Below are 67,452 nucleotides of genomic sequence, written 5' to 3'. Positions count from 1 at the left end.
TAGAGAGGGGAGTGGGTGGCTAGCACCACGTTCGGCCTTTGTCTCCCCAGACCTTCACTCACGCACTCACTCACTCACTCACCCACTCACGAAGTCAACCACTCCCCTCACCCACTCACACGCTCACCCACACACTCACCCACTCACCCACGTAGTCACCCAAGAACTCACTCACTCAAACACTCACTCAGTCACCCAAACACTCATTCACCCACTTACTCATCCACCCACTCTCTCACCTACTCACCCGCTCACACATCTACACACTCAAACAAAGACAAAAATCTCCCGGGTAGCCTCTGACATACTGTAGGGGCAAGGTGCACAACAGAATGGGGAGGTGGCCAGCACCACACCCGCCCGGCCGCCTTTGTCTCTCCCGAGTGCCGATGTTCACTATATTCTTGGTTCTTTCGGTAAAGTTACGTAGGTAGAAAAATAATAAAAGTAAATAAATTAAAACTAAGAAGTTTCGATAACAACGATCACTTGTGTTGTGATCGAAACGTCGTAGTTTTAATATATTGACTTTGATATTTTTTCTACCTACGTGACTTTACCATAAAGAACCAAGAATATTAATTCCTGCAGTCACGAAAGTTTTAAGTCACTACTTACACATCGCTGTTGATACAGTGGACGTCTACGTTTGGAATCTCACGATCTTGTTCGCACGCAGATTTTACATTTCCGTCCAAAGGCCAAATAACTCATTCACCACCGAGCAACTGTGTACATCTTGTTGGGCGGACCTGGCCATCGTAAATGATAGCAGGTCAACCAAGTGGCTGATGTCATCATCATCATCACATGGTCATTATAGCATCAGCCAAATACTCTGAACGCGTGTTTCTACGGAGACCCATAGAGACCCACAGAGACTCACAGAAACCCACAGCAACTCACAGAGACCCACATATACCCACAGAGACCCACATGTACCCATAGCGACTCACAGAGACCCACAGAGACTCATAGAGACCCATAGAGACCCACAGAGACTCACAGAGACCCACATAAACTTACAGAGACCCACATAGATTTTACAGACACCCATAAAGATCCACAGAGATCCGTACTCATAGAGAACCATTATGAAACTAAACTAGTTTTTATTCTTATTTTACCAGGTATGGCACCATTGAGCTGAGCAGCTATTTGTTCAGAAGGGACCTGGCCATGACAGATCACAGGAGCTTAACCAAGTGACTCTATCATCATCATCACTGTGTAGGCATTTATGGTAGCAGTCATCTTTCTACAGACTCACAGAGACCCAAAGAGACCCATATAGAACGACAGAGACTCACCGAGACCCAGAGAAAAAATAGATCCACAGACTAATTCTAGATTTGAACTACACTTATTTGGCCAATCTTATTTGACAGACAACTACTACAGGTTTACCAAGTTTCAGTTGTTGTCACAGGTTGAGTCACAAACCGTACCTCTCCATAACAAAGGCTCACTCTCTTAAGCCTCACCTTACCATATGAATAAAAAATGTGCTGTACTTGCCCAGTCCCCCCCCTCTCTCCAACCATTATATAAACGGAGTGGTAGCTCCTGCAATCTCTCATTTACTTGATACAGCTGCCGTGGCTGTGACGGTTCCACCTGAAGACGGAAGCTTGTGTTGCCTCCGAAACGTCGTGATTTTTATTTTATTTTACTTTTATTAATTTTAATGTTTTACCTACGTGACTTTACCGAAAAAACCTAAGAGTATAAAGATCCACAGACACCCAGTGCTGGATTATCCTAGTAGCAAAAGTAGCTACATGCGTAGCTATGGGCCCCGCACTTGCAAGGGCCCCACGCAAAATGCTTTCAAGCTACCAATTCCGGTTCAGTGATTCTGCATTTGCTATATTACTATCGTACTATACTGGACTTCAACTTATATGAACGAATTTGTGTAAGGTTAGCGATTTGTTGTATTATCTGGCCGTATAGAAAATGAAAAAATACAATTACTTTACGATGCAAGTAAAAAATTCACGTGTTTTACAATTTATGTTTTTTTATTATTATTTAGGGCCCCTTGAAACATATGCTACAGGCCCCGCACTAGCTTAATCCGGCACTGCAGACACCCATAGAGACGCACAGAGACCCATACTCATAGAGGCCGACATAGACCCAGAGAGACCCCTACTAAAACTAAATTTCATGTGACCAGGTGTAAGGCCTCACTGAGCTGTGTAACTATTTTTGAGTAAGCGGACCTGGCGGTCACAACATGATACCAGACCAACCAAGTGGCTGATATCATCATTGTCATCATCATGTGGAAATTCGTAGTCGCAGCCAGATACTCTTAACGCACCTGTCTACAGACTCGCAGAGATGCGTAGAAACCTACAACAACCCAACTAGATCCACTGACACGCATAGAGAACCCACAGAGCCCCATAGACCCGCAGACACCGATTTCGACCCACAAAGACCCAAATAGATCCACTGACACCCAGATAGACCCACAAAGACCCAAATATATCCACTGACACCCAGAGAGACCCACAGAGGCCCACAGAGATTCCCAGACACCCATAGAAATCCAGACATACCCCAATAGATCCACATACACCCATCGAAAACCCACAGAGACCCAGAGACCCACAGACACCGATTGCGACCCACAACGACCCAAATAGATCCACTGACACTCATAGACACCAACAGAGTGACATACCCATAGCGAACTACATAGACCCACTGACACATGTAGAGACCCATAGAGACCCATACTCATAGAGAACCCTAAACGCACGAGGTTGATTATAAATGTGGAGGGGGAAATCCGAGGACCTGGAGAAAATTAATGTGAACCGAGGAGACAGACAGTCACGCAGACTCCAATTGTACTGCAGACGTAAGGGTCGGGATTGAATCCACGTACTCCAGTATATCAGGCAAGGTAGCTACTATCTCCTTTCCAGCGTAGGAGTCAGGGTCCAGGATCGAACCCACGACCTCCTGTACACTAAACGAGGTAACTAACATCTAGAAACCGTGGTGCCATGGTCCGGATCGAACTCACGACCTCCTGTATACCAGGCAAGGTAGCTAACATGTAGCCACAGTGGACATCAGGTTCCGGGATCGAATCCACGACCTCCTGTATACCAGGCGAGGTGACTAACATCTCATAGCCTTCGTGGCATTCAATGTTTGCGCAGAATGGGTTCACATATTTACGTGAAGTTCTCTTTCCAATAATAACAATAATGATACCCTTTGGGTCTTTCGGTAAAGTCACGTAGATAAAAAATAATAGATCACGACGTTTCGATCGAAACACAGGTGAGAGCTCACCTGAAGACTTTTGAATTCCTGCAGTCACGAAAGCTTTAAATCAAGATTTAACAATAATAATAATCAATCCACCATCGCGTTTTTTTGTTTTAAGCACGTAGGCTTTTTCCATCAAATAATTATACACTTAAACCAACAATATATAATGTTTGGGCCTTACATCGAGTAAATACGAAAAGGAGTACAAAGTGATTACAAAACAATTCGGTAATATAGTTTTTTTTATGCGGTTAGAGTGCATAAGTAAAAAATTGTGTTGGTAAACCCGCGACCAGTAAGGTTTAGTGTCACGTAAACAGAACATTCCTTACTCGCACAGCACACACCGGCGTGTTGGAAATCAAACCCACAATATTTATGACGTTTCAGCAGTAATTAAAACCGTTATTGTCAGGCGGACAGCCAGGTCGCGAAAACCTACGTGTGAACAAAACAATTGGAGTTATATTGCGAATACCCACACACTCACCCACTGACTCACTCACCCACCCATCAAATCACTCACCCACTCACTCACTCGCTCACTCACCCACGCACCCATCCAATCACTCACTCACTCACTCACCCACCCAGCCAATCACTCACCCACTCATTCAGCCACTCACTAGCTCGCTCACCCGTCCATTCACTCTCTCACCCACCCACTCACTCACCCACTCACTCACTTACCGACTCGCTCGCTCATGGCTCACTCACCCGCTCATTCCCTCACTCACCTACCCACCCACTCACCCACTCCCATACCTGTCAACCAACTTATCAGAGCCCTACCTTATTACAGACCAACTCAGACCCCATTGGTCACCCCGTGTCCCTTATACATCTCAACGTTCATCCTACAAAGTCCCATCACAAGCGAGAAATACGCATAAATAGACAATACTAGTTTTGTGTCCGTACTGAAACGGCTGTCCGCCCTATGGACCTGGAAACTCCGTACAAGGGGTAAAACGTATTAGTTGACCCGGTATGGAGAGAGATAGAAAGAGACAGGGAGAGAGATAAAGAGTGCTGGAAAGATAGAGAGACAGAGAAAGATTAGGGAGATAGAGAGAGACAGATTTAGAGAGATAGAGAGATACCTTATCGGTGGCTATCTAATACGGAGTAAACCGTATGGGTTACAGGATTGATGCTGCCCAACATACCTCACCCCCCCCCCCTTGAATGTGTCGTCAGAAATCCGGTGGGACGCGTGGATCTCCCAAAGACGTTGCCGTTCTGCGGCCGGTGTCGTGGAGGCAAAAAAAACTTGACTCGTGAACGCTCGCTCGTCGATCCATCTCTCTGTATCTCTCTGTCTCTGGCTCAGCCGAATCGCGCCAGGGGTGACAGACTTGTGCATTACCTGGAGTGCCAGGGAGGATCTGCCCCACCAGTACTTACACTGCCAGCGGCTCAAACCAATGTTCCGCCTTTTGGGGGACATCTTCAGGAAACTGGGGGTACCCTTCTACAACAGCAGATTCGTATACGGGGTGCCTTACCTGGCTAACAAGCGCCATAACCTCGCCAACTTCGCCTGCGCGCAAGCGAAGATGGCGGTGTACAGAACGAGAAAAAAGATACTGGAAAGTGACACTGACGGCTGGTCTCTGCTTCCAGTGTTCAGAGGCCTGCTTAAGGCGCGGCTCCGGCTGGAGCACACATACCACACACATGTTGGTGATGTGCACATCTTCTTCGAACGCTGGGGAGCCGGAAAGGCCCTCTGCACCAGCGTGGACGGCACCCTCATGTTCACCTTCTGAAGCGCTCGCTCGTCACCCTGGTGTGCGCGATGACACCACAACCACGTGACTTTTCTTTTGTATTGTGCGCGGTGCTTTCAGCGCCACAGCGCGTCGATTTGTAGCGTTTGTTTTCTTTTGTTTGCTGGTGACTGTATTTCATATTGAAATCGCCTCCAGTGCTTTTGCTGCTGGCGGCAATAAAAGTTGTTTAAAAGTCAAAAGTCTGTCTCTCACCCAATCACTCACTCCCTCTGTCTCTCGCTCACTCTGTCCGTCTCTCGCTCACCCCATTCACTCGAGCCACGCATGTACGTTGATCGGTTACCTCGAGTCCGATGTCTCTTCCCCTTCGATTCTCTGTGGGGGGGGGTAGGGAGGAGAAAGCAGGGAGACCGGGCGAACACGCACGGACATCAAGAAACCGCCATCAGAGATGTCACTCACTCACTCAGCGGCGCACGCATTCATTTGGTTTGAAAGGGTTGGTGGCAGTGGTGACACTCGGCGGTGAGATGTTAGCTACCTCCTGTATACCGGGCGAGGTAGTTAACATCTCCCAGCCAACCTTTCCCTCCCAGCCACACACCCACACACCCAACCACTCTCTCACCCAACCGCACACCCACCCACTTACACACCCACCTATTTACACACCCACCCACAAATACACCCACACACCCACCCACTCACACACCCACCCACTCATACACCCACACACCCAACCACTCACTCATCCAACCACCCACCCACTCACCCACCTACTTACACACCCACCTACTCACACACCCACTCAATCACTCACCCACTCAATCACTCACCTACTCAATCACTCACCCACTCGCTCACAAACCCACTCACTCACCCAACCACCCACCCACACACCCACTCTCACTCAACCACCCACGTACACACTCAATCACTCACCCACTCACGCACAAACCCACTCACTCACACACCCACCAACGTACACACCCACCCACTTACACACCCACACACCCAATCACTCACTCACCCAACCACCCACCCACACACCCACTCTCACTCAACCACCCACGTACACACTCAATCACTCACCCACTCACGCACAAACCCACTCACTCACACACCCACCAACGTACACACCCACCCACTTACACACCCACACACCCAATCACTCACTCACCCAACCACCCACCCACACACCCACTCTTACTCACCCACCCACTTACACCCAATTACTCACTCACCCAACCACCCACCCACCCACACACCCACTCTCACTCACCCACCCACGTACACACTCACTCAATCACTCACAAACCCACTCACTCACCCACGCACCCACTCACACACCCACCCACGTACATACGCACACACCCAATCACTCACCAAACCACCCACCCACCCACACACCCACTCTCACTCACCCACCCACGTACACACTCACTCAATCACTCACAAACCCACTCACTCACCCACGCACCCACTCACACACCCACCCAAGTACACACCCAATCACTCACCCACCCACCCAACCACCACCCACACACCCACTCTCACTCACCCACCCACTTACACACTCACGCACTCACCCACTCACTCACAAACCCACTCACTCACAAACCCACTCACTCACCCACCCACTTACACACCCACACACCCAATCACTCACTCACTCACCCAACCACCCTCCCACATACCCACTCTCACTCACCCACCCACGTACACACTCACTCAATCACTCACAAACCCACTCACTCACCCACGCACCCACTCACACACCCACCCACGTACATACGCACACACCCAATCACTCACCAAACCACCCACCCACACACCCACTCTCACTCACCCACCCACTTACACACTCACTCACCCACTCACTCACAAACCCACTCACTCGCCCACCCACCCACTCACACACCCACCCACGTACACACCCACACACCCAATCACTCACCCACCCACCCAACCACCACCCACACACCCACTCTCACTCACCCACCCACTTACACACTCACGCACTCACCCACTCACCCACTCACTCACAAACCCACTCACTCACAAACCCACTCACTCACCCACCCACCCACTTACACACCCACACACCCAATCACTCACTCACTCACCCAACCACCCTCCCACACACCCACTCTCACTCACCCACCCACTTACATACTCACTCAATCACTCACCCACTCACAAATCCACTCACTCACCCACCCACACACCCACCCACTTACACACCCACACACCCACCCACCCACCACATCCACCAACTCACCCACACACCCACTCACAAGCCCAATACCAATTGGGGTCATCCATTTAGTACATACGCATAGAGCGGGGGTTAACCCAAATGTGTACGCTTGCGTATGGGGGGTCGACTGACAATGTACCTACGTATAGGAAATGAGGGGGGGGGGGGGGGTTGAAGCCTGGATAATAATTTGTCTACATTGGCCTTCAAATGAGTTAGATAGTCCGGCAATGGACTATGTTTGCTTAAACACGTTAATATTATTAATCCTTGATCGATCGTTTCTGAGTGGATTAAATATCGGCCGTTCTATATGATTCGGGGGGGGGCGGGGTGCGTGAAGCGTGCGTACGCAAGTGGGGGGGGTGTTAAAAGTACGCGTGCGTACAGGGAGGAAGGGAGGGATCAAGTTGACAGATTTTTGCGTACATACTAAATGGATGGCCCCATTCCCACCATTCGCCAATAAGTGAAGCTGACGTCACCACGGCGTCTGTGCAAGGCCGGGTGCTGAACAGGTCTCGGGGCAGAACCAGGTGCCATGGGTTGGCCGACCGAAATGACCAGGAGATGCACCACCAGCTGCTGTACCACCTACCGTGTCAGCTTGCTGCATTTTAACCGCCTGGCCCTCCGTTTGTAGAGGCCGATCTTGACACCACTGGTTCCGGTCGTCGGCAAGTCCACTCAGCTCCATCTCTTCTCCAGCCCACGTGTTGACCCGTTTAGTCCCCCTCTATGTGGCCAAACAGAAGCTAGTTGGGCATGCGGGCTACGTGACCCAGCCAATGCAGCCTTGATTGCCGGAGGAGCTCACCGATGGGACTTTGCCCAGATCTTTCAAGGATGTGTTAGCTCCAACTCAATCCAGCCTGGTTAAACCCAGGATCGATCGTAGGCAGGCCAGCCTAAATGTTTGTAGCCGGCGTAGATGTTAAATTAAAGGGGTATACCTACATAGTCCACCACACACTCACTTACCTACACTCACCCACTCACTCACCCATCCACCCATTCACCCACTCACCCACCTACCAACTCACTCATTCACCCACCCACCCACTCACTCACTCACCCACACCCACCCACCCACTGACTCACTCGCACTCCCACCCACTCACCCACACACTCACTCAGCCACTCACCCATTCACTCACTCACTCACCCACCGACCCACTCACCCACCCACCCATTCACTCACTCACCCGCCCACTCACTCACCAACTCACTCACCCACCCACTCACTCATCCACCCACCCAGTCACTCACCCAATCACCCACCCACCCACACAACCACCCACCCACCCACGCGGCCCACCCACCTTGACGACGAGTCTGCGGTGTTCATCCGAGCGGCTCAACTCCTCTCCGATGGCGAAGGGCGACGCCTCTCCAGACTGGCAGCGAGCCATCAGCTGCTGGAAGTCGGAGCGCGTAGGAGGGCGCTCCAAGAAGACTCGGTGAGCCTCCCACACAACCTCCTGGCACACTGCGGGGTGAGAGAGAGAGAAACATTGGGAGCCAGATAGCCATGGGTGAGAAAGAGTCTGAGGGAAGAAAGAGCCATCGGGAGCCAGAAAGCAAGTGGAGAGAGAGTCAGAGGGGAGAGAGAGACAGGGGAGAGTGTGACAGTGGAGAGAGAGAGAGACGGAGGCGAGTGTGACATAAAGAGAGATGACAAGCTAGAGGGGGGAGCAAGACAGGGGAGAGAGACAGGGATAGAGATTCAGGGAAGAGAGAGACAGGAAGATAGAGACACGGCGAGAGAGACAGGATAAAGAGACTCACATATACACACACAGATACACAAACACACATACACACACATACACACAGCAACAACAACAACCGACATTCACCACTACGTGGCGGTGACGTCACCACGACGCTTGTGCCAGGCTATGTGCACGTTGAGGCCACCTGAAGTGTCGAACGCCCGCCAGCAGGTCACGGGGTTGACTGACTGAGATGACCGAGACGACTGGCTGATGCACCACCTGTGACCCCTACTGTGCCAACTTGCTGTGATTTAGCCACCCGGTGCTCCGCTCGTTGTTGTGAGCGTCGCTCCTCTGGCCTCCATTGTTGATGGAGGGCGACTGCCTCCAACTGCCCAGTAGAGCGTCCTTCACGAGCCTCCTCCACAGAGGCCGATCTTGACACCGCTGGTACCAGTGATCGGCAAGTCCACTCAGCTCCACATCCTCCTGTACCACATCACTCTATCTCTTCTTTAACCTGAGCCGCGCCCGGTTTGCCATCTTGATCAGGCCAAACAAAAGCTGTTTAGGCATGCGGTGGCTGGACATGCGGGACACATGACCCAGCCAACGCAGCCTTGCCTGCCGGAGGAGCTCACCGATGGGACTTTGTCCAGATCTTTCAAGGATTTGTGAGCTCCTCACACAATCCAGCCTGGTTAAACCCAGGATGGATCTTAGACAGGCCAGCCTTAATGTTTATAACTGGTGAAGATGTTCAATTAGGGGGGTCCATGTTTCGCAAGCGTAGAGAAGGAAGGGAATGACCATGGCCGAGAAGACTTGAAGCTTCGTGCGGAGTGACAGACCAGGTAGCTTCCACACAGCGTTACACAACTGATGAAAAGATAATGCCGCTCGACTGATTCGGAGTGAGACCTCTGCTGTCAAACCGGAGCCGGTCATGAGCACACTGCCCAGATATGGGAAACTCTCCACCCTCTAAACAACTGCCCCATATGAAAAATAGGAGTTGATGGTTTCAAAATACCCTGCAGGTGCTTAGTTTTGGTGGGGCTGATGGTAAGGCCCCATCTCTTAGTGGCAAGTTCCAGGTTCAGCAGCAGCACCTCTAACTCATCCTCTGAGTGAGTAGCAATTACCAGATCATCGGCATACATATTGTGGTTAACCAATAGGGAGCCATCCCTTGACCGTACCCGGGAATCGATCAGCCTCCCGTTGTATCTGTACCAGATTGAAATTCCTCTGGCACAGCCATCGAAGGCTTCATGTACTACGTGGTTGAAAAATATGTTAAAATATGTGGGAGCCAGAGGACATCCCTGTCGCACACACACAAACACACATACACACACATAGATAACACATACACACATACATACACATACATATACACATAAACATACGCACATAAACATACACACATACATACACACATACACGTACATACACACACATACAAAGACAAAAATCCCCCATATAGACTTCAAACATACAAACGCACATATACACACACACACATTTACACACATACACATATACACACACGTACAGACATAGATACACGCACACAAAAACATGCGCAAATGCACACCCACAAAAATACACATACATGCACATATGCACACACGCACATGCCCTCCCCACCCTCACCTCTGAGCCTGTAGAAGCTCAGGTAGCTGGCAACCACCTTGTCCACGGACTCTTGTGAGCAGATCCTCACTCCGTCGGGAAAGAGCGCCGAGCGCTTCGAGCGTGAGGCGAGCACGCGGGGAGTGATGGTGGGCCAAGGTGGTCGAGGTCGTCGTCGAAGTGTCGGTGGTCGTAGTGGTCGTGGCGGTGGAGGGAACGGCTCTGGAATCGACTCACCGGACCCCGCGTCGCCCCCCGGCCAGTCCAGCGAAGACACCAGGAGGTCTGGGTCGGAGGCCCGGACCGTCCCTGGAGGAGGAAGAAGACGAAGCTCGGGGTTCGGGGGTCGATGTCTATGAACGGCACAGCCATGGATACGGCCATGTCCTCACTGCATGCCAATTTTCTCCCTGGGTGAGACTAGGACGTAAAGCAGGCTATTGTCTCTGAGTGTAAAGAAGGCTAGTGTCTCTGAGTGTAAAGAAGGCCATTATCTCTGGTGTAAGCTCATTGGTTTCAAAGAGAATGTGTATATTACATTAAAAGAAGCCATTTTTGTTTGCATGTTCACCACAAATGCTATGTGTAGTTAATTCAGTAACTTGATTCCTCGCAAAAGGCATACACATAAACTACACTCTACTACTATACACTATACTCTACTGTATACTACAATATACACTGCAGTGCAAACTACACAGCTGTACACTCCACCACACGTACTGTGTGTCGTTAATGCAGTAACTTGATTCCTCGCAAGAGTTATCTACGTTGGTGTTTGAAAATCTTAACACAACTCCTGATTGATTGCCAGAAATGGAAAAACCTATTCTTATTTTGCATAATTGCTTGCTTCCCTTCGACAGATTCTTCGTCTTTTGCAATTCAATATCTATGCACTACTCCCTCCTTCATTCACAGCTCTCCTCCTTCATCCACAGTGATCTACTTCATCCACAGCTCTCTCCTTCATCCACAGCTCTCTCCTCCTTCGTCTGTGGCTACCTCCTTCATCCACAGCTCTCTCCTCCTTCATCCACAACTCTTTCCTTCATCCACAGCTCTCTCCTCCTTCATCTACAGCTAACTGCTTCATCCACAGCTCTCTCCTTCTATTTTGGCGCCCTCCATCCACAGCTCTCTCCTCCTTCATCCACAGCTCCCTCCTTCATCCACAGCTCTCTCCTACTGCATTAACAGCTACCTCCTTTACCCACAGCTCCCTCTTTCATCCACAGCTTTTCCTTCATCCACAGCCCTCTCCTTCATTCACAGTTCCTTCCTCATTCATCCACAGCTACCTCCTTCATCCACACCTCTCTTCCTCCTCTCGACTCTCCTCCGACGTGCCCATCCTCACTAGTCCCTTCTCCGATTTCCTTCGCCTCCCATCATCCCTGTCACTTCATCTCCAGCCTCCATATCACGGTGTCTAGGATATGTTTACTACCTTGCCTGGTATGCATGAGGTTGTGAGGTTTGATCTTGACCCTGACACCACGGTGGCTAGGAGATGTTAACTACCTCGCCTGGTATGCATGAGGTCGTGAGGTTTGATCTTGACCCTGACACCACAGTGGCTAGGAGATGTTAACTACCTCGCCTAGTAAAACGGAGGTCGTGGGTTCGATCCTGACCCTGACGATGCCGGATGCTGTATATTTGGAGTTTGTGTGTCTCTATCCCATGTTTGTGCACAGAGTGTCCATGGCATCCCAAAATACATTTTATTGAATCAATAGTAAATAAAAAAATGCGTGTTCAGTACAGCTTTGTTATGCCCTTAAGACTTTGGACATTGCAAAAAGAAAAGACTTGACAGAGATGTGAGGGATATTGGCACTCAACAGCCATTGCTTACAGAGAAGAATTACTACTGCTGTTGCATCTAAGACACAACGTAGAAGTTAAGAACAAATGTTGCTCATAGATAGAACAAGGCAATCTGACGCATGCAGGCAGGCATTGATGAGATTGAAACTGTGCACTATTTTGACACATGTCTACTATAAACTAGTTTTATTACACGCTTTTATTTAACTCACTCTGTCTGTTGTTGTTGTTGTTGTCGTCGTCGTTGATGTCGTTGTTGTATCCTCAAATCTTGTAACTCTATTTTTACCCACTTCCCAATGTGGTATCGACTGAAAACTTGGTATATTTATGTCATACTAATGACAATACTATATTCTATCATAAAAAAAATAAACATATATTTTAAAACATTATTTTTTATATGTTATGTTTCGGCTTGGGTCTAATTGTCCACGGTAAACTGACGTTGGCTGTAATTGACCACGGTTCCTTACGTTACGGCAAGCTTCGGGGCCACTTCCTGAAGTCGTGGAGTTCTTCCATTACTTGTACGGTACATTTCATTCAAGCTTGTTTAAAAAAAAGTGTTTTTTAATATTATATATTTTTTTACAAAGCAAGGCCACACTGAGCTCTGTAGCTTTTTTTAGAAGCACGCCAGGCCATCACAAATGGTCGCAGTTCAGCCAGATGGCTGATATTATCATCAAATACTTCGAACGCTTAAAAGATAAATAGACACCCATAGAGAGCACAGAGACCCATAGAGACCCACATAGATACATACAGATCGATAGAGATACATAGAGACCCACAGAGATACATACAGATCGATAGAGATACATAGACACCCATAGTGATACATATGTAGTGACATGGGAGGGGAGGGGCTGCTGGGGGGCTCTGGGACCCTGGGCGGCCCAGGCGCTTGGGCCCCTTAGCGCCGGGCGCTGGGTTCCCAGGCGGCCCAGACGCTTAAGCCCCTTGGCGCCAGGCGCTGGGTTCCCAGGCGGCCCCAGGCGCTTAAGCCCCTTGGCGCCACCAACGGGGGGGGCTGTGTGTGCTCTGTGGGATATCTGGGGGCACACAGGGCCCCACCCCTCGTTGGGGACTAGGCATAAAAGGGGAGCTCCCTGGACGATCAGGGTCAGTTGTAGTTCAAGACCCAAGACCCAAGACCAGCCATGTGAGGACCCTGGGACGCTGTGAGGGCCAGTGGTGGGACTCTGGAACTCCCGGCTCTACGTCCTTGTAAGGGCGAGTTCCAGAGCGTAGCCAGAGTAGTGTATCTAGGCTGTGTACCGAGGCTGTGTACCTAGGCTGTAACAGAGTATCAGGACTGTTGGAGTGTTGGATTGTAATAAAGAAGTTACCTCTACAAGTGTCTCCGGAACCCGTTACACATATATACCCATAGAGACACATAGAGACCCATAGAGACCCATAGAGATACATACACATCTATATAGATACATAGTGACCCACAGAGATACATACAGGTCGATATAGATACATAGACACCCATAGTGATACATAGAAACCCATAGAGACCCATAGAGATCCATACTCATAGAGACCCATAGAGACCCATAGATATCCATAGAGACCTATACTCATAGAGAACCATAGAGATCCATACCCATAGAGACCTATACTCATAGAGACCCATAGAGATCCATAGAGACCTATACTCATAGAGACCCATAGGGACCCATAGAGATCCATACCCATAGAGACCTGTTCTCATTGAGGCCCATACTCGTAGACTTAAATACTAAAACTAAACTATTTATAATGTAGATTTTAAGTTTTCGTGACTGGAGGGATCCATACTCTTTGGTTCTTTCGGTAAAGTCACGTAGGTATAAAATAAAATAAATTAAATCACGACGTTTCGATTGCAACACAAGCAATCATCATCAGCTGGGAAAATATAACTTATTTTATTTTATACCTACGTGACTTTACCGAAAGAACCAAAGAGTATAAACTATTTAGAATTTACGAGGTGTAAGGCCCCAGTGAGCTATGTGGTTCTTTTCAGAAGCAACCTCCTGGCTTTCGCAAACGATCGCTGTGGGTCTCTGTGTGAGTCTATGGGTCTTTTGTGAGTCTATGGGTCTATATATGGAATTGATGGGTCCGTGTGTGAGTCAATGGGTCTCAATGTGAGTCTAAGGGTCTCTGTGTGAGTCTATGGGTCTTTTTGTGAGTCTAAGGGTCTCTATGTGAGTGTATGGGTCTCAATGTGAGTCTAAGGGTCTCATTCACTCACACACTCCCTCACTCACACTCATTCACACACTCACCCACACTCACCCATACTCATTCACACACTCACACTATATCTCTCACTCACACAAGCAATCACACATGCACTCACTCACTCACACACACACTCATATACTCACTCACTCGCACACTCACTCACACACTCACTCACACACACACACTCACATACTCACTCACACACTCACTCACACACTCACAAAGACCAAGATCCCCCGTATGGCCGGTAACAGGCTGTAGGGGCAAGTGCTGTTAGCGGGCACCGATGACGGCCGGCACTATTCACGAGGGGGTGGGTGGCCAGCACAACACCCAGCTGCCTTTGTCTCCCTTGTGGCGATGTTTACACACCGCAACAGGTACTCATTTTAGGCTGAGTCGACCTAGGGGAGGCCCAAGACCGGTTCAGATAATCGTCACCGGTGTTGGCCATGAGCAGGAATCGAACCTGGATGACTGGGTTCAGAGCGCAGCGTGTTAACCGCTACACGACGACTCCCCACTACACTCACACACACAATCACTCACACACTCACTCACACACTCACTCACACACTCACTCACACACTCACACATTCTCACCCAAACTCACACACTCACTCACTCACACACTCACTCACACACTCACTCACACACTCATACACTCTCACCCAGACTCACTCACACACTCGCTCACACACTCACTCTCACACTCATTCACTCACTCACACACTCACACACTCACTCACACACTCACTCACACACTCACATTCTCACACTCATCAACAACACTAACTATCTATCTCTCTCACACTCACCCACACTCACTCACACACTCTCTCTCTTACACCCTCACACTCACACACTCACCCACACTCACCCACACTGACTCACACACTCACACACTCACTCTCTATCTCTCCCACACTCACTCACACACTCAAACTCACCCACACTCACTCACTATTTATCTCTCTCACACTCACCCACACTCACTCACACGCCCACACTCACTCACACACTCACTCACACACTCACACTCACTCACACACTCACTCACACACTCACTCACACACTCACATTCTATCTCTCTCACACACTCACTCACACACTCACTCACAAACTCTATCTCTCATTCTCACACACACAGCCGTGGGATGGCTGGCTGCTTTAGAAGTTATGAATCAGGTTGGATGCCAACTTTCTTCTCCCACCATCGCCCCACCCCATTTGGGGAGAGTTGGGGAGCCCTCCTAATGAAACCCTCCTAATGACGACTTCCCTCGGCACAATGGGGGCTTATTGTGAGCGTTTACTGGGGCAGCCAAACCATCATCATCAACATCATTATCAGCATCATCATCATCAGCCTCAGCGTCAACAATATATCAGCAGCAGTATTCTCATATTATTATTCCATTTCATTTGGTAAAATGAACACAATAACAATACGGCTTTTGGGTGACCCTGTATAATAATACCCCGATGTGTCCAGAGTTTTGGGCCACCCTATATCATTACTTTTTGGTTCTTTCGGTAAAGTCACGTAGAAAGAAAATAAATTAAATAATAGAATACGACGTTTCTATTGCAACACAAGCACATTTGAGAGAGAGAGACACACTGTGTGTCTCTGTGTGTGTCTCTCTCTGCTTGTGTGTCTGTCTGTGTGTCTCCGTGTCTGTGTTTTGTCTCTCTCTGAAATTTAGTTCTACCTGATGACGACTGCTCGTGTTGCAATCGAAACGTCGTATTCTATTATTAAATTTATTATCTTTCTACGTGACATTACCGAAAGAACCAAAGAGTAATTCCTGCAGTCACGAAAGCTTCAAATCATCCCTGTATAACAATAATAGCCCTCTGTGTCTTGAATTGTTATACAGGGTGGTCCACAAGTCAGGACACGTAGGGGCATTATTGTTATAGAGGGCGATGATGATGATTACATTGAGAGACAGAGGTAAAGATATCATCATCATCGCCACATCGATCTCCATCCAGCAGTAGAGAAATTATGGTGAGGATTAGATAGACACAGAGAGAGAGACGTGGTTTAGAGAGGACACGCAAGTTAGAGACATCATCATCATCATCGCCATCATCACCGCCTCGATCTCCATCCAGTAGTAAAGAGACCTTGGTGATTGTGATCGCACTGAGAGGCAGAGAGCTAGAGACATCATCATCACATTCGTCTCCATCAAGCCTTGATAGACGTTGGTGATAACAGAGAGACAGAGATAGATGCATCATCATCATCATCACGATCATTGTGATTTCCTTCCATCAGTGGATATGCAATGCCGGTGGTGGCTGTCTCCAGCAACTCACCCACAGGTCCAACGTGGCTCGAACCCATCACCACCATCACCACCACCATCACCACCATGATCATCACTCTCGCGAGGATGGGAGCCATTGCCATCACCGTCATCATCACCGCCGTCCCAGTGGCAGGGGAACTCGACAGCTGAGTCGGGAGACGTGAACAGTGGGATGTGGGGGGAGCGGTGGGATGAATGGTGGGGGGAGTGGGGGAATGGATTGTCAAGCACGCGCGCACACACACGCACACACACGCACACAGAGACACATACACACAGATACAGACGCACACACACACACAGAGACACGTACACACAGACAGACACACGTACAAAATACAAAGATGCCCCTGTAAAGCTTGAACAAACTGTTGGGGCAAGTGCTGTTAGCGCGTATCACCTATGAAGGCCGGCACAGCACACGAGGGGGGGGGGGGTCAGCACCACGCCCAGCCGCTTTTGTCTCTCCAGTGGCGATGTTTTTACGCACATCACCAAGTACTCATTTGAGGCTGAGTCTACCTAGGGGAGGCCCAGGACTCGTTCAGATAATCGTCACTTATTTTGGCCGTGAGCGGGAATCGAACTCGGGTGGCCGGGTCCGTATCGCAGCGCGCTAGCCACTACACTACTGCTCACCCATACACATACTCACCCACACACACACTCACCCACACTCACCCACACACTCACCCACACACAATCACCCACACACAGTCACACACTCACCCACATACACACACACCAACACACCCACACACACTCACCCACCACACACACTCACCCACACACACTTACACACTCACTCACCCACACACTCACCCACACACAGTCACTCACACCCCCAGCTGTGTGCTCAGGCAGGAGTGGATTATGGACTTCTCCGGCTAATTCCCCCGGCACTCAATCAATGGGGATGTACAGCGGGCGGACGCGGAGGGTGGGTGAGTGAGTGAGTTGATAGGTGGCTGAGTGGGTGGGTGAGTAAGTGGATGGGTGATTAGGTAGGTGGGTGGGTAAGTGGGTGGGTGGATTGGTGAGTGGGTGAGTTAATGGGTTGGTAAGTGAGTGGATGGGTGAGTGTTTGGTTGGGTAGTTGGGTGGATGGTTGGGTGGGTGGATAGTTGGGTGGGTGAATGGTTGGGTGGGTGGGTGAATGGTTGGGTGGGTGGGTGGGTGAGTGGGTGAGCAGGTGAGTGGGATATTGGCTGGATGGGTGGATGTGTGGGTGAGTGAGTGGAAGGGAGGGTGAGTGAGTGGGTGGGTGGATGGTTGGGTGAGTGAGTTAGTGGCTGGGTGTGTGGGTGAGGGAGTCCATTATTAGGTGTGTGGGTGGGTAAATGACTGGGTGAGTGTGTGGGTGAGTGAATGGGTTGGTGAGTGAACGGGTGAGTGAGTGTTTGAGTGCGTGGTTGGGTGGATGGTTGGGTGCTTGGGTTTGTGGGTGGGTGAGTGAGTTAGTAGCTGGGTGTGTAGGTGAGTGAGTGGGTGGGTGAGTGAGTGGGTGAGTGAGTGAGTGGGTGTTTGCGTGCGTGTATCGTGGCTAATGGGTCGCAACGTTCGACGCGCAGAGGGCAATCCGATTAGATTAGGGGGGTGTTTGCCTAATGCGGACGATTTTTAAAAGTCCCTTCAACATCTGTCTCACGGCATGACTCAGAGAAAAAACTGAAGACTCCTTTGGTCCATCTACATACGTCACCTCTCTCTCTCTCTGTGTCTGTATATGTCTCTCAAATAAATAAACATAACGAACGGATGTGTAGAGACGCCATTCAAATAGCCATTACTTTGTTCCCGCTGTTGATGTTTGTCAGATTGTTGAGCTGTTATCGAAGGCGTATGTTTGCGAGTGTGTGTATGCATGTCTTTGTTTGTTTGTATGTGTATACGTGTGTGTGTACGTGTGTGTACGTGTGTGTGTGTATGTTGGGGACCGGTAGTGTAGCGGTTAGCGTGCTGCACTACGAACCTGGCGACCCGGGTTCGATTCCCGCTCACGGCAAACACCAGTGACGATTTTCTGAACCGGTCCTGGGCCTCTCCTAGGTCGACTCAGCTTCAAATGAGTAGCTGGTGCGACGTGTAGTAAACATCGCCACTAGGGAGACAAAGGCGGCCGGGCGTGGTGTTGGCCATCCACCACCCCCCTCGTGTACCGTACCGGCCTTTATAGGTGCTCGCTAACATCACTTGCCCCTACAGCCTGTTCAGGCTACACGGGTGATCTTTGTATGTGTGTATATTTGTGCGTGTATGTATACACGACACACCACGGTGGAAACACAAAAATAGCTCTGGTTTGACAGCAGAGGGCTCACTCCGAATCAGTCAGGCGGCATTATATTTTAATCAGCTGTGCAATGCCGTGTGGAAGCTACCTGGTCTATCCACCCGAATGAAGCTTCGGGTGTTTTTGGCCACAGTTATGTCCTCCCATCTCTACGCTTGTGAAGCGTAGACCCGCCGAATGGAACATCTACGTCAGTTAGAAACATTGTGTGTAAGTGTGTGTGTGAGTATATGAGAGTGTGTGTGAGTATATAAAAGTGTGTATATGTGTGTATGTATGTGTGTGAGTTTATGAGAGTGTGAATGTGTGTGAGTATATGAGAGTGTGTGTATGCGTGTGTGTATGTATCTGTGTGAGTATATGTATATGTGTATGGATACGTGTGTATGAGAGTGCGTGTATGTGTGTATGCGTGAATGTGCGTGAGTATACGAGTGTGTGTGTATGCCTATGTATGTGGGAATGAGAGTGTGTGTGTGTTTGTGAGTGTGTGTGTGTTTGTGTGTGTGTGTAATGTAGCTCTCAGATACACCGTCTTGTTCTCTCTGTATGTTTATTATGAATGCAGTCCGTTGACTGCTTAACGCATTACCGCGAGTGACTATGTACACTTGGGTAATTAGATGACTCTATTCTGAGACAATGTATCTCTAGCCTCAAGACTACTCGAAGACGATGGAGACGACCCCGTTCCAAGACGACAATGGCGACAGCGGCGATTCCCCACAGCGACAGCCCCCAGGTCCGGTCCACGTCGGCTCTTATCCCTCACACGACCCGGCCACGCCCCTGTTCCCGAACTCTCGCTCACCGCACCTGGCCCTGTCAATCTCCACCCTTTAAGGGCCGTCCATAAATGACGTCACGCACCTAGGTGGGGGGGGGGGGTCAGACATTTGCGACGATGTGTGACGAGGGACGGGGGTGGTTGAGAAATGTGACATCACATCAAAATGCGCAACTTTAAATAAATATAGACAACACATTCTACTTAATTAAATATACTTTTTAATAAATGTTTTCTCCTACAACATCAGAGTGCAGCGCCACATTAAATATGCCGTGTGACGAAGGGGGGGGGGGTCAAAAATCGTCCAAAATCGTGTGACGTCATTTATGGACGGCTCCTTATTACACTTTACCGCCATTGGGTCCCGTGCTTCCCTTCACGTGACCCTGTCAATCCTTGTCCCAACAATCATCATTAGCACGTCCATTAGTAACCATGGTCCCGGGGAACCATACTGTCTCCCTATCTCCCCGTACTGTCCTTACATATGTATATGCGTGTGTGTGTCTGTGAGTATATGAGAGTGTGTGTATGCCTGTGTGTGTATCAGGGGCGGTTTCTTCATTAGGGCGATTGGGCGACGCACCACCAATGTCATTCAACCACAGAGTCACGCTAGCCGTCACTGTGCCTCTGGATATAGTCCAATCAGCGTCATGCTACGTTCTGTGGAGTACCGCCTCTTTTTGGGCGATTTCCCTCCAGCTGAGAATCGCCCCGAGTGGTCCCATAGACTTACATTCAAAGATGTTTTTTTTCGAACGGGGGCGCTGCAATGCATTCTCTATGGCTTCCGGGAGGGCTCGCCCTAACGTGCTTACGTCATCATACGTGCTTACGTCATCATACGTAAGCACGTTTCATCCAACAATATAATTTGTCGCCACCTAGTGGAATCTTTAATAAAAGAAACTTGAGTGGTTTGTTTTAATAGTGAGTATAGAAACAAACAAGATGTATTGTAAGAGTCACTTTATTTTTCATTAATATTAAAGAAGTGAAGTTGCCTTTACATGCTTAAGCTGTTAATTTATCCATTGCATGGGTGGACCTTATCCTTATCAATCATCCAGACATTTGCCCCCCCCTGAGAGATTTTGCAGGAGCCGCCACTGGTGTGTATGTATGTGTATGTATGATCTCCCAAGCGAAATGCTCAGAGAGGGTGGCGTTTGTGCACAGACTGCCCTACATGACATCATAACAACAGTCTGGACCACTGGACGGGTTCCGCAGGATTGGAACGATGCCCTGGTGGTCCCCCTCTTTAAGAAGGGGGACCGCACAGACTGTAACAACTACAGGAGCATCTCACTCCTCAGTGTGCCGGGAAAGGTCCTGGCAAGGATTATTCAACATCGCCTTGCTAGGCACGCTGAGGAGAGGCTTGCGGAGCCCCAATGCGGTTTCAGGAAAGGGCGGTCCTGCACGGATGCAATATTTTCTGTCCGTCTGCTACAGCAGAGGTGTAGGGAATTCCAACAAGACCTACATCTCTGCTTTTTTGACTTGGTCAAGGCCTATGATACCATCAGTAGGCCTGGGCTCTGGGTTGTTCTTCGTGCTTTCAGAGTCCCTGACCGTCTGCTCACGACCATTAAGGACCTTCATGATGGTGAGCAGGCCCGGATAAAACTACGTGGTCGGGAGTCAGAGCCTTTCCCTGTACACCTTGGGGTGCGACAGGGATGTCCTCTGTCTCCCACATTATTTAACATCTATTTTGACCACGTAGTCCGTGAAGCCTTCAATAGCTGTACCGGGGGAATTTCCATTTGGTACAGATATAATGGGAGGCTGATCAACGCCTGGGTGCGATCAAGGGATGGCTCCCTATTGGTCAACCACGTTATGTATGCTGATGATTTGGTAATAGCTGCTCATTCAGAAGAGGAGTTGGAGACGCTGCTGCTGAGACTGGAGCGTGCCACTAAAAGGTGGGGCCTTACCATCAGCCCCACCAAAACTAAGCACCTGCCTGGGTATTTTGTACCATCGGACACTCCACCCCCACAACTCCCAATCGGTGATGGGGCAGTAGTGGAGATAGTGGAGAGTTTCCCATACCTGGGCAGTGTACTTATGACCGGCGCCAGTTTAACAGCAGATGTCTCACTCCGAATCAGTCGAGCGGCAATATCTTTTCATCGGTTGCGTAACGCTGTGTGGAAGCTACCTGGTCTGTCACTCCGCACTAAGCTTCAGGTCTTCTCGGCCACGGTCATTCCCTCCTTTCTCTACGCTTGCGAAACGTGGACCCCCCTAATGGAGTATCTTCACCGGTTGGAAACATTTAGGCTGGCCTGCCTACGATCCATCCTGGGTTTAACCAGGCTGGATTGTGTGAGGAGCTCACAAATCCTTGAAAGATCTGGGCAAAGTCCCATCGGTGAGCTCCTCCGGCAGGCAAGGCTGCGTTGGCTGGGTCATGTAGCCCGCATGCCCAGCCACCGCATGCCGAAACAGCTTTTGTTCAGCCGGATTGAGCGGGCTAAACGGGCGCGGCACGGGCTAGAGAAGAGATGGAGTGATGTGGTACAGGAGGACGTGGAGCTGAGTGGATTTGCCGATGACTGGTACCAGCGGTGTCAAGATCGGCCTCTGTGGAGGAGACTCGTGAAGGACGCTACTGGGCAGTTGGAGGCAGTCGCACTCCAACAACAACGGAGGGCGGAGGAGCGACACTCACAAGAACGAGCGGAGCGCTCGGTGGCTAAAGCACAGCAAGTTGGCACAGTAGGGGGCACAGGTGGTGTATCAGCCATTCATCTCAGTCAGTCGATGCGTGGCACCTGGGTCGGCCCCGTGACCTTCTGCCAGCGGGCGTTTGACACTTCACGTGGCCACAAGGTGCACACTATACACGACTATATCCACTCTCGACGTCTCTTTCGTGTATGTTTGTGAGTGACATCAGGACAACCGCTCTTCTTGTTGCAGCTTCGCTGTTGTGGATGTGTTGAGACCTTTTAGTAACCGCGAGCCTTCGACACTTCACGTGGCCTCAAAGTGCACCTGGTCTGGCATGGGCCCGCGGTGACGTCACTGTCACTTCGTAGCGAATGGGGGGTGATGGGGTTGTGATGGTGGGGGTTGTGTGGTTGATGTGGGTCGTGATGGTGGGGGTAGTGTGGGTGATGGGGGTGGTGATGGTGGGGGTAATGTGGGTGATGGGGGTGGTGATGGTGGGGGTAGTGTGGGTGATGGGGGTGGTGATGGTGGGGGTTGAGTGGGTGATGGGGGTGGTGATGGTGGGGGTTGTGGGTGATGGGGGTGGTGATGGTGGGGGTAGTGTGGGTGATGGGGGTCGTGATGGTGGGGATAGTGTGGGTGATGGGGGTCGTGATGGTGAGGGTAGTGTGGGTGATGGGGGTGGTGAGGGTTGTGTGGGTGATGGGGTGGTGATGGTGGGGGTAGTGTGGGTGATGGGGGTGGTGATGGTGAGGGTTGCGTGGGTGATGGGGGTTGTGATGGAAGGGGGTTTTGTGGGTGATGGGGGTGGTGATGGTGGGGGTAGTGTGGGTGATGGGGGTGGTGATGGTGGGGGTTTTGTGGGTGATGGGGGTGGTGATGGTGGGGGTAGTGTGGGTGATGGGGGTGGTGATGGTGGGGGTTGTGTGGGTGATGGGGGTTGTGATGTTGGGGGTTTTGTGGATGATGGGGGTGGTGATGGTGGGGGTAGTGTGGGTGATGGGGGTCGTGATGGTGGGGGTAGTGTAGTGGTTAGCGCGCTCTGCTATGAACCTGGCGACCCAGGTTCGATTCCCGTTCACGGTCAAGACACAGTGACGATTATCTGAACCTGCTCCTGGGCCTCCCATAGGTCGACTCAGCCTCAAATGAGTATCTGGTGCGGTGTGTAAACATCGCCACTGGAGATATAAAGGCGGTCGGGCGTGGTGCTGGCCACCCACCCCCTCGCGTACCGTTCTGGCCTTCAAAGGTGCTCGCTAACCGCACTTGCCCCTACAGTCTGTTAAGCCTACACGGGGGATCTTTGATGGTGGGGTGGTGATGGTGGGGGTTGTGTGGGTGATGGGGCTGTCGTAAATATAACATTATTAACATGAACTCACGATAAAATAACATCACGCAGTTTTTATTTTATTTTGTTTGGCCAAATGAATTACGAGAAACCTAACGCATTATATATAGACACACAGGCGTCATCATAACCACCACGACTACGAAATCAACATATCAACACAACACAGCAAACCAAGCCTACGTCATTCTGCCCGCACAGACGCGGCTATTCTGAAAGCGCCCGTTAACCCAACTCGAACACGTGTAATTATATATATAGTTTCATGGAACCTCCTTTGCCAGTACCAAAATATGAGAATAGGTTTTCCATACTCTTTGGTTCTTTCGGTAAAGTCACGTAGGTAGAAAAAAAAATAATTATTATATATCACGACGTTTCGATTGCAACACAAGCGGTTGTCTTCAGGCAGAGAAAAATAATACAGCAGTTGTTTTCAGCAGTTCTACTGCTGGATTTTTTTTCCGCTTGAGGGCGACCGCTTGTGTTGCGATCGAAACGTCGTGATATATTATTATTATTATATTTTATTTTTCTACCTACGTGACTTTACCGAAAGAACCAAAGAGTATGGATTCCTGCAGTCACGAAATCTTCCAATCAAGATTAATAGGTTTTCCCTTTTTTTCTGCCAACAAAACAGGTGTGTCGAGATGTTAAATCACTAAACTAAAACCTTTTACAAGAAATCATGTCTGCATTAACCACAATACTTGTGGTCAGAATGCAAACAAAAAACATACTCTGATAATATATGCAATGTTTTTGAAACTGATTGGTCCACACCAGAGACAGCTTTCTTTTGAGCCTAGTCTCAAAACGGTGTTAGACCAGAGGACGCCAAAAGGCATACATCACAAAGACAATGCACGTGGGATCTTTGTCTTAGTTTTTTTGGTATATGCCCTAAAAAATATTTCCACATTCATTGTCTCGAGCCGATAACAACCGTGAACCTTCGTACCGAAATCGCCGAAGGCTACACCTTGGCCCGACAATCAACCCTCGTGAACGCGTTTGTAAGGACTGTCGACAGCACGGACATTCGGCTCAGGAGGGTGGAGCGGGGCTGGGCGCTGCTTCCTTGCTGCTTTTGAAGATTGTTCACTCCGCCTCCCTGTCGAGCCCCCCACATCCCCATCCTCTCTCGAAGCTTCGCTCATCCCCACCCCTCTCGGCCAATGCTCGTTCACCACCGAAGGTCGTCAACGGTCACCTCCCCCCCCCCCACCCCCCCACTTTGCGCAAGAGCGCAGAAAAATGGCCACCACATCTGCGCCTCTCTGTTTGTGAGGAGGAACGAAACAGGTGGGCTTCTCCACAAATCTGTCTGACGCCTGATGAAGCTGGTTGTAATTACTGGAGAAACGCCATGCTCAGATTGCACCACTTGGCTTGGCTCTCCAATACACTGGTGTGCTGTACTGGTATACTACATTATACTCTACACTATACACTAAACACTAGTGCTGTACTAGTGACGAGCTGGCTATGTTCTGTTTACGTGACAACCCTTACCAGTTGGCTGTGTCGGGTGGTGGGTGGGTTTTAACGACCCCTCCATTATGGTTGCCTCCACTATCGAACCTTCGCTTCTCCGCCTATTTGCGGTTTTGAACCTCTCCTCCGACCCCCTTTTGAACCTCGCCTCCCGACCAATCACTTTTCGAGGCCTCTCTGCACCGATGGGAGACCCTTGCGCTACTTCCTCACTTCAGGTGATTGGTCCGTTGTCTTGGTTATGAATCAAAATAATTTTCAAACTCCTTCCCAGCAGGTATCCCGACCACGTCGACCTTCGTGACCTTCACTCTGTAACATTCACCACCTTGCCCATCACCCGACCTTGACCTCTGTGACTCTTGTGACCATTGTAACATCCATGACCGTGACTTCCGTGATCTTGCCAATGACGTTTGTGACCTCCACGACCTCCGAGACCTTTCCCCCTCCCCACCCAGTCACCCTAAACTTGACTTTTGTGACCATTGCGACCTCCGCGCCCTCTGCGGTCCATCGCCCCGATGACCACCCGGGCGTACTCGACGCGGTCAGAGTCGCCGTCAGCGCCGCGACCCGCTCCGCCACGTCCCGGCTGAGGGGTCGGACCCAAGTCTCGGCGGTTCAGCGCCCACTGGTCGAGCGCCGCGTAGGCAACGACGTCGCTGTCGTCGCCGCCGTAGCCGCTGCCGTCGCCCTGCAGGGAGGCGTAGATCACGTGGGAGGGGTCGCGGGAGCCGGAGCCGAGATGACCGCGGGAGGATTGAGTGGCGCAGGAGGGGTTAAGGGCATGGACGTCGAGCGATGCGTAGGTCACCCCCTCCCCGTCCGAGTGGTCCCGCACCTGAAACGACGGACGGCGAGATTCAAACCTGAACGCGCTTCGATGATTGTGACGATGATAATCATGATGATGTACACAATTGGCCTTGAAACTGAGAGGCCGAGACTGACCAGTTTTAGCGCAGATGACAACGCCTTAATATGTGAACAGTACAAGTACAATTCAAATCCAAATATCCTTTCATTGCAATGATACTTATGACTATAATAATATTAATACTGTATGCATTGTGCAGTGCTGCGTTGGGCACCACCCTCCTCTTCCTCCAACCTCCGAGGGGTGGTCCCGCGCCTGAAACGATGGACAGCGGGGGTGCAATCCTAAGTATAATTTGATTATAATCAGAGTGGGCACTGTCTTTGAAACTAATTGGCCCACAGCAGAGGCGACAGCAGCCTCCTGCATAGCCTCGTCTCCGCTTCCACCGGTGTTAGAGCAGAGAACATCACCTAAACATGAACAGTACAAGGACAATGCAACCCTAAAAATCCTTCGATTACAATCGTTCTACTTATGGTGATTAATTAAATAATAATAATGTAGGCATTGCCCTTGAAACTGATTGGCCCACGCTAGAGGCCATGGCAGCCTCCTCCGTTCCAACGGGATCCTTGAGCTGATCTCAGCCCCGGCACTCTTTACCTCTTGTGGTGTCTTGCAGGAGGCGAGCGGCTGCTGTGGTGGCGGCGGACGTGGCGGTGACGACATCCTCCGAGCTGCAGGACAAATACAAATTGCAATCGACGACGACAACAACAACAGCAGCATCATCGTCGTTGTCATTGATGTTGTTGTTTATCACAATAAGGGATATTTAGAAAACGCAGTCGTCCTTCGTGGAACAACGGGGCTCAGTGATTGACGGAGAGGCACAGAATGAAGGTAGCGATGCCCAGCGTCAAGCAACTCAAATGAGCTCGTGCAGTTATTGACGGCCGATATGTTAACTACCTCGCCTGGTACACAGGAAATAAATGAGTTTAGTTTTAGTATGGGTCTCGATGAGTATGGGTCTCTGCGGGTCTCTATGAGTCTGGGTCTCTGTGGGTATATATGAGTCTGGGTTTCCGTTGGTCTATATTAGTCTGGGTCTCTGTGGGTCTATATTAGTCTGGGTCTCTGTGGGTCTCTATGAGTCTGGGTCTCTATGGGTCTCTAGGATTCTGGGTCTCTGAGTCTCCATGTGTCAGGCTCTCTGTGGGTCTCTATGAGTCTGGGTCTCTATTGTCGGGTCCAAGTCTGAACAAAGAGCCACACAGCTCAGTAGAGTGGGGGCCTTGCACCTGGATAATAAAATAAAAATGCGATCGCACGGCCGTGGGTAATCGTGGAAAAACATCGTGGAAAGGTTGGCACGTCACGTCCCCTTCCTCGCTGACCAGTGACCACGGGAGTTCGTGTGTAGTGTGTGTAGTGTGTGTAATGTGTGTGTGTGTAGTGAGTGTGTGTAGTGAGTGTGTGTAGTGTAGTGTGCAGTGTACTGTGTGTATTATGTAGTGTGTGTGTGTGACCAGGAAAAGCACCGGGCAGAAATGATCTCCCAAGTGAAATTCTCTGTGTGCCGGGAAAGGTCCTGGCATGGATTTTTCAACATTGCCTTGCTGGACACGCTGAGGAGAGGCTTACAATGTGGTGTCAGGAAAGGGCAGCCTTGCACAGATGCCATATTTTCTACCCGTCTGCTACAGCATAGTTGTAGGTAATTCAAATAAGACTTACATCTCTGCTTTATTGACCTGGTAATGGCCTATGATGCCATTAGTAGGCCTGGGCTCTGGGTTGTTTTTCATGCTTTTGGAGTACCTTACTCTCTGCGCACGAACATTAAGGACCTTTATGATGGTGGGCAGGTCCGGTTAAAACTACATGGCCAGGAGTCAGAACCATTCCCTGTTTACCTTGGTGTGCGACAAGGATGTCCTCTGGCTCCAACATTATTTAACATATTTTTCGACCACGTAGTTCGAGAAGCCTTCCATGGCTGTACTGGAGGAATTTCCAACCTGGTAGAGGTGGAATGGGAGGCTGATTTATGCCTGGGTGCGGTCAAGGGATTCCTCCGTTTTGGTAAACCATGTTACTTAGGCTGATGATGTGGTGATTGCTGCTCAGTCAGATGAGCAGTTGGGGGCGTTGCTGCTAGCCCCATCAAAAAGTAGCACCTGCATGGGTATTTTGTGCCATCAAACACTCGACCCATCTATTCCCCTTTGGTGAGGGTTCGGTTGGGATGAAAGTGCAGAGTTTTCCATACCTGGGCAGTTTGCTTATGACCAGCTTCGGTTTGAATTCAGTGGGGCGAAATGATATTTTCATTGGCTGCATAATGCTCTGTGGAAGCTACCTTATCTATCGCTCCACACGAAGCTTCAGGTCTACTCGGCCACAGTCATACCATCCATTCTCTACTCTTGCAAAACTTGAACCCTCCTAATGGGACATCTTCGCCGGTTAGAAAATTCAGGTTGGTCTGCCTACGATCAAGATCGGCCTCTGTGGAGGAGGTTCGTGAAGGACGCTACTGGACAGTTGGAGGCAGTCGCCCTCCAACAACAATGGAAGGCAGAGGAGTGATGCTCAGAACAATGAGCGGAGCGCTGGGTGGATAAAACACGTCAAGTTTACAGAGTAGGAGCCCAGGTTGTGCATCAGCCAGTCATCTCACTTAGTCGACACATGGCACCTGGGTTTGTCCCGTGACCTCCTGCCAGGGGGCATTTGACACTTCACGTGGCCTCAACGTGCACATAGCCTGGCACAATCTCCGTGGTGACGTCCCTGCCACTTAGTGGCGAATGGCGGTTGTTGTTCTTGTTATAGCTATATAATGTATAGGTGTGTAGAGTGTGTAGTGTCTGTGGTGTATAGGTGTGTAATGTGTTTGTGTGTGGTATCTGTGTAGAGTAGGTGTGGTTGTGTGGTGTGTGTAGGTGTAGTTGTGCATATTGTGTGTGTAGTTGGAGTGGTAGTGTAGCGGTTAGCCCTACGCTGCACTACGAACCTGACGTACCGAGTTCGATTCCTGCTCACGGCCAACACCAGTGACGATTAATTGAAACGGTCCTGGGCCTCCCCGAAGTCGACTCTGCCTCAAATGAGTACCTGGTGCAGTGTATAACCATCGCCACGGGAGAGACAAAGGCGGCCGGGAACGGTGCTGGCCACCCTCCCTCCTCTGTGTGTGCCACAGTGCCGGTAGCCTTCATAGGCGCTGCTGCTACTCGCTACAAACAGCACTTGGCCCGACCGCCTGTTACAGGCGACACGGGGGGGGGGGGGGGGCGACGTTGTCTTTGTAGGATCAAAACTCCTCACCTTTGTGGCGGTGGTAAATGATGAGGCACGCGATCGCGATGAGCATCAGGATGATGAGAACAGGGAACCAGTAGATGTAGTGCTGAGAACTCAGGCCATCACCTCCTATGAATACAAACAACATAATAATAATCATAGTATAAGAATAGGTTTCATCCTTTCTGGCAATAAAAGAGGAGTGGCGTTAATAAGTTCAAACACCAATAAGTAACCTTTTGCAAGGAATCGTGTCACTGCATTAACCACGCGCAGTAAATGTGGTGAACAAGCAAACAAACAACAAACAAGCTCTGCTAATATATGATGCAGGAGCGGGGGGAAAAATATATTTCAAAAACTTATATTAATAACACAACATATACATACACAAGTACTAGTTACTAATAGTTAAACTCGTTATACTGTACTTGACACCATTGCAATCATTGAAGACTTGGTCCAACAAGGACTGAATCCAGATGCACCAACTTTGGTAAGGCACTGTCTTACCAACACATACTTAACCTGGAATGGTACATTTTACAGACAAAATGAAGGTACCCCTATGAGTTCTCCATTATCGCCAGTGATAGCGAATGTTTTCATTAAATTTGAGACAGATGCCATCCAGACATCCACCCTACGTCCTTTCTTGTGGAAGAGATACGTAGATGACACGTTTGTCATCTGGCTTGCCAACACTGAACCAATTTCCCAACCACATCAAATCCATACACCCGTCTATAAAATTCAGCATGGAAGTGGAAAAGGATGACAAGCTACCATTCCTGGATGTTTTGATCGAGAAGAGACCTGATGGCTCGTTGGGACATTCGGTCTACAGGAAAGACACCCACACGGATGCCTATCTAAAGCCTGACTCCCATCACCATCCAGCCCAGAAGAATTCCCTCATCAAAACACTACACCATAGGGCCCGTTGCATCTCCGACCAGCACCACATAGCTAGTGATTTGGAGCACGTACACCAAGCCCTCAGGATGGACGGATACTCGGACCGTACAATCCGCAAAGCTGCCTCCCCAGCCATTGGGAGACAACCTTCTGAGGATCCAACCCAAACCATCACTTTGCCATACATAGCAGACGTTACCAAAAATATTTCCAATATCTTAAACAAACACAGAATCCAGGTTCGTTTCAACACAGTACACAAAATCCGTGATTTAATCCCATCTGTAAAGGATGTGAGTCCTGACATGCAATACCCTGTTGTCTACAAATTAAGTTGTGGTTGTGGCAGCAGTTACATTGAAGAAACGAAACGACATGTCTCGGACCGCGTTCGTGAACACAAGGTGGATTTGAAACACGATAAGACCAATACCTCTGCCGTTGCTGATCATTGTTTTAATGCTGTGGGCTCACACGAAATTTAATTTTCCAAGATGGAGGTACTCTGTAAACCTTCAGAGATTTGTTCATGAAGCCATCCAGATATATAAACACAGACACAACTTCAACTGAGCGGATGGGTACAAACTGAGCAATCATTGGAAGGATGTTATTAACCAGGTAAAGTCTTAACTGACTGTGATGTTTCCATCCTACCTGCCTATGTCAGCTGTTATGTCATGCTAATCTCTCACATTAACATAGCCTCTTACATGCCCTCGTCGAGGAGGCCGCTCTCTTCCTTTTCTACAGTTACATGCTAATTTTTTACATTAACATCATGATAATCTCTCACATTAACATAGCTACTTCCCTGCCCTCGTCCAGGAGGCCGCTCTCCTCCTATCTTACAGATACATGCTAATTTATCACGTTAACATCACTAACCCCGGCCACTTCTTTATGACCCTTGGGCGACACCCATTCAATCCTTTTAAAACAGTCTGCCTCAGCAGCAGACCATGCTTTCCCACCTGATGACAGATGCGCCTGTAACATCGTGATTTTCTTTATTTTATTTTATACCTACGTGACTTTACCGAATGAACCAATGAGTATGGATTCCTGCAGTCACGAAAGCTTCAAATCAAGAAAGTATCTACAGACTCTATCATAGTATTTACTGACTCTATCATGGTATCTACTGATTCTGCAGTAGTATATACTGACTCTACAGTAGTATCTACTGACTCTACAGTAGTATCTACCTACTCTACAGTAGTATCTACCTACTCTATAGTCTCATATATATACCGACTCTATAATAATATACATCAACTCTATAATACTAACTTTATACTCATGTAGGTGACTTTACCAAAAGAAGCAAAGAGTATGGATTCCTGCAGTCACAAAAGCTTCAAATCAAGAACTAACTTCATAGAGTGCCGTGGTGAGGCCTAGTCTCGTGCAGAGCCCCCGGCATCGCCGAGATTTCCCAGCCGGCCGAGGTGGCACCTTTTCAGGCTGGTGCTGTGGTGTTACCCCCCCCACCACCATCCCCCCGCCCGTTCTACAGTAATAGTATCTAAGGACTATAATAGTAGTATTTACCGACCCTATACTAGTAAGTGCACACATTCGGGGGGGGGGTGGGCAGAAGAGGACATGACACTTTGAGTAATTTTCCTCAGCGTTGTGTGTATTTTAAAAACAGTTTTTAACGCAAATGAGAATTCCCCCCTCCCCCCACCGATTGCGCGTGTGCGTTGCTAGGGGCAACGACCATGAGTCAGCGTCCTCGCGCATGCGCAGATGCGTGCTCTGGCGCCGCCCTGTGCTTATAAAATGAATACATTGTAAATTTAACTACTTTAAAGTTGATGGATGGGAAAAAGAAAACGTGATTTGTCAATCGGGGGCTTTTTTAGTCGTGCGTGTGTAGGGGTGTCAGGGGAAGGATTCCCACCAATAGATGGGTTAGGGGGAGGGGTGATCGAGGTGATATAAGGAGAGAACGGGCGGGAAAGGGGGGCCTTTGGCGGGAACGGGATTGGGACGGGTGGCGACAGGTGTGAATGGAAGGAAAGGAATAAAGGACGAGACCCCTGCAATCTCGTGTCGGCTCCTCTCTACATTTGGTGGCAGCGGTGGGATCCTAATGGCTACAAAGAAGAATCCTCGCGGGAGGGAGCCGAGGGAGGAGGAAGCAGGGGCCGGGGATCCTTCACATCCTGGGCAACAAGGGGGCCTGCTGTCAGAAGCAGCAGAAGGGGGCCCGGATCGCCTGGAGGATCGCATGGAGGACCGCATGGCCCGCGTGGAGAGGGCGCTCCAGGAGCTCTTGCAGAGGCTCCCTATGGGGGGCCCGCCGGCACCGGGACCCCCACCCCCACGCGTACTACGGGAGGAGAGGCCACGGGAACCGGACGCCGACCAGCCGGCCGGGCAGGAGCCGCAACCAACCTCGTCACGCCAGCCGCCGCCGCTCCCGCCAAAACCCCCAGGGCTAAACACCCAACACGGAGAGCAGGTGGCCGGACGGCCGCGTCGGCTGGGGCCCGTCGACAAGTTTGTGGCTGAGGAAGAAGATTGGGAGGAGTTTGTCCGCCGATTCGAGGCTGCCTTCCACGCTCTCGAGTGGACAGACGAAGAGGCCCTACGAGCGCTGCCATCTGTTCTGGGCAAAGAAGCACTCTCCTCTTACACCTCCCTTCCCTCGCACAGCAAGTCCACGCTACAGGCGGCCTACGAGGCTTTGGGGGAGATCTATTGCCCGGCGGAAGGAGCCTTTAAACGGTTCCAGGATCGCCAGCGAGGGGCTAAAGAATCCCCTTTAGCCTACAGGGGGGCGCTGCTCGTGTTGGCGAGGAGAGCTTTCCCTCGCCTGGCTGAAGAAGCGCTCGAGGACCTCGTGGTCGAGCACCTCATCGCCTACGCTTGCCGCGCCGGCGTTGTAATGCCCGTAGTGACGCCGGAAGAACGCACCTCGCTGTGGGCTGCCCGGACCATCCAAGCCCACGAGCAGGTCATGGGCCGGGCGCCACCCGTGGGCCCGGTGGCTGGCGCGGCGGGGGGGAACAGCCGAGCCGTTGCCGCGGCGCTACTTGGTCCAGCGACACTAACCGCCGAACCTGCACCGTCACCACAGGCTGCCGGTGGGGCATCTGGGGACGGACCGCCGACGTCTGAGACGGAGCCATCGCTGCGGGAGGTGTACGCGGCGATCCGGGGACTGGCGGAGCAGAGGGACCAGCCGCCGCGTCGCTGGCAGCCGCCTCTACAACATCGCGCCGAGCCCCCCCGACGCAACGCCCCGTGGGTCTGCCACCGTTGTGGTCGCGAGGGGCATGTGGCGAGGGGGTGCCGCACGGAGCCGGAGGCCGCCAACGTCACCTGGAACCTGCCGGGGCCGAACGCCGACAGGAGCCAGGCGAGTGACGCCGTCCCACCCGGCCTCTCGGGCGGGCCGGGTAATTACAATTCCGACGCCGCGAACTCACCGGGAGTCTCCTCGGGGTGGGCGCCGGTGGTGTCGTTTCCCGGTCCCCGCTGTTCTGGTCGGGGGAAGGGGATAGCGCCGGGGCCTGTGGTCGCATCGCGACCCGGAGTGGCGTCGCGAACGGACGTGACGTTGCGTCCGGAAGTGACGTCGCGGTCGGAAGTGGTGTCGCGGATCGCGCCGGGAATTGCGCCGGGGCCGTGGACCGCGCCTGGAATCGCGCCGGGGCCAGGGACCGCGTCGGGGATCGCGCCGAGGCCGGGGACCGCGCCGGGAGTCGCGCCGACGCCGGGAGGGACGTCGCGGACGGAGGTGACGTCGCGGGCGGAGGTGACGTCGCGGGCGGAAGTGACGTCGCGGCCGGCAGCGACGTCGATGCCGGGCGTGACGTCGCGCGCGGGCGGGGTTTCGCGGGCGGGCGTGACGTCGCGGGCGGGCGTGGTTTCGCGGGCGGGCGTGGGTTCGCGGGCGGGCGTGACGTCGCGGGTGGGCGTGGTTTCGCGGGCGGGCGGGGTTTCGCGGGCGGGCGTGACGTCGCGGGTGGGCGTGGTTTCGCGGGCGGGCGTGGGTTCGCGGGCGGGCGTGACGTCACCGGCGGGCGTGACGTCGCCGGCGGGCGTGACGTCACCAGTTACCTGCAACGCCGGCGAGTTGCCAGGGGCAACGGCCCGGGGGCGGAGGCAGCCCACACGATTGACATTGCGCCCTGGAGCAATTCCACGACCCGCCTCACCACCGCTTTGCGACAGAGCGAGACGGAACCAGGGGGACCACGCCCCCGTGACAAAGGAAAGGGAGGGGCTCACGGGAAGGCCCACCCCCCAGTCCCCACCGCCCCCTACAATGGGGGGGCCCCCCCACACCACAAGGGGGGCCCATCCTACGTCACCTAGGGGGGGCAATTTGCACTACATAGAGAGCCCAGCCCGCAACCCAGGGGTAAGCCCACACTATGTAACAAGGGCGCGTTCACCCTGCTGTGACGCACTCCAAAGGGAGGAACCCCATCTTCAGTCCATCCACACCCATCCCCCATCATTTCACCATGCACCACAGGATAACGAGACACCGCCTGGTCAGTGGCCGGACTCAGCCACACAATGGAGGAAGCTGGCAAGGCGGGTGGTAGCGGCCACGTCAGGAACCTCGGTCCTGGTCGGTGAAATCGCGGGAGTGTCGGCACGTATCTTGGTCGATACGGGAGCATCAGCCACGATCATCTCGAGCACCATGCATGAGATGCTGCCGGATAAAATCCGACCTTTAGTCCCCGTCAAGACAACGTTCATTGCAGCAAATGGAGGCAGCATGGGCTTCCTGGGCCAGGTTGAAGCCCCGATACAGATTGGGCAGCTTTCGGTAGCAGGACCCATCCTTGTCTCCGCAACGTTGCCCGTACCCTGCCTGTTGGGGACGGACTTTCTGAGGCGGATGCCAATGAAAATCGATCTGGCCAATGGGCGGGTGGAAGTCCAGGGAACGCATCTCCATTTCCTAAAGGCGGAGGGGGCCAGCCGGGGTGTACCCTACGTGCAGGCTCTGGTCAGTAAGTCTGTCTCCATTCCCCCGGCAGCCCAGATGCTGGTTCCGCTGCAATATCGGTCCCCCCTCGTGACAGCCCGACCAGACTCACCCATCCTGGTGTCTCCGGCGTCAGCGGCCATGGATCGTCATGCGCTGGTGGGGGCCGAAACTATTGTACAGAGGAACCAGCATCTGTTCATTCAGGTGCTGAATACCTCCGATAGAACAGCGACGGTGCAGGAGGGAACAGTTCTGGCCCACGTTAGTCCCTTGTCACTAGGAGCCCCAGGGACAGAGCCCGAGCTTGTAGGCAGCATCAGCCAGTCCGAGGACAGAGGGGCCAAATCGTGGATGGACCAGCTGGCGGGGCCTGAGCCGGGATTGCCGCCCGACCAGAAACAGCAGCTGCACTCGTTATTGCAGGAGTTCTCGGACGTGTTCAGCCGGGGACCGTTCGACCTAGGGCGCACAAATCTGTCACAGCACCACATCAACACGGGAGATGCCGCACCCCTGCGCCAAAACACATATAGAATGAGCCCAATGGAAAAAGGGCACATTCAACAAGCGGTGCAGGAGATGCTGCGGGCCGACATAATTTCTCCATCCTCGAGTCCCTGGGGGGCACCGGTGGTCCTAGTCAAGAAGTCAGATGGGTCACTGAGATTCTGTGTGGACTTCCGACGCCTCAATGCCGTCACGCTGGCCGACGCATATCCCCTACCACGTATCGACGACTCATTGGATGCACTGGCGGGAGCAAAATTTTTCAGTACGCTGGATTTGTTGTCCGGGTTCTGGCAGGTCCCACTAGACGCGGACTCCCGGCCTAAAACAGCATTCCGGACACCACAGGGCCTGTTCGAGTTCAACTGCCTGCCTATGGGCCTCCAGACGGCGCCGGCAACGTTCCAACGCATAATGGAGTTGGCCTTGGCAGGCCTCCAATGGGAAACGTGCCTCATCTACCTGGACGACGTCATTGTTTTCAGCCGATCATTCGAGGAACACATTGACCGATTGCGTCAGGTGTTCCTGCGGTTCCGGAACGCGAACTTGAAGCTCAAGCCGTCGAAGTGCCACCTTATGCAGTCGTCGGTACGCTACTTGGGCCACGTCGTCAGTGAGTCGGGAGTGGCTACAGACCCGGAAAAGACGGCCTGCGTGAGGGCCTGGGCTGTTCCCACAACGGTTCCGGAGGTACGCCGGTTTGTGGGTTTCGTTTCTTACTACCGCCGGTTTGTGCCCAACTTCGCAACCATTGCCAAGCCCTTGCACGTGTTGACGGCGAAGAACCAGAGGTTTTATTGGGGCCCTCTGGAGGAAGAGGCATTCCAGCAGCTGCGCTCACGTCTGACAGATGCACCACCATTGGCCTTTCCGGATTTTGGCCTCCCCTTTATCCTGGACACGGACGCCAGCGATGTGGGCATCGGCAGTGTTTTGTCGCAAGTCCAGCAGGGTCGGGAGGTGGTTATCGCCTATGGTAGTCGCGTGCTTTCATCAGCGGAGCAGCGCTACTGCGTCACGCGTAGGGAACTCCTGGCAGTCGTTCACTTTGTGCAGCAATTCCGACCCTACCTGTATGGTCGCAAATTTACGGTCCGCACTGACCACGCGGCCTTGCAGTATTCGCTCCGCATCGACCAGCCTTCGGGCCAGCTGGCCAGATGGATAGAACGCCTGCAGGAGTACAGGTACCAAGTAGTGCATCGCAAAGGGACCAGACATGCCAACGCAGACGCATTGTCCCGACTGGTGCCCCAGGGCCCTTGTGCATGCACCACAGGCGGGGCACGCTGCAAGGAGGCGAGGCCGGAGGGGACGGTCATCGCTCCCGTACGCACGGCGGAGGGCGCACAGGGTGAGGTCCAGCTGACCGACCACGACCTGGGGCTGACCTTGGACGATTGGAGACGGCTACAGCTGGAGGAAGCCCCACTGCGAACACTACGCGCCTCAGCAGAGGCAGGGGGGGAGGAGTACATCGTATGGGAGGATCTCCTCATGCGATGGGACCCGACAGGGCGCCGGCGATGCCTGGTAGTTCCGGAGTCGCTGCGTCAACAATTGGTTATGGACGTACACGGCCGCCAGCTGCTGCATCTGGCAGGGCGGAAGACACTGCACACATTACAGGGTCGGTACTTTTGGCCAGGTATGACCGCTGACGTGCATCGATGGGTCGCTACCTGCGTCGAATGTGCGCGGCGAAAGCCGCCACCCCGGGTAAGCCGGGCGCCCCTACAGCCCATCACGGTGACCAGGGTCAACGAATTGGTTGCGTTGGACATCTTGGGACCGCTGCCGGTCACGCCACGGGGAAATAAATACCTGTTGGTCGGAGTCGAGTACTGCACGAGGTGGCCGATGGCGTGGGCCCTCCCGGACCAAACGGCACAGACCATCGCCGATGCCTTCGTGGGAGGCTATGTCCTTGATAAGGGGGCACCGGAGCGGTTGCTCACGGATCAGGGCAGGAATTTCTCCTCACAGCTATTGAAGGACGTCTGCTCTATCCTGGGCACTAAAAAGGTCCGAACATCTCCATATCATCCCCAGACCGATGGGATGGTAGAGCGGCTTAACCGCACCATAGCGGCCATGCTGTCCCAAGTGGTGGATGAAAACCATTCCGACTGGGACCTCCACATTCCATCGGTCTTAGCGGCGTACAGGGTGGCCCCACACGCGGCGACGGGGTTCTCGCCGTTTTTCCTGATGTACGGACGGGATCCCGTTCCGCCTATTGAGGTGCAGCTGACGGACATTCCGGCAAGAGCCGACGCATGGCCGAAGGCACTAAAGACCTCCCTCATTTATTTGAGAGAGGCCCGCCAAGCAGCCGAGGCCGCATCGGCCGCGAGCCAAGAGAGTAATGTACGGATACGGGAGAGGACAGTGACAGCCAAGCCCTTTAAAGTCGGGGACCAGGCATGGCTACACTGTCCTCAGGTGCCGGTTGGCCTCTCACCAAAGCTGCACCGACCCTGGAAAGGGCCGGTCGAGGTCATCAAAGCACTCCGACCGCAGTGCGTCCAGGTCCAACTGGGTAAGCGACGATGGTTTGTACACCCCACCCGCCTTAAGCCATACATCTCTCCACCGTCATCTTCACCAACATCACCACCAACATCACTGCCAACATCATCATCATCCCTACCCAGGCCAAGGTCGCCGACCACCACGCGCCGACCGGCAGGGGGTTCGGTGCCCTGTGTTCCCTTGTCACCTACAGCACCCCATGTGAGGCCTGACGGAGCGGCGGCACGAGCGGGGGCCGGAGAGACAGCGGCGCCAGGCAAGGCGACACCGGCACCACCGAACCAGGGACCGCGACGAGAGGGCCTTCGAAGGAGGGGGCCGCCACGGTCATCTGCTGCCTGTGGATGTCCGGGCTGTTACGGGATGCTGGCTGGAGACCTGGGCAGGCCGCGCAATTGATTTGTTGTGTTATATTGCATTGTATGGTTGTGGGGGGGGGTAAGGGCTGTCGTCACTGTCAGTGGTGGGAGGCATGGGGAGACTTAAATGGCCCATGGGGGAGGCAGAACCGAGGACGGTTATTTTTTCTCCGGGGGGGGGGGTGATGTAGGGGTGTCAGGGGAAGGATTCCCACCAATAGATGGGTTAGGGGGAGGGGTGATCGAGGTGATATAAGGAGAGAACGGGCGGGAAAGGGGGGCCTTTGGCGGGAACGGGATTGGGACGGGTGGCGACAGGTGTGAATGGAAGGAAAGGAATAAAGGACGAGACCCCTGCAATCTCGTGTCGGCTCCTCTCTACACGTGCATAGTTTGTTGAAACGTAAAGCCAGCAGTTGTGTGAGTTAAATGCGTCACAATGTGTGTCCACACACACATAGACAGACAATAAATTACTTTTATGGGTAAGATTGTCTTTGAAACTGATTGGTCTGGTGCGGTGTATAAACATCGCCACTGGGGAGACAAAGGCGGCCGGGCATGGTGCTGGCCACCCACCCCCTCGTGTGCAATGCCGGCCTTCATAGGTGCTACTCGCCAACAGCACTTGCCCCTACAGTCTGTTCGAGGCGATACGGGGGGTCTTTGTTTGTGTGTGTGAAGGCGTGAGTGGGGCTGGGGTATACAGTACTGTAGTAGCAGTGCTGCCCTGCGCCACGAACCCGGCAGAGACCCGAGTTCGACTCCCACTCACGGCAAATAAGGGGGCCGAAAATGTCGAACCATTCCCTGCGTCTCCTCCCCCCTAGGTCGACTCAGCCTCGAACGGTCGCGGTCTCCGTACCGGGCTCCGCTGCTGTCACCGTCACGACGTCGCTCCTCTCCGTCGTATTTGCCCCTCCCACGTTGTTGGAAATCTCACAGGCGAACGCGTCCCCGCGCCGCGCGTCGTGCAGGGTCCACGTCTCATTGTGGACCCCGGTCGCTGTGAGGTTCCCCCCCGAGCTCGCGTCCCGCTTAAGCCACGAGTAGTAGATGGGAGGAGAGCCCTGGTGCACGACGCAGCGCAGAGACAGGGAGACTCCTGCCACGGCGTGACGTGGGGAGACCTCGGGCTTGGACACGGCAACTGAGACACACGGACACACAGAGTGAGACGTGGAGATTACTAAGTGTTATAGTGTAGTCTATAGTGTAGTGCATAGTTGTGTAGTATATAGTAGTATAGAGTATAGTAGTGTATAGTGTAGTGTATAGTAGTGTATAGTAGTGTATAGTAGTGTATAGTAGTGTAGTGTCTAGTGTAGTGTATAGTAGTGTAGTGTATAGTAGTGTAGTGTATAGTAGTGTAGTGCATAGTGTAGTGCATAGTAGTGTATAGTGTAGTCTATAGTGTAGTGTATAGTGTAGTAGTGTAGTGTATAGTGTATAGTGTAGTGTATAGTGTAGTGTATAGTGTAGTGTATAGTGTAGTGCATAGTGTAGTGCATAGTAGTGTATAGTGTAGTGTATAGTGTAGTGTATAGTGTAGTATATAGTGTAGTGTGTAGTGTAATGTATAGTGTAGTGTATAGTATAGTGCATTGTAGTGTATAGTATAGTGTAGTCTATAGTGTAGTGTATAGTGTAGTTTGTAGTGTAGTGTATAGTGTAATGTATAGTGTAGTGTATAGTAGTGTAGTGTATAGTAGTATAGAGTATAGTACTGTATAGTAGTGTGTAGTGTATAGTAGTGTAGTGTATAGTGCCGTGTATAGTGTAGTGTGTAGTGTAGTGTATAGTGTAGTGTATAGTGTAGTGTATAGTGTTATGTATAATACTGTAATGTAGAGTGTAGTGTATAGTGTAGTCTATTGTGTAGTGTATAGTCGTGTATAGTGTAGTGTATAGTAGTGTACAGTACGGTATAGTGTAGTGTATAATAGAGTATAGTTTTGTGTATAGTAGTGTAGTGAATAGTTGTGTAGTGTATAGTAGTTTATAGTGTAGTGTATAATAGTGTATATTTTGTGTATAGTAGTGTATAGTGAAGGGTATAGTAGTGCATAATGTAGTGCATAGTGTAGTGTATAGTGTATTTTATAGTGTACTGTATAGTTTAGTATATAGTGCAGTGTATAGTGCAGTATATAGTAGTGTATAGTTTATAGTAGTATATATACTTGTGTATAGTGTAGTGTATAGGTAGTGTGTATATTGAACTTATTTCGTACCGTACGCAGCTAACAACACCAATTAGAGGTGTGGGGGAAGGACAACAAACTAACCACAATAACTAAAACAAGCAGTTTTATTTAGATGAGTTTTAAGTGGTGAAGAAGTAGTGGTGTAGTGTGTAGTCGTGTAGTGTACCATATAGTAGTGTATAGTGTAGTGTAGTTCATAGTAGTGCAGTGTATAGTGTAGTATATCGTAGTATATTGTATATCGTAGTGTATAGTCGTGTAATTTATAGTGCAACATGTGGTGTCGTGTGCACAGTGTACTGTATAGTAGTGTAGGATATAGTAGTGTGTATTGTATACGTAGTGTCGTGTGTAATGTAGTGTGTAGTTTGTAGTGTATAGTGTAGTGTATAGTAGTGTATAGTGTAGTGTATAGTATAGTGTGTGTATGTTTAACTTCTCTCCCACCAAACGGATCCAACTGTGCTAATCTCACCTACTCACTCACTCAGACACTCACTCACTCAGACAATCACTCAGACACTCACTCACTCAGACACTCACGTTGTTGCTGGAGGGCGACTGCCTCCAACTGACCAGTAGCATTCTTCACGAGCCTCCTCCACAGAGGCCGACCTTGACACCGTTGGTACCAGTCATCGGCAAGTCCACTCAGCTCCACATCCTCCAGTACCGCATTAGTCCATCTCTTCTCTACCCCGTGTCATGCACCTTTAGCCCCATCTATACGACTAAATAAAAGCTGATTGGGCATGTGGTGGCTGGGCATGCGGGCTACTTGACCCAGCCACCACGGCCTTGCCTGCTGGAGGAGTTCACTGATGGGAATGCTTCCAAATCGTTCATGGATTTGCGAGCTCCTCACACAATTCAGCCTGGTTCAACTCAAGGTTTAATCGTATGTATGCCAGCCTGAATATTTCTCACTGGCGCAGATGATCCAGTAGAGGGGTCCACGTTTCCCAAGAATAGAGAAGACCAGAAGTTTCGTATAGAGTGACTGATCAGGAAGCTTCCACACAGCATTACACAGCCGATGCAAATATAATGCTGCTCGACTGCTTTGAAGTGAGACCCATACTGTAAAACCGATGCAGGTCATAAGCACACTGCCCATGTATGGAAAATTCTCCACTACTTCCACAGCTACTCCATCTCCAATAGGGAGTTGAGGGAGTGGAGTGTTTGCCAGAACAGCTTTTTTGTTAATTACAAACCCATGGGCTGCAAAGAAGTTTAGCAGCCTTCTACCGTTGTTCTTGAACTGTTCTGGCCCATGCCTTCCAATATCTGAAGCCCATGTGCCAGCATCAAGACCAACTCGGGCATTAAAGTCACCCAACAAGATGACTCTATCCCGAGGGGTCATTTTAGCTTGCACCTGTGACAGGAGGTCATAGAAGGCATCTCACTCATTTGCCTTGCCTGCATCCCTCCACTGATGTTCATCTTCGGTGAGGGCATGAGTAACCACCACTACCACTCTGCGATTCTGGTTGATGGGAAGGTGATCCCACAGTTGCCTTGGGCTTCCAGCGTCCCACACCTCACTGCCACGCTCCCCATTACCCATTCATTCGTTTGTTCAATTGAGCCACTGCCTATTGCTTAGCAGCGAAGTGGAGGACTGTCCACCCCTCATGGTGACCGGAGCCAGAGCCAGTCCACAGGACCTCCTGAATACCGCAGAGATACAGGTGGTACCGGTCCAGCTCCCGACAGAGGATTGGCAGCCTCTCCTCTGCAGTGGGCGTTCGAACATTCCACGTGGCAACTCGCAGTAGCTTTTTTTTCAGGGATGGAATTCACTCGCCTGGCTCCACGAATTGAGGTTTGGTCAGCAAAAATCATAGATGCCTGTCCCGCTGGGAACTCCAGGACAAGCTTCATTCTTTTTTTCACTTAATTCAGTGGCAGGTGAGTTGAAGGTGGAGTGGTTACCAGCCCCTTGCACCCATCCAGAGCACCAATTTGGCTGCTTTGGTGGCTACAAGCTCTATGAGGGGAATAGCCAAATTTTAAATTGGCCTCCCCTCCATTGCAATTGCTCACATCCACCACAGCTTTACCATCCAGTACCAGCCTGGATGGTAAAGGGGGTTGTTTTTGCGGGACACACCCACTCACAAACCAACACTCACTCAACCACTTACACATCCATGCACACACTTACTCACACAGTAACTTACTCGCCCACACACTCAATCACACATTCACACACTCACTTAAACACTCACTCTCTCACTCAGACACACATTCAACAACCGCCACACAATCATTCACACACTCACTCACTCACACATTCACACTCACACCCATTCACTCATACACTCACTCACACTCTTCCTCACTGACAGACTAATTTATTCACTCACCTACTCACATACTCACCATCCCACTCACTCACCCACCCACTCATTCACTCACTCACCCACTCACAAAATCACTCCCACACTCACCAACTCACATATGAACTCACTCACACACTCACACGCTCATTCACCCACTCACTGACCTATTCTCTCACCCAATCACCTACTCACCTACTCACACACACACCCACTCACCGACTCACTCACACACTCACGTACTCACTCACTCACCCACTCAAACACACACACACCCTCTCAACTCACCAGTACCAATATCCGCCATTCGCTGCTAAGTGATGGTGACATCAGGATGGCGCCTGTATCAGGCCAGGTGCTCTTTGAGGCCACGTGAAGTGTCGAAGGCTCACTAAAAGGAGGTTTCGGGACAGATCCAGGTGCGATGGATTGGCTGGCTGAGATGACCAGTAGATGTACACCAGCTGTGCTCTCTACTATGCCAACTTGCTGCATTTTATCCACCTGTTGCTCTGCTCATTGTTGTGAGCCTCGATTCTCTGCCCTCCGTTGTTGCTGGAGGGCAACTGCATCCAACTGCCCAGTAGCGTCCTTCACGAGCCTCCTACACAGAGACCGATCTTGACACCACTAGTACCAGTCGTCGGCAAGTCCACTCAGCTCCTCTCTCTCTCTCTTGTTCATCCATCATGGCACGTTTGTCATTTTGTTGGGTTTTGATTAGTGCACAGATGGTTGAACAGGCCAATCCGTGCCCGGAATTCTCTGTGGCACACTTGACAGGTCAGGAAGGATGTAGAGCTCTTAGGTGCAGCCACAAGTCCTTCTTTGGTAGATTTGCGCTGCTGCCTCTTCAAGATAGCACAGGTGCTTCTCCTGCTCTCACAGAGGACTGCACCGTCCTGTACTTTTCTTCTCCAGACAGGTCGATCCTGAGCTAGGAGTTCTCAACTTTTCAGGTCGAATCCAAAGCTCTTCAAGGAAGCTTTAAGAATGTCCTTGTAGCACTTTTTGGGGCACGCTTGCGCTCGCAGTCTCACGCAGGGCATTCTGGTCACGTGGCCAGTCCATCTAAGCTGTTCCTTCACAAGCAAGGTGTGGATGCTGGGGACATTGGCCTTGCTGAGGACTTCCGTGTCAGGGATTCTGTCTTGCCACTTGATCCTCAGCAGTTTCCTTAGACAGCTCAAATGGAGATGGTTAAATGTATTGGCATGGCGCTGGTAGACTGTCCAGGCTTCGCACCCATACAGAAGAGTTGGTAAGTCAACAGCCTGGTAGACCTTCAGTTTTGTTTCCTGCTTGATGCCAGTCATTTCCCATACCGAGTCACGTATACGTCCAAAGGCTACACTGGCCTTGACAATCCTGATGTTAACTTCATCATCTATGTGCACAGCACGAGACAGAGTACTACCCAGGTAAGTAAAATTGTCAACGGCTGAAAGCTTTTGCCCATTCACAAAGATGGTGGGCTCAGTGTAGGGTGTCCCAGGAGCAGGTTGGTATAGGACTTCAGTCTTCTTTGTGCTGATTGTTAAGCCAAAGTTGTTACAAGCTGAGGAGAAGTGGTCCGTACTGTCCTGTAGATCTTTATTTGAGCCCGCAGCCAGAGCACAGTCGTCAGCAAACCAAAGTTCTCGAACAGTGAATTCCTCCACTATTGTTTAGATTTGCATCCTCCGCAGATTGAATAGCCCACCGTCAAAATGGTAGATTAAGCTAATCCCAGTGTTGTGGTTCTGGAATGAGTATTGCAGCATGGCAGAAAACACCATGCTGAAGAGCGTTGGTGCTAAAACGCAGCCTTGCTTCTCCCTGTTTGTGATTGGGAACGGATCAGAGAGTTCTTGCTGGTCTCTGACGCTGGCCATAATACCATCATGGAGTTTGCGCACGATGCCAATTAACTTTTCTGGACACCCATACTTGGCCATGATCTTCCATAGGCCCTTCCGGCTGACTGTGTCAAATGCTTTTGTTAGATCAACGAAAGCCATATATTGATGAGCATTTTATTCTTGGCATAGGAAGGTAAAAAGTGCCATGACTTGCGCAGAGAACTTGGATTTAAATGAGGGTGATTTGCGCAGCGTCAACCTCACTCTCTCGACCAGCACCATCTGTACCCAGTGGCAAGACGTAGTCAAGACGACCGGAGATGGTCCTGATTGTAGTGGAAGGTCCAAAGACCCTTTTGGTGGAATTTCCTCCACCAGGGGTTCCACATGCCCAGGCTCAGACAAGCTGAGTTTTCCGGGTTAGTTAACCGCGGCCCGGGGTTCGGCGTTGGCAGCTGCCGACTGCACCGACTCACCAGGGATGTTGAGCCTGGTGTGTTGTCAGCTGCTGACTGCACCGACTCGCCAGGGATGTTGAGCCTGGTGTGCGCCTACGGTGGCAGCTTGAGGGCCGGCCCAGATTAAACAAGCCTGAGGCAGAACTAGCTGGTTAGACACACTCCACATCCTCCCATACCGCATTAGTCCATCTCTTCTCTAGCCCGTGTCGTGCACGTTTAGCCCCCTCTATCTGGATGAACAAAAGCTGTTTAGGCATGCGGTGGCTGGGCATGCGGGCTACATGACACAGCCAACGCAGCCTTGCCTGCTGGAGGAGCTCACCAATGGGACTTTGTCCAGATCATTCAAGGATATGTGAGCTCCTCACACAATCCAGCCTCTTTAAACCCAGGATGAATCGTATGCACACCAGCCCGATTGTTCCTAAAATGCTCAGATGTTGTAGTACAGGGGTCCACGTTTCACAAGCATAGAGAAGACCAGAAGCTTCGTGTGGAGCGACAGATCAGGTAGCTTCCACACAGCATTACACAACCTGATGAAAAGATAATGCTTCTAGACTGATTTGAAGTGAGACCTCTGTTGTCAAACCGGAGCTGGTCATAAGCACACTGCCCAGTAATGGAAACTCTCCACTCTCTCTACAACTGCACCATCACCAATTGGGAGTTGAGGGGGTGGAGTGTTTGGTGGCAGAATATACCCAGGCAGGTGCTTAGTTGTGGTGGAGGTGATGGTAATGCCCCACCTCTTAGTGGCACGCTCCACGTCGAACAGTACCACCTCCAACTGTTCCTCTGACTGAGCAGCAATCACTAGATCATCAGTATACATAATATGGTTAACTAATAGGGAGCCATCCCTTGACTGCTCCCGGGCATCGATCAGCCTGCCATTGTACCTGTACCAGATGAGATCCCTCGGGTACAACCAAACAATGCTTAATGAATTACGTGATCAAAAATAGATGTTAAAAAATGTGGGAGCCAGAGGAAATCCCTGTTGCACCCCAGTTGAACAGGCAAAGGCTCCGAATCCTAGCCACGTAGCTTTACCCGGGCCTGCCCACCATAATGAAGGTCCATAATCATTGTGAGCAGAGAGCCAGGGACTCCAAAAGCACGAAGAACAATCGTCCAGCACTATATAATATAATAGGCCTTAACCTTGATATGTGCAGGACTACCCTGGCCTGACACCAAGGGTGCGTGGCAAGACAATGTTGAATAATCCTTGCCAGGTGATTTGCTGGCAGACTGAGGGGGGCGATGCCCCTGTAGTTATTGCAGTCTGTGCTGTTCCCCTTATTAAAGTGGGGGACCACCAGGGCATACGTCCAATTATGATGAAGAGTTCAGTGGTCCAGTCTGTTATTGCGATGTCATATAGGAAAGTCTACACACAAACGCTACCCTCCCTCAGCATGTCTCAACTCCACAGAAATGCTCAACAAATCTGCGAAACTTTTCCTGGGGGACAGAGATCGAATGGTGTTAAAGAGTAATTTGTGATCACGGGATATGTTAACTACTTCGCAGACTCCATCTGCTTAGCAACCCTGGACCACCACCCATCCTTGCATCAACCACACAGCTCTCCGGAACCTCCCAGCAAAGGCTGCTGTAAGCCTCCTCATGCTCCAAAGTGGAATTCTGTAAATGATCGGAGTGGGCCTGTCGCTTTTTCTCAGCCAGCCGGAACGCCTCATCCGTCAGCCAGGGTATCTGAGGAGTTTTGGACCGTGCACTCAAAGCAGCTATTGAAGCTGCGTAAGCCGCAGTCCTAAACCTCACCCATTTCCCCTCGGCATCAGGAGGAGTGGGTAATATTCCAATCTCAGCTGCAAGTGATGATGACATTTTCATCAGCTAGCTAAGACCAGGCCACTGTGGGTTTGATTGGGGTCTTGCATGGAAGAATGGCAGGTGCATCTCATAGATGAAAGCCGATGGTCAGTACGCAGATCAGCTCCACGGTAGGTCCCGGTGTGAAGCACATGGGCCCCATTCACTATGTAGTCCAGCAGATGTTCTTGCTTGGATCCGGCGTGCATCCATGATGTTGTGTTGATGCATTGATGCCAGACGAGTTATTTTTTATTAATTACAAGCCCATGGGCTGCACAGAAGTTAAGTAGCCTCCTGCCGTTGTTATTGCGCTGTCCTGGCCCATGCCTTCCAGTAACTCCGGCCGATGTGCCAGCACTCGGGCATTAAAGTCACCGAACAGAATGACAATCTCTCGGGGCAACTGTAGCTATCAAGTGTGACAGGAGGTCATAGAAAGCATGTGACTCATCGGCCTTGCCTGCATCCCTCCACTGATGTTCATCTTCATAGGGGACATAAGAAACCACCACCACTCCTCACCTCCTGGTGATGGGAAGGTGAGCCTACAGTAGCCTTGGGCTTACAGCTTCCCACACCTCATTGCCATGCTCTACGCACCCTTCATTATTTTTTTTCAGAAGAAGAGCCATACCCTGTTTGGCAGTTTCCTGCCCCGAGTAGAAGACTGTCTACCCCTCATGGTGGCAGGAGCCAGAGCCGGTCCACCGGACCTTCTGAATGCCACAGGGATCCAGGCGGTACCAGTCCAGCTCCTGACAAAGGAATGGCAGCATCTCCTCCGCAGTGAGCGTTCAAACATTCCACGTGGCCATCCATAGTGGGTTGTCGTTGTTTCTGGAGGAGCCCCGAGGGTAAAGATTCAATCTCCTGGCTCCGCCAGATGGGGTTCGGCCAGAAGACGTCATAGATGCCTGTCCCCCCGGGGCTTCCGGCACAAGCTTATTCATTCTATTTTTCCATCGTTGTTTAGTGGTAATTCATTGAAGGTGGAGGGGTTACCAGCCCCTCGCACCCATCCAGAGCCCCCATTTAGTCACTGTGGTGGTCACAGACGCCATGAGGGGAAACTCCAATCGGAAATGGCCATCCCCCCCACAGCACTGTCCACGACAACGTTGCCTGTCCGGGCAACACACTCACACACCCACACACTCACAGACCTACTCAACACACACACTAACACCCACTTACGTTCAACAATCACCACGTCCTCGGGCCACGTCACATTAAAAACGCTCCCAGCGGAGCGCGATCACGAACTTGCGGTAATTAATGAAAGTGGAGGGGTTACCAGACCCTCGCACCTGTCCAGAGCCCGCTTGTGGCCGCTGTAGTGGTCACACATGCCATGAGGGGAAAGGCCAATTGGAAGTGGCCCTTTTTCCACAGCACTGCACACGACAGCATCGCAAGTCCGGCACCACGAGGAGGTTGGGGGTTGTTTTGCCACTCATATAATCACTCACCCACGCACACAATCACTCACACAATCACTTACCTACTCACTCACCCAATCTCCTACAACAACAACAACAACCGCCATTCGCCACTAAGTGGCGGTGACGTCACCACGACGCTTGTGCCAGGCCAAGTGCACTTTGAGGCCACGTGAAGTGTCGAACGCCCGCTGGCAGGAGGTCACGGGGCAGACCCAGCAGGTGCCACGGGTCGACTGACCAATCTCCTACACACCTACTAACACACACACACACACACACCCACTCAACTCATACGCCACACACTCACAGACCTACTCAACACACACACTCACACATACTCACAGACCTACTCAACACACACACTCCCTCAACTCACACACCCACACACTCACCGACCTACTCAACACACACACTCACACACACTCACATACCTACTCAACACACTCACCCACTCAACTCACACACCCACGCACTCACCGACCTACTCAACACACACACTCACACACACTCACAGACCCACTCAAATCACACACCCACACACTCACAAACCTACTCAACACACACACACTCACACACCCACACACTCATAAACCTACTCAACACACTCACACCCACACTGACACCTACTTACGTTCAACGATAACCACATCCTCAGGCCACGTCACATTAAAGAAGCTGCCTTGGTACTCCCAGCGGAGCGCGATCACAAAATTGCCCGCGTCCTCCCGCGTGAGCCCCTTCAACTCCACCGACTCCAGGGTTGCTTTGGACTCCGGCACCACCGCCACTCTGTCCGTGTAGGCAGGCTCCGCCCTGAGACCTGAGATGTGATCCCAGGTCAAGACCCTCACTGGCTCAGCCCGTGCTCTGTCGACCTTTCCGGGATGCTGGAGGGAGAGGCTGAGGAGGTGGCAGTCGGCAGGAGGCTTGGTCAAAGTGAAGGACAGGGAGCCACCGACCACCGCCCGTGACTTGGAGATGTTCACCAGGCAGGCTGTGAGGAGGTGGTGGATGAGCAGGTGATGGAAAGAGAGGGAGAGAGCACAGGGTGGACAGACGGGAGAGAAAGATACGCATCCTTGGGGCCATGTAAACATTGGGAAAGCTGATGATCGGATTGTCAGACAACTTGGGCTTCGAGCGGATCTGAAGCTGGTGTTTTTTAATTTCTATTAATTCCGCATACAAATGCAGGAACAACAGGAATTCACCAGCGATTTTTTTTCAACATTTGCTGGTTACGCAGCAAACCAATGTACACCTGTCAACCCCTTATAAGTGCTGTCTACCTTATTACAGACCAATTAAGACCTTAATGGTCACTCTGTGCCCCAAATAAATCTTGATGTTCATCCAACAAAATTCCATCACATGGGAAAAACACAAACAAATAGACAAGGATTATTTTTAGTTTTGCCCATATTGAAACAGCTGTATGCCGTGTGAACCTGAAAACTCAATATCCCCTGCACAAGAATACGGAGTATCGACAGCTTTGCCAATGCATTTGCTGGCACAATAATTTATCCCGTGGACGGCGATCTGTCGACGAGGCCAAATGGATTTGATCGTTCAATGTGGCGTGTTGCATTTCGCCCCCTTTATTCCCTTCCTTCCTTCATTCCATCTCCACGACGCGATGAGAAAGCATCGGATACGGAGTCGTCACGCATTGAGAATCGGTTTGCCAATTTCATCAGCACATTGCTACGGAGCCTTGTCCAGCAGCTGGACGAAAGTGACTCATCAAACGAGACGAGAGACAGTGGTGGTGGCAGTAGCGGTGGTGACATGGGGGCAGCAGGTGCCAACTGTTGGAACGTTATCACCTCAAACGCTTCCTTACATCCTAAACAACAACAACAAACACCTCGAGATCGTGGCGGTCCTGTCGATGACTGCTCGTCAAAGCAAGCGACGTCACCCGTGAAGCTTCCCTTGCTCCTCCTCCTCCCCCTCCACCTCCTCTTCAGATCCACCCACTCATCCTCTCCTTTTCACATCCTCCTACTCCTACTCCCACTCCCCCTCCTCCACCTCCTCCACCTTCTTCCTCCTCCTCCTCTCATTTTCTTCTCCTTCTGACATTTACCACCATCACCACTTCCTTCTGCTCCTCCCTCATCTTCCCTCCTCTCCCCTGCTCCGACCTCCCACTCCTCTCCTCCTCACATCCACCACCATTTCTTCCCATCTCCTCCTCCTCCACAACAGACAAACAGTCCGCCTCTTTGTGCTGCTACAGACTCTCAGCGGGTGCGCCACTCGCTATGGCCGGGCAGGATGACTCACGGTTGAGCACAGTCAGGTAGACGTTCTCGCTGTCCGTCCACTCTTTGGTCTCGTGCCTCCAGGTGACCTTGACCTGGTAAATGCCATCGTCCTCCATCCTCAGCTCCCGCAGTCGGAGCCACGCTGTGCCACCTCCATCGCTCCCCAGGTCGTTTCCCGGGCTCAGCTCCACTCTGCCCCAGTATTGAACCGAGCCCTCGGACGGCGTCCAGCGTCGGGTGGAGGCGCCGTATGTGGCCATGCGGTCGTCCCTGCCGCTCCTGAACCACGTGGCTGTGGTCACTTTGCAGCCTCGAGGGGCAGAGACGCGGACGTCGAAGCGAACGTTCGAGCCCACGGTGGCTTCAATGTGACCCTGGGAGATCTCGATACGGCAAACTGTGACGGAGACATGAGGTGGGGGTGGCGGGTGGTGGTGTGGGGGTGTGGGTGGGTGTGGGTGTGTGTGGGTAGGTGTGGGTGAGCGTGTGTGTGGGAGTGTCGATGGGGGTGGGTGTGGGGGTGGAAAGGCGGTGTGAGGTGATGGAGCAGAGAGAGGGAAACACGGTGCTCTAGAGGAGATGTTAACTGCTTCGCCTGGTATACAAGAGGTCGTGGTTTGGATCCTGGACCCTAACGCCCATTGTGGCTAGGAGATGTTAACTACCTAGCCTGAATAAAGGTTTCATAAATTTATTCTTCTGACAAGTGCAACTTACAGCCGATCATCGATTATCTGGCAGCGCACGGTTATCCGGCTGCATCCAACATTATCCAGTGGTGGTCCCGGGCCAATCTGGTGAAACCGGCAAAACCAACCTGAAGCCAGTAACCAGTCCAGCTATCGGCACCACGTGCATGTGGAAAAACAAAATAGTTACACTTTATTTCAGTGTCAAATATTTATATATGGTACAATATACACTACATACAACTTAAACAATGAAAATACTGCACGTACAGGGGCTGCCTCTACTTACGAACATTCGACTAACAAACTTTCAGAGATACGAACAAACCTCTCCGATATGTCCAGTTGCACCGTCATTAATTTCAGCACAATGAATGGCGGTGGTGGAATCTATATCTGCAGAACATGAATAACCAGTGGCATCTACATCTACAAAATATGACGAACCAGTAGCATCTACATCTACAAAACATGAAGAACCAGTGGCATCTACATCCGCAGAACATGAAGAACCAGATGCATCTACATCTGCAGAACATCAAGAACTAGTGGCATCTACATCTGCAGTACATGAAGAACCAGTTGCATCTATATCTGCAGAAAATGAAGAACCAGTGGCAACAACATCTGAAGAACATGAAGAACCAGTGGCATCTACATCTGCAGAAAATGAAGAACCAGTGGCAACAACATCTGAAGAACATGAAGAACCAGTGGCATCTACATCTGCAGAAAATGAAGAACCAGTGGCAACTACATCTAAAGAACATGAAGAACCAGTGGCATTAACAACTGCAGAACATGAAGAACCAGAATCATCTAAATCTGCAGAACATGAAGAACCAGAGGCATCTACAGAACATGAAGAATCAGTGTTATCTCGATCTGCAGAACATGAAGAACCAGTGGCATCTACATCTGGAGAACATGAGGAAATAGTGTCATCTCTATGTGCAGAACATGAAGAACCAGTGGCATCTACATGTACTAAACTTGAAGAACCAGTGGCAACTACATCTGCAGAACATGAAGAACCAGAGGCATCTACATCTGCAGAACATGAAGATCCAGTGGCATCCACATATACAAAACATCAAGAACCATTGGCATCTACATCTGCAGAACATGAATAATCAGTGGCATCTACATCTGCATAACATGAAGAACCAGTGGCATCTGCATCTGCAGAACATGAAGAACCAGTGGCATCTGCAGAACATGACGACCCAGTGGCATTTACATCGGCAGAACATGAAGAACAAATGGCATCTACATCTCCAAAACATGACGAACCAATACATATACAAAACCTGATAAACCAGTGGCATCTACATCGGTAGAACATTAAGAATCAGTGGCATCTATATCTGCAGAATATGAAGAACCATGTGCATCTACATCTGCATAACATGAAGAACTAGTGGTGTTGATATCTGCAGAACATGAAGAACCAGTGTAATCTCCATCTGCAGAACATGAAGAACCAGTAGCATTTCCATCTACAGAACATAAAGAACCAGTGTCATCTCCATCTGCAGAACATGAAGAACCAGTGGCATATACATCTGCAGAATACGAAGAACTAGTGTCATCTCCATCTGCAGAACATAACAACCAGTGTCATCCACATCTACAGAACATGAAGAACTAGTTTCATAAACATCTGCAGAACATGAAATCCAGTGGCATCTACATTTGGATAAACATGAAGAACCAGTGGCATCTACATCTTCAGAACATGAAGAACCAGTGGCATCTACATTTACACAACCTGAAGAACCAGTGGCATCTCCATCTGCAGAACTTGAAGAACCAGTTGCATCTACGTCTACAGATGATTATGGAACATTTAAAGCAATTTCCCGTGTTTAGTGTACATGCCGTATAATGTTTGGAATCGACAAGAGGAAAGTTGGACTTACGAACAGACATCTGGAACCTAACTCGTTCGTAAGTAGAGGAGTACCTGTATTTATGCATCACCCATGATGCAGGGTCTTCGAGACTGGAGTGGTATGTACGGTACACAGTAAATATGGTAACTATTTCTTACTGGAGGATATTTATTTGCGTCAATGTGTACGTTATTTGCTGTAAATGTAACATTGTAAACAACATTTAAAATACAAACAAATACTAAAACACACTACTCCTTAAAATATATGTGAAATGGTAAGGCTGGGAACACATCCTCATAGGACCAATGTTATCAGTTACTCACTATACAACGTTTCAATATACGAACTACTTTGCATATCGGGTTATTTTTGTTAATTGTCTTTGTTAGACAATATGCATGGTAAGTTATGAAGTGTTTATAGTGTGAAATGGTAAGTTACCAATGCTGGTAACGCATCCTCACCAGACTAATGTTATACGTTACTTACTATGCGACGTTTCAAAATATGAACTACTTCGTATATCGAGTTATTACTTTTAATTGTCTTAGTTTAACAATTTGTAATGGTAAGTCATGCAGAATTTGTAGTGTAAACTGTTAAGTTACTTAGGTTGGGAACGCATCATCACAGGACTCACGTTATAAGTTACTCACTATACGACTTCTCAATATACAAATAACTACTCCCTATATAGAGGTATTGCTGTAAGTTATTTTGGCTTACAAGATGAATGATTAATTATGAAGTGTTAACTGTGTGACAGGGTAAGTTACAAGGTGTGAAAAGGCATCCTCATAGGACTAATGTTATAAGTGATGCACTATTCGACATTTCAAAATAACGACTTTGCATATCGAGTTATTGCTGTTAATTGTCTTTGTTAGACAATGTGAATGGTAAGTGGTTATATTGTGACATGGTAAGTTACAAATGCTTGGAACGCACCCTTATAGGACTAACATTATAAGTTACTCACAATATGTCGTTTCAATATAACGACGTTGTATATCGAGTTATTACTGTTAATTGTCTTTATTTATGTTAAGTTACGAAGGCTGGGAACGCATCCTCACTGGGCTAATGCTATAAATTACTCACTATACGACGTTTCAAAATACAAAAGACGCCTTCAGAAACGCATCCACTAAATGTGATGTGGCACAAGATATGTATTTAAGATACAGCGTTGTGGGATGGCAATCAATATGAATTACTCAGCAATATCCAATGAAATAATAATATGAACTATTATAATATTATTTCACGATGGGACCTTTCTTTGTAGAATATAGTAATGAATTGCATAGTATAGTGTAAAGTGTAGTGTAAAGTGTAGTGTATAGTGTCGTGTATATTGTAGTGTATAGTGTAGTGTATAGTGTATACTAGTGTAGTGTATAGTAGTTTAGTATACAGTGTATTCTAGTGTAGTGTATCGTGGTTTATTATATATTGTAGTGTGTTTTGTAGTGAAAATTAGGGTAGTGTATCGTGCAGTATATAGTAGTGTAGTGTAAAAGAGTGTTGTGTATAGTAGTGTAGTGTATAGTCGTGTAATATGTAGTGTATAGTAGTGTATAGTAGTTTACAGTGTAGTGTATAGGAGTATATAGCAGTGTATTGTGTAGTGTATAGTAGTGTGTAGTGTATAGTAGTGTCTATATAGCATGGGATACCTTGTTGCCAGTATTACAAGTATGAAAAGTAAGAATAGGTTTTGTACCCATTCTAGCAATACAACAGGAGTTGTGTTAAGATGTTATTATTGTTAAAAATGTTATTAATTAGTGTTTAGATTGCATCCCAAAGCAATATAACAACCCTCCCCATCACAATTGTGAACAACCGCTGTGGCATTTAAAATAAAATAATAGTGTACGTTAAAGACAACGTTTCGGCCAATGAGCCTTATTTAGAGGTACGCAATGATGTACCACCTAATCAGAATAATAATTTGGTTTAAACATAATTGAGAACAGGGGGAAATCATATAAACTCCACTCACTCACTCTGTAGAACAGGGGGAGATCATACAAACTCCACTCACTCAGTAGAACAAGCGAAGATCATACAAACTCCACTCACTCCCTCTGTAGAACAGGGGGATATCACACAAACTCCACTCACTCACTGTGGAGAACAGGGAGATATCATACAAACTCCACTCAATCACACTGCAGATCAGGGGGAGATCATACAATCTCTACTCACTCATAATAAACGTTTTTGTGTTAGATCGCGTTATTTCTAAATGTGTCGTAACCATCCACCACCCAACACGGCCAATCAGCTAAAAAGTGTCACGTTGACAAAAGACAAATAGTTCACTACTTTAGCCCACCGGTGTATTGAAGAGTGAATCCACAACATTTACAGTTTTTTTTAAGTACGACGTTTCGCCGGTAATTACATCCAGCATCATCGGGCAATTCGCCAGAATGAAGCCCTTACTTACGTACTATTAAATAGAGCAGCAGCAGGGTGACGTCATCATTTAACTCATTCAGGTGCGACGATTTCAAGCGGGGTGGGGGGGAATTGTAATTATATACTAGATTGGTAATCAGTCAATTGTTATGGTTAGTAATGAGTTTTAATGTGTGATATTGCAATTATATGCTACGTTAGTAATCAGTTAATTAGTATGTGTTTCCCCTATAAGGAATTGTAATTTGTATTATTTGTAGAACAGGGGGAGATCATACAAACTCCACTCACTCACTCTGTAGAACAGGGGGAGATCATACAAACTCCACTCACTCACTCTGTAGAACAGGCGGAGATCATAGAAACGCCACTCACTGACTCACTCACGCAAACACTTCAGAATAATTAGAATCGGAAGAGTGTGTATTAATGATAATCAGCACCAACATCAGCATCATCATTGTCACCATCTTCAGCAATGCCATTGGTATTTATGCAGCGTCACCATGACTACCATCATCATGATAATCACCATCAACATCACCATCAGTATCATAATCACCATCAGCATCACAATCAGCATCATCATCAGAGACATTATGATCAGCTTCATCATCAAAATCATCACCCATCAGTATCATCATCATGATTGTCACCAGTATCATGGTCATCAGAACCATCATGATCAGCATCATCATGAGCACCATCAACATCACCATCAGTATCACCATCAGCATCATTATCACAATTAGTATCATTAAAGTCATCATTATGATCTTCATCACTATGATGATCATCACAACCATTAGGATCAGCATCATCATCAGGACCATCAGTATCACCATAGTAATCATCATGATCATCATTAGCATCATGACCATCCGAACGAGAATGATCATCATCAACAACAGCACCATCAGCATCACCATAATCGTCACCATCAGAATCATCTTAGTTATCATCTACACGACTATATTATACACAACACACTTCTCTATACTACTCTATACTTCACAGTACCCTCTACACTACTCATTACTCTACGCTATAAACTACACTATACACTACGATACACTACACTATATACTACACTACAATACACTACACTATACACTACACTTCTATACAGTACACTCATATACACTACACTATTTACTACACACGTAAATACTACATTAGAATACTATATACTATAGACTACACTACTATATTATTTGGTTCTTTCGGTTAAGTCACGTCTAAAGATAAAATAATAAATTAAATTAAATAATAGAATACGACGTTTCGATTGCAACACAAGCAATCATCATCAGGTATAATGAAATAGCGACATAAAATCTAACCAGAAAACTATAGACAGACATATTAGCAGACAGATATTACCAAGATACATAGCGAGAGCAACACAGGTAACAGAGAGGGGTGATCGTCTCTGTGGGGTGGCCTTAAATAGACAGAGGGGGCGGAGGCAGTGAGAGGGAGGGGGGTTAGAGAAAAAAAAATAGCATATCAATTGGTGCTGCAAGAACGATTACAATATCTGTCTGCTAATATGTCTGTCTATAGTTTTCTGGTTAGATTTTATGTCGCTATTTCATTATACCTGATGATGATTGCTTGTGTTGCAATCGAAACGTCGTATTCTATTATTTAATTTAATTTATTATTTTATCTTTAGACGTGACTTTACCGAAAGAACCAAATAATAATTCCTGCAGTCACGAAAGTTCTAAAATTAAGATTACACTACTATATATTACACTATACACTAAAGTAATATACACTCCACTACTATACAGTGAACTATACACTACACACTACACTACTATACACTACATTATACACTGAACTACTATACACTCCACTACTATACAGTGAACTAAACACTACTAAAAACTATACACTACTAAACACGATACAATACTCTACACCGAACAGTATGTTACACTATAGACTACTATACACTGTAGACTACTCAACACTATACACTACATTAACCTGCAATATACTACACTACTACATTCTACACTGCTATACACTATACGATTCATTACATTACTTTACACGACACTTTACACTACAATACACTACACACTACGCTATTCACTACACTACTATTCACTATACACCACACTATACACTACACTCACATGGTTAAATAAAGGTCGTATTAACCTTACTAGCTCACGGTTCACAACAGACTCTCACACATGGTTAAATTAAGGTCGTGTTAACCTTACTAGATCATGGTTCACAACAGACTCACCCTTGCACGGTTAAATAAAGTACCTGTCAACATCGCATTCTGTCTCTCTCTCGTGGCTCAATTCAACCTCCTGGCGTCGCTCTCCCTGTCTGTGAGCAACGAGTGAAGAATGAGGCAGGAATGATGATGGATGAAGGAGGGAGAGAGAGAGTGGGTGGGGTGGGGTGGGGTAGTGGTGGATTGGTGGTCAGATTGGGGAAGTATGGCCTCCTGAGGTTCACCTCCCTCCCTCCCCACCTCCCCCCTCTCTCCGCGTCTCTAAGCGAGGCTGAGAGGCCACGGGCTGCGTGAGTGTAGTATAGTGTGTAGTGTAGTGTGGAGTGTAGTGTGTATAGTAGTGTGTAGTGTGTATAGTAGTGTAGTATGTAGTGTATTATGTATAGTAATGTGTAGTGTGTATAGTAATGTGTAGTGGTGTATTATGTATAGTAATGTGTAGTGTGTATAATCATGTGTAGTGTGTATAGTAGTGTGTAGTGTGATTAGAAATGTGCAGTGTATTGTGTATAGTAGTGTAATGTGTATAGTAATTTGTAGTGTGTATAGTAATGTGTAGTGTGTATAGTAGTGTAGTGTGTTTCCTGTAGTGTGTATAGTAGTATATACTGTAGTGTAGTTTAGTGTGTATAGTGTAGTGCATAGAGTAGTGCTGTGTGTAGTGTAGTGTGTATAGTAGTGTGCAGTGTGTATAGTAATGTGTAGTGTGTATAGTAATGTGTAGTGTATTGTATATAGTAGTGTAGTAGGTATGGTAATGTGAAGTGTGTATAGTAATGCGTAGTGTGTATAGTAGTGTAGTATGTTTCCTGTAATGTGTATAGTAGTGTATACTGTACTGTAGTTTAGTGTGTATCATTCATCATCATTCATCATAGGCCTTTGTGTCTCGAGAGACAATTCTTTTGCGTCTCACGAGGTCAGCTGTCGGTTTTGCAACGCCTAGAATGACTTAGTAGGCCAATCCTTGAGTGGAAATCCTTGCCACAGCAATTGCAAGTGAATGCGGTGGCAGCTCCAGAGGTATGTATTGCTTTTTCTTTACTTTGTTCCCTCTTGGTCTGCCAAGCAGTGTGTCTTTTCTCCTCGCCTCTCCTGAGGCCTGTTTTCACAGTCTGCTGCCAGCCGAGTCGGTCGCCGGCAGTTTTCTCCCAGTCATTTGGGTTGATGTCGCAGCTCTTCATGTCCCGTTTACAGACATCTTTGAAGCGCAAGACTGGGCGACCAGTGACCCGTGTGCCTGATGCCAGCTCGATCGTACAAGACATCCTTGGGTATTCTGCCATTCTACATGCGGCGCACGTGTCCAAGTCATCTCAGGTGCCTATGACTGAGTAGAGAGTATATGCTGGAAATGTTGGCCAAGTTGAGGACTGAGTTGTTTGGAATGCGATCTTGCCATCTGATACCGAGGATGCGCCTGAGACATCGCAGGTGGAATGTGTTTAGTCGATGTTCTTGATGGGCGTATGTTGTCCAGGACTCAGACCCATAGAGGAGGGTGCTAAGGACACAGGCCCGGTACACCTGCACTTTGGTGTTGAGCATTAGAGATTTGTTCTCCCACACTCTTTTGGTCAACCTTAACATAGCTGTGGATGCCTTCCCAGTGCGCTTGTCAATCTCTGTGACAAGGGACGAATTGCAGGTGATGGTGGAACCCAAGTAGGTGAAGTCCTGAACGACTTCCAGGGTGTAGCTGCCAATGTTTATGGAAGGGGTGTCTCTGACATCCTGGCCAATGATATTGGTCTTTTTCAGACTGATTGGCAGGCCAAAGTTGTTGCAGGCATTGGCAAGATGGTCGGTGAGTTTCTGCAGACCTTGTTCTGTGTGAGCTGTCAGCGCGGCATCATCAGCAAATAGGAGTTCTCTGATGAGGACTTTGCAGACTTTGGTTTTGGATCTGAGACGGCCAAGATTGAAGAGTTTGCCACCAGATCTTGTACAGAGAAAGACTTCCTCTTCTGCTATCCCAAAGGCATGTGTAAGTGAGAAAAATATGCTAAACAGTGTTGGGGCAAGCACGCACCCCTGCTTTACACCGCTGAGTATGGGAAATTCCTCTGAGGTGGTGCCTCTGTGCTGTATTGTTTCTTTCATGTTGTCATGAAAAAAGGAGATGACTGCCAGCAGCTTTGGTGGGCAGCCAATCACTTTGAGGAGTTTGAAGAGGTCTCCCCTACTGATGAGGTCAAAGGCTTTTGTAAGATCAATGAATGCCAAGTAAAGGGGCATTCTTTGTTCTCGACATTTCTCCTGTAGCTGACGCAAGGAGAAGAGCATGCCAATTGTGGACCTTCCTGCTCTGAAGCCATACTGAGCCTCAGGATACGTCCTCTCAGCTAGTATCTATAACCTGCTGAGGACCACACGGGCAAAGGTTTTCCCCACGATGCTCAGCAGGGAAATTCCACGGTAGTTATTGCAGTCCCCACAGTTATCCTTGTTTTTATACAGGGTAATGATGTTGGAGTCTCTCATGTCTTGAGGCATTGCTCCTTTTTCCCAGCACTGGCAGATAAGTTCATGGAGTTTTGTGAGGATGGCGGGTTTCGCACATTCCAGTACCTTGGGTGTGATGCTGTCCTGTCCCGGGGACTTGCCGCTAGCTAGTGAGTTGATGGCGTTGTCAAGATCCTTCAAGGTTCGAACATTGTCCAGTTCGTGTATCGTTGGTAGGGACTTTACAGCAGCAAGGGCAGCTTCTGACACACCGTTGTCTTGTGAGTAGAGCTCTGAGTAGTATTCTACCCACCTGGCCATTTGCTCTTGTTTATCAGTGATGATGGCCCCTGTGCTGGATTTAAGGGGGGCAGTCCTCCTGATGTTTGGACCAAAGGTTGTCTAGATGCCTTCATACATGGCACGGATACTGTATTACCAGTGTCAGAGGCGAGTTGAATCCTACTGCTGAGGTTTAGCCAATAGTTAATTTGGAGCTTTCGTGACTGCAGGAATTATTCTTTGGTTCTTTCGGTAAATTCACGTATACAGTTCAATCTTAATTTGGAAATAGCAACAAAAATCTAACCAGATAAAGATAAAATAATAAATTAAATAATAGCATACTACGACGTTTCGATTGCAACACAAGCAACCATCATCAGGTATAAAAGAAATAGCCACAAAATCTAACCAGAAAACTATAGACAGACGTATAAGCAGACAGATATCACAAAGATACACAGAGAGAAAACACGTATCGGCACAAAGAGAGAGATCGTCTCTGTGACGAGGCCTTAAATAGAGAGAGAGGGCGGGGGCGGAGAGAGGGAGGGGGCAGAGAAACAATTAGCATGTCAATGAGTGGAACGACGACGTGGTACGGTATGCAAGCTTGAAAATTAGGAGAAAGACACACTAAAATTAAATAACCTAGCAAAATATCGAAATGTAATGTAATGCAACACAGAGAGTCGGCCGATTATTTGACCGACTCTCTGTGTTGCATTACATTACGATATTTTGCTAGGTTATTTAATTTTAGTGTCTTTTTCTCCTAATTTTCAAGCTTGCGTACAGTACCACGTCGTCGTCCCACTCATTGACATGCTAATTTTTTCTCTGCCCCCTCCCTCTCTCCGCCCCCGCCCCCTCTCTCTATTTAAGGCCTCGTCACAGAGACGATCTCTCTCTTTGTGCCGATACGTGTTCTCTCTCTGTGTATCTTTGTGATATCTGTCTGCTTATATGTCTGTCTATAGTTTTCTGGTTAGATGTTTGTTGCTATTTCTTTAATACTTGACGGTGATTGCTTGTGTTGCAATCGAAACGTCGTAGTATGCTATTATTTAATTTATTATATTATCTTTATCTGGTTAGATTTTTGTTGCTATTTCCATATTAAGATTGAACTTTATGCGTGACTTTACCGAAAAAACCAAAGAATTATAGCCAATAGTTGTTGGCGAGCGTCTGGCGGTCGTTTGAGCTGCACTGCGGGCAACTTTCAGAACCCTTAATGATCCTGTACTTGGGACTTGCTTGTACTTCAGGAGCACCATGCGTTTGGCTTGGAGGATGGGTTCCAATATAGCCAGATGTTCCTCAAACCAGTCTGTGTTCCACCTTGTCTGCTTACCGAAGGTATTGATGGCTGCATTGAAGATGGCGTCTCTGATGTACGCCCAGTTTGTCTCCACGCTTCTCTCTGGTGTGTCGTGTAGGGACTGCTCAAGGCTGTGTTGGAATGATTGAGTGAGCTCTGGGAGGGAGGTCTTGGCAGAGTTGATGCCTAGGTAGCGCTTTTGTTTGAGACGGTGTATTTTTTTGGGTGTAGTCTGACCTTGCTGGATACCAGCGAGTGATCAGTGTCACAGACTGTACTGTGGTAGGTGCGTGTGATGAGTACTGAGTTGATGAAGGCTCGTCGGGTGATGACAAGGTCCAGTTGGTGCCAATTAAGAGACCTTGGATGTCTCCTTGATACTTTATGGCATGGTTTTGTGAGAAAGAATGCGTTTGTGATACAGAGATTGTGGTATGAACAGAGCTCCAGTAGTCTTTGGCCACTGACATTCATCTTTCCAATGCCGTGATAGCCAAGGCATGCGGGCCACACGTCGTGGTCAGCCTTGCATTGAAGTCTCCCAACAGAAACATGTGCTCAGAGCTGGGGATTTTGCGAACAATATTGTGAAGCTCTTCATAGAACTGGTCATGAATCTCCGGAGGTGAGTAAAGTGTTGGGGTATAGACACTCAGGATGTTTACATGGCCAGAAGCAGTGAGCAGTCTCATGAGTAGAATCCACTCGGAGCCTACAGTCGGTGGTTCTATCATGCCAAGCAGTGTGTTTTTGACGTCGAACCCAACACCGTGTTGCCTTGGTACGTTCTGCTGTTTTCCTTGCCAGTAGAAAGTGTAGTCACTCTCTCGTAGTGAGCCACTGCCAGCAAGCCGGGTCTCCTGCAGTGCTGCAATATCCACATGGAATCCCGCCAGCTCCCTGTCGATAACTGCAATCTTGTAGATGTCCTCAATCTGCAATAGATCTTCGGAGAGTCCAGAACACATTGTACGTACATTCCAGCTTGCAAAATGAAGGGCTGGAACCTTCTTTAATTTTGTTTTGCTTTTGCCTGGTGCAGGTGTTGCAGCTCACTTGTCTGGTGATAAACCATAAGCTCCAAGCAACCACTGGAGCAGGTGAGCCGTGGCGGGAAAGCACCTTATTGGCCGGGGGCTGCCCAGCTTGAGGCGGGCGGTAGCTATCCATTGGGGTGCAATGACCCCTCCCACTGATGATGGCAACCCGTGGCGCCCATTTTTTACGCCAATCTAAAATGAGTTTATAACCCGTGACTGCTGCCACCCGTATTTCTTGGCCATAATTAGGTGGCCGAGGGGTGTCCTCTTCCCATTTTTGCACCTCTTGTTAGCACAAAGCCCGGGCAGGTTATTCTAGGAATCCTGGGTTGCCCATTTGTCAGAATCCCCCCCTCAGCCTTGCTGGTGATGTCCAAAGGAGTGCGTAGCACGACGTTTGGTACCAGTTTGGCTGCAGGGGCTGCCGGGAATGTGCCGCAGTGGGTCACAAAACTGCCTGAGGGGCCCCACTCGTGATTTTCTGTAGGGGTTTACTCCCTTAGCCATTGACTCTCCCGAGACACTCACAAGGCAGTGAGAAAACCACGTAACCCTGGGAGGGGCCCTTACCAGGTACTGACAGCCGGGCCAGCTGTGCCTGGGACTCGCGTAAGGCAGGGTCGTCACGCCCTGAGGTGGTTTATCACAAACTATAGTGTAGTGCATAGTGTAGTGCACACACACACACGTACACACATGCACATACATGTGCACATGCTTCAGCATGGATTTTGGCTCACCCGTTGAACGGAACACGGTCCCCGCATCGCGCGGTGAGCTTCAGTGGCTCTTTAATGAGAATGGGGCTTCGAAGGGTCTCTATGAGTATGGGTCTCTGTTGGTCTGTATGGGTCTCCATGAGAATGGGTCAATGTGGGTCTCTATGAGTATGGGTCTACTGTCTACTGTGGGTCTCTGTGAGTCTGTATGAGTATGGGTCAATGTGGGTCTCTATGAATATGGATCTCTGTGAGTCTCTGTATGGATCTCTATGAGTATTGGTCTCTGTGGGTCTATATGGGTCTCTATGAGTATGGGTCTCTGTGTGTCTCTATGAGTATGGGTCTCCTACTGTGGGTCTCTGTGAGTCTGTATAAACACGCGTCTAGAGTTCTTGGCTGCTGCTGTAACTTTCCAGACGTTGGTGGTGGTGATGGTATCAGCCGCGTGGTTGAGTGTTCGTCGTTTGTAGTGGCCAGGCAGCTTCTGCAAAAATTGCTGCAAAGCAGCTCAGTGGGTTGACCTCACACAGCTGGTAAAATAAAAAATGAATTGTTTAACACGTGGTAGGAGGCCTTCGCAACCAATATCATCAATAATGCAGGGTTTTTTTTGGGGGGGTGGGATTAGATCGCGTAAATATATAAATGTGTCGTTAAAGTTGCCACCACTCGACACAGCCAATTAGTTAGGGGTTTGTCACGTACACAGAACGTGGCCGATTCGTTACTAGTACAGCATTAGCGTATGGTGTAGTGTATCGTGTAGTGTATAGTAGTGTAGTGTATAGTGTTGTGTATCGCAGTGTAATATATAGTAGTGTAGTGTATAGTACAGTGTATAGTAGTGTAGGGGTGTTAGAGAAAGAGCCCGTTATGCATGGCAGCTTATGGCAAACAAACACAGTGGGCGGGGCTACGTGAGTGCATTGGGAGGTGCTCTCTACGACGTCCGCGCCAGGCACCCCGGGGGGGCCCCACCCCTCAGCGGGGGGTTGGGTATAAAAGGGGATGTATCGGAGGGCTCGGGGTTCTTGTGAAGCTAACCAGTGAAGACTGAAGACGTCTTAGCTAAGCCCTGGACTCCCCTGGTTCGCCGTCCTTATCAGGGCCGAACAGGACCGAGCCAGCGGCGTGGTCCCGAGATCCAGAGCCGGTGCTCTTGTCAGCGCTGGTCTGGGACTCAGGGTACCGGGCCCGACTTACCAGTGTCGGGCCAGATAGCCTCTCCTAGCCCGTTAGAGGAGGACTAGGAGGCAGGCTAGGAAGTAGCTAGCGCGTGTATCCCCAGCTAGCCGGGTGAGGGGGCCGACACCCCCTCTAGTGTTGTATGCCAGAACCGTGCTGTGTGAATAAAACCCGTGTGCCTCCAACTCCGGCGTCCAAGAGTCGTGAACTCTATTACATCTGGTGTCAGAAGTAAAGATCTACGAACATGGACATGCGCCGGACAGCTCGAGTCAGGGTACCGGAGGGGGAGGACACCGTTGCAGTCGGGGAGCCCGGGACGGCTGAAGAAAACGCGGAGCAGTCGGGGTCGGATGCGTCCACACCGCAGCAACAGGAGAATGGAGAGCCGTCGACAGAGGGGCTGAGGCAGGCGCACGCTAAGCTGGCGGAGCTGCTGTACGCCGCTGCCGCCATGCTGGACCAGATCACACAGCTGGGGGCTGCTGGACCGCCACGGGGCGACGGCAGCCGGCGACCACAGCGCCTTCCCGCCATTTCGACGGAGCACCACTTTGAAAATCCCGCCATCGCCGCAGCTGCTATTGAGGGCGTGGCCGGGTTGAGCATCGAGTCCAACGGCGGGCATACAGTACCTGCCGCATCATCACCAACGGACGGCACGTCACCACGGGTGCGACCGGCGATGCCATCGGTTGTTCGAGCCGCGGCACAGCCGGGTGGGGGAGACGGAGCCGCGGCACAGCCGGGTGGGGGAGACGGAGCCGCGGCACAGCCGGGTGGGGGAGACGGAGCCGCGGCACAGCCGGGTGGGGGAGACGGAGTCGCGGCACAGCCGGGTGGGGGAGACGGGGGAGTGCGACCTTCCACGGCAGCCGCTGCGTTACATCAGCGGCTACCTCCACTCAAAGAATTTGTGGGCGAGGAAGGCGACTGGGGCGGCTTCCAGCGGCGCTTCCTCGCTCACCAGGAAAAGGCGCAGTGGACGGACGCCGAGGCTCTCCGCGCGCTGCCGGCACTCCTCGACAGCGACGCCCTTGCCACTCTAACATCGGCACCGAAGGAGAGGCGCTCCACGCTGCAGACGGCGATGCAGCTGCTGGCTGCGGTCTACGGTCCGCCGTCGGACTGTCGCCAACTCTTTTACGATCGCCAGCGGGGGGCAAAGGAGTCGCCCCTGGCGTACCGCACAAGCCTCCTGGCACTGGCGAAGGCGGCCTTTCCACGGATGGACATCGAAGGTGTCGACGCCATGGTCACGGAAAAGATACTCCTGCTGGCGGACGACTTGGATATCGTCATCGTCGCACAAGACGACGCGGAGATGTGCTCCCTCCAAGTGGCACGACTCCTCCACGCAAACCTGCTCGCGCAACAACGGAAGGCCAGCAAGGCGGCGAGCGGGCGTGCCGTGGCTGCAGCCACCCTCCCGGCGGAAGAGATTTGCGCCATCGACCATCAACGGCAGCAGGGAGCGGGAGTACGGGCGGACCGGGGCGGTTCGGGCCATCTCGACCATCCATCGTCTTCGCCAGCGCTCCCGCGCTGTTACAACTGCGGCATCCGGGGCCATGTCGCCTCGGGGTGCCGCTCTCCTCGGCAGCAGGGGATGACACCTCGACGGGACGCCGGCCCTCTTCCCAA

The 67,452-nt window shown here is 50.0% G+C and overlaps 2 protein-coding genes across 2 annotated transcripts; one reads left to right on the top strand and one right to left on the bottom strand.

Moving 5' to 3' along the window:
• Positions 1–25,426: 25,426 nt before the first annotated feature.
• On the bottom strand, positions 25,427–58,952 carry LOC144738117 (uncharacterized). Its single transcript, XM_078621036.1, has 7 exons — positions 58,837–58,952; positions 51,550–51,927; positions 49,889–50,251; positions 39,976–40,260; positions 29,847–29,951; positions 27,174–27,247; positions 25,427–26,531 (listed from the first exon to the last, which is right to left on the bottom strand). The coding sequence occupies exons 1-7, from the start codon at positions 58,844–58,846 to the stop codon at positions 26,154–26,156; spliced, it is 1,593 nt and encodes a 530-aa protein (XP_078477162.1). The 5' UTR covers positions 58,847–58,952; the 3' UTR covers positions 25,427–26,153.
• On the top strand, positions 32,718–39,218 carry LOC144738059 (uncharacterized). The gene is made up of 2 exons (XM_078620964.1): positions 32,718–34,113; positions 38,945–39,218. Exons 1-2 carry the CDS (start codon positions 32,842–32,844, stop codon positions 38,954–38,956), a joined length of 1,284 nt encoding a protein of 427 aa, XP_078477090.1. The 5' UTR covers positions 32,718–32,841; the 3' UTR covers positions 38,957–39,218.
• Positions 58,953–67,452: the final 8,500 nt, after the last annotated feature.

The sequence above is a fragment of the Lampetra planeri genome, chromosome 77 (assembly GCF_965212315.1).
Source record: "Lampetra planeri chromosome 77, kcLamPlan1.2.h2, whole genome shotgun sequence".
NCBI classification, from domain to species: domain Eukaryota; kingdom Metazoa; phylum Chordata; class Hyperoartia; order Petromyzontiformes; family Petromyzontidae; genus Lampetra; species Lampetra planeri.
The sequence above is the reverse complement of the archived record's forward strand: the minus strand, read 5'-3'. Positions and strand labels throughout refer to the sequence as shown.

Coding starts and splice junctions, on each gene's coding strand:
- LOC144738059 (XM_078620964.1), top strand. CDS start 32,842: ATGGCTACAAAGAAGAATCCTCGCGGGAGGGAGCCGAGGGAGGAGGAA.
- LOC144738117 (XM_078621036.1), bottom strand. Junction 29,952..39,975: donor GGTGACAGCAGCGGAGCCCG/GTACGGAGACCG, acceptor TTGTATTCATAG/GAGGTGATGGCCTGAGTTCT. Junction 26,532..27,173: donor CCTGCAAGACACCACAAGAG/GTAAAGAGTGCC, acceptor CCGTCGTTTCAG/GTGCGGGACCACTCGGACGG.